Here is a 71,320-nt window from a genome sequence, read left to right on the forward strand (position 1 = left end):
TGTCGTGAGAATGGCTGATGGTCGGATTCCAAAGGATCTCCTGTATGGAGAATTAGTGCAGGGAAATCGCCCCAGAGGGAGACCACAGCTGCAATACAAGGACGTCTGCAAGCGGGACCTGAAGGCCTTAGGAATAGACCTCAACAGATGGGAAACCCTGACATCTGATCATTCAGCCTGGAGGCAGGCAGTGCATCACGGCCTCTCCCAATTTGAAGAGACCCTTGCCCAGCAGGCCGAGGCAAAGAGGAAGTCTCAAAAGCAGCAAAACCAGGGAGCTGGACAGGGGACAGATTGGATTTGTCTTCAGTGTGGAAGAGATTGTCACTCTCGAATTGGCCTCTTCAGCCACACTAAACGTTGTTCCTCCATACAGAGCACGTCACCATAGTCTTTCGAGACTGAAGGATGCCTACTATAATCAGGAGAGCCCTATCTCTCAGTTCCACCACCCTCACAGACATGTTTGGTGGGACACAGGAGAGGGCTTTCTCTGTTGCTGCTCCCAGACTCTGAAACTCCCTCCAACAGGAGGCCAGGCTGGCTCCATCTTTGCTATCCTTCCAAAAGCAAACAAATGCTTTTCTCTTCAGGCAGACCTTCCTTTAAATGACTGGTTCACCAAGCCTTTTTTTTTTTAAAAGGAATCATTATATTCTGTATTTTACTTGTGTTTTTCATATTGCTATGCTGAGTTTTCATATGCTTTCCATTTAATGGTGTTTAAATATTGTAATAATTTTATTTAGCATTTAACTTTTTTTTAATACTGTAAGCTGCCTTGGATCCTTTGGGAGAAAGGTGGCATATAAATATTTTTATCTTCTGCAAGGTGCATCAAATAGGGAGCCCTTAGCCTGTGATCTGGAAGCTTATATGGATGACTGATAGCCCTTAAATAAATAAGGCTTTTTATTTTTGGATATGAAATTGTGGCTTATCAGATGTTGTCAGATTATAAATCTCACTAAAGATCAGCATCAGCCATCCTGTCTGTAGTTGATGGGTAGTGACACTCACTAACATTTGCAGAGTGATGGGTTCCTTGTATATAAAGCCAAATCCCACATTTTTGAGAGATTTGTTTGTATGGGATCCCTTGTCAAGTCAGTTGGGCTGATTAAAGCAATCTGCAATACTTACATTTCCATTTCTTACAATGGGGTCAGATTAAAAGCATCTGAAAGTACTAAAGGAATATGCAAATATAAGCCCTCTCCCTCACCAAGACAAGACGGACAAATGTCTAATGGATCACCACAGTAGCTTACATTGTTGGAGTTCTGTATATGTAAGCATGTATACGTAGCTATGGGATACTGTCCCCTGTCTTTGCTTTGGGGAGCTGAGGCAAAACACACAATTCCAAACAGTGTCAGAAATCTAATTGCCTGATGAAGGAAGCAAGGAAGGAAGAAGCCAGTTAGCTATCAAAGACATTAAGAGAATCAGGAGCAGATCACGACAAAAGCAGAAGTGCTCTAATTCCAGAACAAGTGATGTACAGACAATTGCATGGCTATAACGGAGACCTGACAATGGGAAAACCTTTTTCTATTTTTCTCCAGTATCTCTCCAAGACAGACCAGTCTGGGGTTATTTTATTTTACAGCCTTGCTATTTAAAGCCAAATCCCACATTTTGAGATATTCATTCATAAACATCTGTGTGGCAGAAGGCCAGCAGCGCTCCTTCATCTGTCTGTGTTCACGAGAACATCCAACTTGGAGAGATTGTCTCCCCCTGCTCCCCACAACACCCCTTGTGCATTGCTAGCCAGAACAAATGTGATCATCTTTTAAAGCATCCTCATGCTTTCATGTGGTATTTTGGCATATTGGTGCCTGAAGTATCCTTAATTGTTGCTGCAATAATAACACGGGCATCCTTTGGCTTGAAACTGCATTCTCTGGCTTACACATCTTCAATTCCCATTACTAGCAGGATAACTGAAATTCTTCAGCAATCCCATATTTGTAGCAATTTATTCTAAATCGTATTACTCGAGGGAGAACTATGCATAAGAGTTTTGAATAATTATTATCTTGCTGGAAATGTGCAAAGATTTAATTCCAAAATGGTTCTTAGAATGATATCCTTAATGAAATACATACTGTTGACATCCTGGATCATTAGTTAGTATATTTTTGAATATTTTCAACCTTTCATCTTGAGGGAGTTGTCTGGCACATCTCTGTCCTGATGTCCCTACTCAACTAGACAAGAACATCATTGCTGTATTTGTATACAATGGATCCTTCAATGCTATCTAACATAGAACTTGAAAATAATTACTTTTGCGTATTACAGCTCCCAGAATCCCACAGCTGTCATGGACAGCAATGATGACACTGGAGGTCCCTGAGAGTTATAGTCCAAAAAGTAACTTTCCCACAGAGTTAGATTTTTATAATATAGTAACAATGGAATGCCGTCAAGTCAGTTCTGATGTATAGTGATCCTTTTCATAGCTGACTAGGTAGAGAAATCATTTACCGTTTCCTTCTTCAAGAGGCACCTTTGGACTGTGCAGCTTGCCCAGGGCTACACAGGCTGGCTCTACTCACAGGAGGCATTGTGAGGAACTGAATTCCCCCAAAGCACTGAGCTATCCAGCCAGATGAGTTATAATATGGCAGTAAAGTTTTGACTTAACTGTACTCACCATAAAATGTAGTGAAATGAAATCATTTCTACTTACTACTTTCCTTCTGAAATGTAACTTTGTTAAATCTTCATTGCCCAGAAGGTAATTAATTATAGGTAACTGAGTTATAATATAGTAGCCTGCAATGAATTAATTTCTGGAAAATGAGCAATTAACAAAGTTATAGTTCAAAAGCAAAATAGCACACAGAAATGATTTCATTTCACCAAACATTATCATGAGTAGCATTTAAGTCAAAATCTTACTGGTTCCCTTTCAGGGGTCACATACATTGCTGTGGCAAATAGTAACTAACTGATGATGGACCTAATCAAGTGTCAGTTGCATTCTTGCTATGCCCCTGGTTTAATGTCCAGCATGTGTTCCAACACCTCATCGATTAGCCACAGTTACTGCTACAACGTACACAATCCCTCCACAAACACCAATATGAGTTTGGCCTGCATTATCAACAAAAAGTTGTAATGTTATACAGACTAACATTTTCTAATTACTTTCAGATATGCATTTAAAAACATTTTAGAGACATTTTCATATAATTTTTTATGCCATGCTCTCATCTACCCTTGGTTTTCTTCAAACAAATGTAATGGAAAAACAAACAAGCAAACAAAAAATAACGAGCAGCATGAACAATATGGCAAGTTACTTTTTCGATGTTTTAATAAGTTACAAGAATGAATACAACGTTTCCTCTCCAACACTGTAACAAGTAATGAAAATGAATTAACTTTTTGAAAGTAACTTTCCAACCTCTGCTTTTCCAGGCACTGCTTTGAGAGCGGTTTCCTCCATATTAATGAACCTCAAGTGACAATGGAAATCAACATAACTGAGATCTCCATCAAAGTTGTGCTGTTTGGTCCAAAGGCAGTTTGTAGCAATTTAAGAGAAAATGAGAAATTATTTTTATTGCAGCTACCAGCTTAGGAGTCTCTTTAAAATATTTTAAGTCATGTGTGATATGGTGCCTTATAACATGACTATTTTATCCATATTTATTTATTTATTTATTTACAATATTTTTTAGCCGCACCATTGCCAGTGGCTTCCATATAATGTGCATTTCCTTCAGACCCATGCATAATGCCAAAGATGCTATTTATTTCAGTCTCCCTTTCTTCCTCATGTCTTGGTCTGGAGTTGAAAAGGCACCCTTCCCATATAAATCAGCTCCCATTGATTTGTTAATGTGTTCTGCATGTATCTGCTTCATATAAACATATCTACCATATTTTTCAGCAGGGTCCCACGCTCATGAAGTGTGCAGGATGGCCCAAGCTTAAAGAAAGAAGCAGCTGTTCACTATTTATTTTTATCCTCTTTGTTAGATATATAGCCATGTACCCCATACATTACATACCATCCTTCCTCTGTAGTTAATCAAGCGGGGCTTTTCAAAAACGATCATTCATTCATCCTGACTGCATAGCATTGCTTATTTCATCAAGCATATGTGATCTCAAAACTTGATACTCTTCTGAACGGTAACCCTAACTCTGTTGTTTCTAAACCCGTCTTTGAGCTTGCAGTTTTACTGATATAGTTTTTTCCAAAAAGATTTTTTTTTTTGTCATGGTATGGCCTAATAGAGAAGACCACTGGCAGAGTATAAGCAACATAATTAATAATTACATGCTGTTAAGTCAATTCTGACTTATGGTGGCCCTTTTCTGGGTTTTCTAGGTACAGGGTACTCGCAGAGGTTTACCATTCCCTTCTTCTGGGAACATTCTGAGACTGTGCAGCTTGACAAGGTCACAAAGCTGGCTCTTTACCCAGGAGACACATCAGGGAATTGAACTCCCAACCTACTTCATTAAAGCTATTCAACTCTAAAGAAATAAGTGGCTGATTGTCAGACATGGTGTGGACTCTTTGCACAGCTTTCAGGAGGAGTTGGATCCAGACGTAGCCATTCTTGGATCTCAGGACCTAAAATCAATGGACCAAATTAGTGTTGATTGACTTAATTCTCATTTATTCCAGTGGGTATATTTTTGTGAAAACCTATCTATTTTTAATGGGTGTGTGCCATGGTTATTCACAGACTTGCTTTTAATGTCTGGAGGTGGTAGGTGGTTTGTCTCATCTTGTCTTTCAATTGTGCGTTTGTGGCCAGAATCCTATTGGGTATTTATACTGGCATGAGGGCAATGGCATATATTTCACCAGAAAATTGCTGCTAGTTGAGTGGCTCCTTGTGCTCCTTGTCATGTGCCAAGTGGGACAAGATGAGGAATGCCAGCAGCAACCCATGAACTAGCAGCAATTTGCCATAGCCATTTTCTCCGGCCATTGACAATAGCCAACAGGATCCTGGCAAACATTATAATGTGTTCCATTATATTTGATATGATGACTTGTAGATGTATCAATTATGTGGGCTGTCTTGAGTTCCAAATGGGGGTGGGGCAGAATATGAATCAAAGAAGGAAAGAAAATGACCAACTGCAGATCCAGCCCTAGCAGATATTGTAAAAAGCTGCCAGTTTGCTTCCACTATTCCGGGGCTGTGTCAAATGCCACAGGAAAAGAGGAACAGATTGGCAGTTTGGGGGCAAAGAAGCAGCAATGTCTACCAAGCATTTCAGAATCCACTCTTGTCTTGTGCAGAACCTGGAAACTACTTTTCAGGACTGTAGCTCACAGGATTCCATCAGCTAGAAATGCTGAAGTACACTTCCTAGCTCTAACTTTTCATTTCGTTCCTACCTCTTTGTGGGAAAGTCCAGAAGCATGCTGCTTTTTTTTTTTCTGTTGTTGTTCTGCACTGTCAAGTCACATACATCTGACTCATGGCAATCCTAAGAGGAGAAATTTAAAGGGTGCCTTACCAGCACCAACTACCAACAGCACATGGGTTTCTATGGCTGGGCGATGATCTGAACCCGGGTCTCCTAAATCCGAACCCATCACTTTCTTTCTTTAGTTTCTGCCCTGACTTTCTCCCTATAGAGGAATTCAAGGCAGCTTACAAATAGTTTTTTTAAAATACTAAAATAATGGCAAATAAAAAAAAATCATGTTATTAAGAAACAGTTAAACGTGGTAATTTTTAAAAATACAACATAAAACTCTGCTAAAACCAGTTTTTTAAAAAAAACGCTCCTCCAAAAAAGATGAAAGAACCACTCTCCCTTTAAAATCCTTTCCTCAGCAGTCGTTTGCATATCAAAAGCCTGCCTGAAAAGGACAGCCTTTGCAGAAGAACAGAAGGGAAGGGCCAGCCTGGTCTCCCATGGAAGGGAATTCCATACCCTGGCAGCAGCCACTGTGAAGACCCTTTCCCAGTGTTCTGGACCAAGTAACTGTGAAGGTAGTGTGATCAAGAGAAAGGCCTCCCCTGAAGAGCTTAAAGGCTGGGGAGACTGGCATGGAGAGATCCGGTTTCTCAAATAGCCTAGACCCAAATTATTCAAGGCTTAATAGGTCAAAACAAGCAGTTTGAATTCTGCCTGGAACTGAACTGGCGGCCGGTGAAGCTGTTGTAACAAGGATTTTCTGTTCTTCCCTATGCACTAAACCACACAGATCTTTTTCTGCCTGTCCACATTGCTCGACCAATCCAGGACTAGAAGATCCAGTGATTATTTCCTTATGTGATTGTATAATTCCTTCTTGGTGTCACTCTTATCCAGTCTTGAGTCTAGCATCCCAGATGGAAAATTCCTGCTTTGACAAATTCTGCCTCTGAAAATTTATATTCAAATCTTTTCTTACTTTTCACAAATCCCATCATTCTGATTTAACACAGCACATACAGTAGTTGGAATCATCAGGGTTGCTTCCGCCCCCCCCCCCCCCCCCGACGATGCCTAGGAGCAGCTTTGCATTGTAGCACATGATGCTCTTAAAAATAGTAAATTACAGGTTAGAGGTGAAGTGCATTAAAGTACTCTTAGGCTATATAGAAAGTGATTCTTAAACCAACATGAATTGCTTTAATTATAAATTGGCCACAATATGGTCCAGATTAGCAAAGCAGGGCATGAACAGATACTTGCACATTGCTTAGGATGTAATCTTCTTGTTGCAGTTTCAGCATAATCCTTCGTTTGATTCTCTGGGGTTTATATAGGATGTTACTTGTAGTAGTAACTACAAGCTGTCAGTCTGGGGTTTAATGGCTGTCAGTCCAGCCATTAAAATGTAATAGCCATCAATGGAATAATCTGTCAGGTTCTTTTCCCCCCTGCAGTTGGATTTTTCACAAGTCCTTTCTCAAGTTCTTTCCATCCCAAATACAAAGAAATTTGAAAATTTTGGACCAGTCTTCAAAACCTGAGAGGGGGAAATTGTCCTCCAATTTCACCAACCAATTTCAATAGATGCATTTTTCTCAGCATGCTGAGAACTACATTGTATCTGCCTCCTATATAATGAGGAGCATTTGAGGCGGAGGAGGGGGAAGAGTTGGCAATCATACCTCAACACTAACATCATCGAATACACAGGGAATCAAAGCCAGACTTTTAAGAGTTAAGTCCTGAAAGTTGAGGTGGATAACTTCCAGTTTCCATTTCTTCCACATCTGGATCGTTAAAATCCCAAATTTCTTCCATCTTAAATATGACTAGATTTACAAATGTTGGCAAATTCTTACCAAGAACAAATTGAAATGAAATTCTCACTCATCCTCCATAATAATCCTTGTAATATTAACTGTTGACTACACACTTTGAAATATAAATGCCATTCATTATTTTGTAACATCACATCTCAGACATAGTAAAAATCTGATGAGGCTTATATTGCTGATAGTTTTTTAAAAGAAATTTTCGTAGGTATGTGGTAGTACAGGTGATGTTGCTGATAAAATGTGATTTTCTTGTTAGCTAGCACCACCAATTAAGTCTGCTGTGCACAATATGATTATGCAGCTGGTATAAGCATCGACTGGAAAATTGCTGTTATATCACTAGTGACAAAAGGCATAATGCACCCCAAAATAATAAAAAAACTTGCAGAACCCAAACAGATTAGATTAGATTAGGCATCCTTCAGTCTCGAAAGATTATGGTAGCGTGCTCTGTATGGAGGACTTGGAACAGCGTCTAGTGTGGCTGAGGAGGCCAATTCGAGAGTGACAATCCCTTCCACACTGAAGACAAATCCAAGCTGTCCCCTGTCCAGCTCCCTGGTTTTGCTGCTTTTGTGACTGCCTCTTTGCCTCGGCCTGCTGGACAAGGGTCGCTTCAAATTGGGAGAGGCCGCGATGCAGTGCCTGCCTCCAGGCTGAACGCTCAGATGTCAGGGTTTCCCATCTGTTGAGGTCTATTCCTAAGGCCTTCAGATCTCGCTTGCAGACGTCCTTGTATCGCAGCTGTGGTCTCCCTCTGGGGCAATTTCCCTGCACTAATTCTCCATACAGGAGGTCCTTTGGAATCCGACCATCAGCCATTCTCACGACGTGCCCAAGCCAACGTAGACGTCGCTGTTTCAGTAATGTATTCATGCTGAAAATTCCTAAAAATTCAAATATTTTATATAGGAGCTATCTAATTGCTTATGGGAAGCCAATAAGGTGGACATGTGTACATTAGTCACCTTCCACTTCTTGTTTCTCAAAATCTGGAACTGAGAGGCATCATGATTCTGATATATATCCCTCATGGTTAGTAGCCACTGAAAACTCCATTCTACCAATTTGTCTAATCTCCATTTAAAGCTATCCAAACTGGCTGCCATCACTATATCTTCTGTTAGTAAATTAGATGATTCATTAATAGGGAGAATGTATATCTAGATCTACTGATAGATTATGGGATGACTTACTGTAGATCATCAAATATGTTCATCTTTTGGCAAGTGCAGACCTATCTCAATTTTTCCATTTTTGAGCAAGTTAATTGAAAGGGTAATAGCTGAGTACTTGCAGGTGTTCTTGGAAAAAAATGATATCCAGATCCATTTCAATATGGTTTTAAACCACAGCATGGTACTGAAACAGCACTGAACACTGCACTACTATTTCCTAAGGGCAGGCAGACAGCGGGAGTGGATCTTTCTGTGGCCTTTGAAACCATTGACCACAATATCCTTCTGGTAAGGCTATCGAGTTCAGTGATTAGGGCCTTCATCCTCTGGATCCAGTCCTACTTTACAGGCCAATCCCAGATATTAGTGCTTGGGGACATTGTATTCATCCCATGGGACCTCTACTACAGAGTAGACCACCTCCCCAGTGCTCTTTAACATTTATGTGAAATTTCTAGGAGAAGCCATACAGAGATTTAAGGGTCACTGTCACCAGTATGCTGCTGGCATGCAGCTCCATCTCTTCTTTGCTTCATCAGCAGGTGATCCTGACTAGGTCCTTGAATGCTGCCCAGCATCAACAGTGGCTTGGATGAGAGTCAATAAACTGAAACAGAATCCATATAACATAGATATATTGTTAGGAGGATTATCATACTGGTTACAGGGAAACCTACCTGGCCTCGATGGGATTACACTCCCCTTGATAGATCAGGTCTGCAATTTGGGATTATTCCTGGACCTGGCACTCTCAATCAAGGCTGAAGTATTAGCCATGGCCAAGAATGCCTTTGATCAACTATAGTTGATTGCCCAGTTGTTCTACCTGGATAAAAAAAGTCTAGTTACTGTGGTTCACACATTGGTAAGCTCAAAAACAGACTACTGTAATGCTGTCTATCTAAGGCTTCCCTTGAAAGCAAAATGTGGCAGCCAGACTGATTTCTGAGATAAATAAATTCATTCATACATTCCCAATCTTGGCATGCCTTCATTGGTTCCCTGTCAGCTTCCATGCTCAATTCAAGGTACTGGTTATGACTTAGAAAGCCCTTAACTGTTTAGGACCTCTATATTTGTCAGAACATCTCTCCCATCAGCTACCTACTCCTCTCAGTTTGTGTTGCTAACCATGTTAGTTGTTCCCACACCAAGGGAGGCCAAAAAGGTGATGGAAAGGAATTGGGCCTTTCTAGTGGTGGCTCCCAGTCACTGGAACAAGTTGCCAACTGAGATACACCAGGCTCCTTCCCTCCTTATGTTCAAGAAATTGCTGAAAACATAATTATTCAAAGCTAATTTCAATGACTCATCCTCCAAAATGCTAATAATTTTAATGTTTATGTTTATTTTCTTCTCTCTTTGTATGAATTTTAGACCTATTGTTCTTAATGTGGGGCTTTAATTTTAACCTGGAAACTGACCAGAATAGGAATGGGGAGTAATGAGGTGGTCTATAAATAAAATAAATGTAATATTCCTGCTGATTTAACCCATCTCAGAGATCACCTGCCCCTCCACAATTCCATTGTGCAATGTAAAAACATGCTGGGGGGAGGCAATTATATTATATAATTATAATAATGGATGTTTCATTAATATATATTCCTCTCTGTCTCTCTCTCTCTCTCTCTCTCTCTCTCTGTGTGTGTGTGTGTGTGTGTAATAAAATCCAGCATTGTCTAGCCAACATGAGAATATGTGGAGAATTTCCGCAACTGTAGTGAAATAGAAAAAGAAAAATTTCCAACTTCTGGGAAAACCTTTCCCTAAAATGCACAACAACCAGTCTTTGATGGTACCAGCATGTCTCTGATTTCTGATTCTGATTCCCTTTTTCTGATCTCCTAAAAGAAAGGAAATAGGGAAAGTAAGGAAAGTGCCAATATTTTGTGACAATGTATGGCTCTTTCTTTTTCCCTTAATTTTCTTTCCCCAGATTCCAGTTGTCTATAGCAGTGGTCCCCAACCTTGGGCCTCCAGATGTTCTTGGACTTCAACTCCCAGAAATCCTGGCCAGCAGAGGTGGTGGTGAAGGCTTCTGGGAGTTGTTGTTCAAGAACATCTGGAGGCCCAAGGTTGGGGACCACTGGTCTATAGAATACAACTTCTCCGGCATACTGGGCAGCTCAGTGGTTTAGGTCTCTGGCTGTGGAGCCAGAGGTTGGGAGTTCAATTCTCCAGTGTGCCTCCTTGACCTGATAATCCAGAAGGTCCCTTCCAGCTCTGCAGTTCTAAGATTGACTATGATGGTGATGAGAAGGATGACGATGATGCTCTGGAAATTAATTCTACAGTGTCCACCTACTGCTGACCCATCCCTTTGAAATTAATTGAGTTATTCATCTACCAAGAGCCTATGGGTCTTGTTGGATTGGGTTCTGTGTGAATTGGCCTACACACACACACACACACACACACACACACACACACACACACACACACACACACACACACACACACACACACGTTACATCTCCAGACTGCCAAACGTTTGGCAGAAAAGGTAAAGGGCATTTGTAGTTGTGGTCTGGCAGAGACATAGACAACCAATATGTTTTTTTATTGGACTAGCTTTCCAAAGGGGGTGGGGGGGAGAAAGAAAGAATATTTCAGAAGGGCTTTAAAACCACTTCTACACAAATTGAGAGCTGTGTGTGGAAGAATAACAGGGATAATAGCACTGGTCAGGGAATAATATTGAACTTTAAACTTCAGCTCTAATCAACGTCCAGTTACACACTCACTAGGTGGTCTTGGATGAGAAAAGTGTTCTTTGGCTCCAGGGTGGTTCACACAGGAACTGATTAATGAGCCTTCACAGGGCGAGAACCCTCTGATTGACTGTCATAGCTTCTGGCTTGAGATCTATAATAAAGTGGCATTGTTCAATGTTTTAGATGAAGATTAAATGGAGAGAGCAAAGCAACCAGAAGAAAGCACTTACATTGTTGAAGAGTTTATAAGAACCCCAGCAGCCTCCTGTACTGTTTGGAAAGTGTACACCTTACAATTACACAACAAGAAGGGCCAGTCTTACTGACAGGCAAAGTGAGGTGGTTGTCTCAGGTAGCATAAGCTGAAAATAAAGAGCCTGTGAGTAATATTTATATTTTAAAAGTTGAAGAGGTGCTCCTGAAACTTTCTGACTCAGATGCTAAAAATAACTTGGCTGGCTGTGAGTGTTTTGCACCTTGATTTTTTGCTTTGGGGCTGGAGTGTGATTGGATGGATGTGCCACTCCGCCTCAGGCAAAAAAATGACTTGAGGGCAGTCCAGGCAACAGGAGTGTCACTAATATACCTGAAAAGTGGGAGAGATTGAATTTTGACATCTCAGTCTTAAAAGCAAAACCAAGGCTGATGTTTCAGATTTGAATATCCTCTTTCGGACTAGCAATCAGCCTGAAGAAAACACAAGTCATGGGCCAGGGTGTGGACTCACCTCCCTCTATTACCATCTCCACACAAGAATTGGAGGTTGTTCATGACTTTGTGTACCTCGGCTCAACGATCTCTGACACTCTTTCCCTAGATGTCGAGCTGGATAAACGCATTGAGAAAGCAGCTACCATGTTCCATATGCGTTGTCTCCGACACATTTTTTGTATCACCTGGCAGGACAAAGTTCCAAACAGAGTAGTCCTAGAACGAGCTGGAATTTTTAGCATGTATACATTACTGAAACAGCGCCATCTATGTTGGCTTGGGCATGTCATAAGAATGGCTGATGGTCAGATTCCAAAAGATCTCCTGTATGGAGAATTAGTGCAGGGAAATCGCCCCAGAGGGAGACCACAGCTGTGAAACAAGGACATCTGCAAGCGGGATCTGAAGGCCTTACGAATGGACCTCAACAGATGGGAAAACTTGACAACTGAGCGTTCAGCTTGGAGGAAGGCGGTGCATCATGGCCTCTCCCAATTTGAAGAGACCCTTGTCCAGCAACCTGAGGCAAAGAGGCAGTCCCAAAACCAGCAAAACCAGGGAGCTGGACAGGACAATTGTATTTGTCTTCAATGTGGAAGAGATTATAACTCTCGAATTGGCCTTCTCAGCCACATTAGACGCTGTTCCAAGTCCTCCATACAGAGCACGTTACCATAGTCTCTCGAGACTGAAGGATGCCTACATTACATCCTCTTTCTCTCTTTCTTTCCCACAGTATGAGGGGCATTTGCTAAAATCGTCTTTCCCATTGTATGCTTACAAAACCCTCACCGACAGGGTGAACAGGAGGGGAGGATTCTACTCCCCTCCCATCAACTCTTCAAGGACTCTGTTCTGTATTTGATTTCATACGCTTCTTTGAAAAGCTGGTTGGCTCAAAAATGTAAAAATAATTAACAAAAGATCAGTTCTCAGATGCAAGTTGCTACTCACATGGAGGGTATAATGCTTTGGGGGAACAACATAGCCAAGTTTCAGAACTGGAGGGCAGGTTGGAAACAATTCCTAACCCAGTTATGAAACACTGAGCTTATTAAGAGCTGAGGTAACATCGCTTTGAATTGCATCTCAGCTCATAAATAAGCTTAGATGGTTCTCAGTTGTATGCTACCTTTTTTTCCAGCGGCTGCAGGAGAGGAGAAAGAGGTGGAGGGAAGTTGAGAAAAGCTACATCTCAGTCCTTGAAAAATGGACCTGCACAAACAGCAAAGACAAAATCTAAAAACAAGGGCAGGTGGCACTTCTATTGTGCCATTAAAATCTCACATACAGGCTAGCTTCTTCATCAGGCCTGACATTACAAAGTTGGGGAGGAGGGGTAAGAAACAGAAAAGCCCACAAAACATCCTTGTGGGATGGTGGGAACAAGTTACTTTGTTTAAAGGTGGCTTCAAAATGTTGTCTGCAGAGTTTATAGTCAACAGGAGGAGCAGGTTTTGCCTCAGGCAATGCAGATTCCTCTGGCTTAAATATTGTTGCTTAATGTAGTGTGTTGCATTAGAATAGGCCTGTTAAATCAGTGGGGATTCAGTGAACCAGCTCCTCTGTAAATTCCATCAGATGAAATAAGCGTACTGTAGTGATGATTTACCTCACTAAAGTAAGTCACAACTAGACTAGGCCTATTTGAACTAATGGAGTTTATAGAGGAGATAACTCACCAAATCAACATTGGTTCAGTGGGCCGCCTTGAGTGCGATTTACTATGCTATGCGACAAGATTTCAGCCAGTGTCTTTCTCAGTCTTGGTAGACAACAGATTATCAACCACTCACCATCCTTCTCATCATGATATGATTTGTTGTTGTTCAGTCGTTAAGTCATGTCCGACTCTTCGTGACCCCATGGACCAGAGCATGGCAGGCCCTCCTGTCTTCCACTGCCTCCCGGAGTTGGGTCAAATTCATGTTGTTAGTTTCGATGACACTGTCCAACCATCTCGTCCTCTGTCGTCCCCTTTTCCTCTTGCCATCACACTTTCCCAACATCATAATGGTCTTTTCCAGGGAGTCTTCTCTTCTCATGATATGATAACACTTTCCAAGTACTGTACTTGAAAGACAGTCTTACAGAGGAGGGGAAGGATCTGTTCTTGATCATCTAAGAGTGTGGGGCACATAATAATGAGCTCAAGCTACAGGAAGCCAGATATTGGCTAAACATCAGAATGGTCCAGTGTTGGAGGTATTCAAGAGAAAATTGGACAACCATCTGCCAGATCTGCTTTGATCTGGATTCCTGCATGGAGCAGGGGGTTGGACTCAGTGGTCTCATCGGCCCCTTCAAAATCAATTATTCTATGATTCTATGACTCTGTGATTCATCTTCTATTTAAAAAAACTTCTGTTTGAATTGAGTAATATGAGAATTGTAGATTTCTCATAAACCATGACATACTCAAACTTGGTGTACATTTTCTTTGATATTTTATATTATTGGAGTACCAAGTGGACTGGAGTTGTGGCTATTAAATGGGAATGAATATATAGATAACTAATTGTTTTCTTTCTCTGTTGTGTTTTACTTACTGAGCTCAAAATGGTGTTTGCTTCTTCTTTACACAGAATGAAATATTTCTGTTTCTTAATGATATCCTGTTTGGTATCGATATGCCAAGAAAAAAAATCACTTATGTCTATAGTCACAGATGAACAATAAATTTTCCCAAATATATTCTATATATAGATATATAGATCTTATTGGTAAATCAATATTTTGTGAGTGTATTTGATATTATGATGCTCCTGCACACCAAGAGATGAAAGGTTTGGTTTATGTCAGTGTCATGTTTTAGCCTATGGCTAGAAGAAAATAAGTAACCAGGTGCTGCCCTGATGATTTGGATGACAATCCCCATAATCTGTGACCATTGACCATGCTGGCTGTTGCTGATGGAAGTTGTAGTCCAAAACATTTGGAAGGTACAATCATAGTTTGTCCTGTGCTAGAGAATAGGTTGCCCTTAGCTAATTTAGACTGCTATGTAGTGCGTGAAGGATGTGGGGTTGTTGGAGTAGCATAGTTCTGAATTATCAAGAACGAAGTATGGTGATCATATTCTTTCTGTCTTTCACTAATTGTTTCCTGATAAAACACGGATGGCAGTAATCATTCTCCTTTAACTAAGTCACAGGCTGTCAATTTATACGTATAGCCTTCCTACAAATGAGTGAAGGTTTTCATCCAGATTCTACTTAAGGGAATGGCAAGCCTCCCACTGAGAGCAAGGGTTCTGGGCTGGATGCAAAAATCTACTAATAATGTGCCATGCACAGAGCAGATGACTGTTGTTCAATTCTCACATTGGGAAAAATATCACCAGTTTAACAAGTAAGCCATATTTAAGACTGGGATTTTAACATTTATTGCTGTACCCAGAGTAACTAAAAGTGTATATTTTGCACATATTCACATGTGTACATGTATTCAGAAATGCAGGTTCATGTTAACTGATGAAACATTTAGGACCTACAAATTAATTCTTACAAAAAAGGGGTGATGCAGTTTTTGAAATGCAAACACAATTCTACATCATTCTGGTTTGATGATTTCATAGTATACGCTGCTTAATTTGAGTTCTACATTTTGAAAATAGCTCTGCCATGTATGCTCATTCTTTTTCCAACTTTTGTTTGTGTAAACCATATGCAGACCACTTACAGCAAGAGTATTAAATCTGTGTAAAATGCATGTCGCTTAAGAACTTGTCAGAAAAGAAGTTATTTGTCTGAGGGAATCTAGGGTATGTACTGAAGGGGAATCCAGAGTTGCTATTCAATTCAACCTGTGGGACAGCCCACACGTCACTCCTGTCAGTCATTTTAGAGCTCTAGTGCAGGAGCCTATGACAGGACAGGAGGGGCGGAGTCAAGAGAACTGGGTGAGACAGAGAGTCAGTTAGGGAGACGATTGTGAAGTGTTGAGACAAGTAATTGGAAAGTTGGTGTGTTAGAGAATATAAAAGAGTTAAGAGTAATAAGAAATACATAGACAGTCAGAATATATTGAGACCTTGATTAAATGAATGAATACCAGCAAGCTTACATGTAATCAAATCCACATTTATTAAATGAATATTAAAAGGACATCAATGATTTTTCTTCTGTGATTTACCTACCAAACCATAAATAAACCTTGTTAAATTTGGCAGCAATGGTCTGAGATTCATGACTGGTACAGTGAGGGTAATACCCTCTGGTGGCAGCATAAAAGGGTAAAAAGAACAAGTCATGTCCAAAGGTGGACCTGTGAGTGTGAAAACAAACAGGGAACACTGGGGGTGTGTGACACTATTCAATTCTATGAATGCAGAATTTAATGCAGGGTGTAAAAGAAGTAAGCTGTTTTAAAGTTGTAATTGTCTGCTTGGATACAAAAATAATTCCATAGTTGCAATTTCAGAAGAGGTAGGCATGCAAGTCTGTGCTAGCATATCAGGTCTGGGGTAGTGGACTTGTTCAGGAAAGCTCACATTAAAATACTGTATAGCAGTTAGTCTTTACAATGCCACAATATTTTTTGTCTTCTTTATTTTCTTTTTCTTATTTGAAAATAAGTTCAGTAGAGTTGTAACTGTCAGTTTTGGTACCCTGAGCAACCATCACTGTCTACCACCCACTCTGCTATGATGCATGGGCCCCTAAGACAATGTAAGGAGAGAATGGGATGCCCACCAAAAGGAAAGTGCATGCTTTTGTGGGGGGGGGGGGAAATAGGGCCAGAGCTTGTTGCTCTTTAATTCTCTAATATTCATCAGAAGGTTCTAAAGTTTGGTGCCCTGGGGCAAACCCCAGTTGCTCACAGCCTTGACCTCCAGTCCGTGAATTCAAGCTTAAGGGAAATCTCTTTGCTCACCTTCCAGAATAAATAAATAGAAAGAAACAGGTTCTGTCATTGTTAACAAAAGGAGATGGAGTTTTGAGTTTCAGTTTGTTCATTTTGAGCTGACGGCCAGAGTGTGCCTAGCTCTCAAAGTCTGCCAGCCAGCACTGCAAGTAATGAAGATAGCTTGGGAATTCTGGGACCTGTAGTTCAAAAGGGATTTCCCAAGCTCTGTTGATGGCAAAGAGACCACAGAGACCTTGGGATTGTTGTAAGTAATGGGTAGCCATGTGCCATGGGTTTATGGGCAGATGAAAAGGGAATGGAGGATTTTGCCTCAAGGTAAAAATTAATCTCCAAGGGAGTGACTATAACTAAAATCCATAGTAATCTATCAGCATATTATGCCCAAATAATGTTGGGAAAATTGAAGCCTTGCCTGCCTTAACACTGAGGGTCAATGAGAGTGGGAATGACTTCATTCTTACAGTATTTACTGCTTGCCAATAAGTTGATTGATAAAGCTTTTCCCACCTCTCTCAGCCTCCTCTTCCAGTTTGTTCATGGTCCTTTGTTTGTTGATTGTTCTCTTCTTCCCACCTTCAAGAAGAAAACATGAAGCCTGGAACATCTTTTTTTCCCCTCTGATCATAAGGAGACCTTTGGCAACAACTTTTCTTTCATCTAAAGAGAGTGATTTAAAAATACTACAAAATGGCTGATCTGTATGTCCCAAGGGAAGGCTAAATCTTCATGCTTTCTAAGTTTTTCTTCTTTGTATTCTGCTAACAAAAGAAATAACCAAATTCCTAATATAAACAAGTGCTTTAACCAAAAACAACAACAACAAAAAAGCACAGTAGATAATGGCTGAAACCCTGATTCTCAGGCTTGCAAGTTGCATTGGAGTAAGCCCATTGAATGAGTGGGAATTCAGTAAGTCAACTTTTATGTAAGTCCCTTGTATTCAAGTAGGCCTACTCTAGTTGTGACTTATGCTAAAGAATGGGCCCATTTGAATCAATGTAACCAGAGAGCACAGTGGCAATCTTGTCAAGATTGGAAGAACAGCTGAAGAGAAGCTATGTGCAAACTATATGCTAATCTTAGAGAAAGTACAAAATCTGTAAGTATTAGCAGCAATAAGCAATGCTGCCTTTCTTAGAGTACTGCTCCCAGAATCCCACATCCATGCTGGCTGAGGGATTCTGGGAGCTATAGTCCAAAAAAAAGGCAACATTTCTCTTCTCTGAATATTTGATTGTATGACATCTCAGTTGGAACTATGTAACAGTAGCCCCCCAAGGTTGGGAAAATTATTTTCCTTGGGCTCTCCATAGCATTGCAGCTAGAAAATTTCATGACCCACTTAATGGATGGATGGATGGATGGATGGATGGATGGATGGATGGATGGATGGATGGATGGATGGATGGATGGATGGATGGATGGATGGATGGATGGATGGATGGATGGATGGATGGATGGATGGATGGATAAATTGGAAGACTAGGACCAGAAATGGATGAGAAGAGGTAGGCCCACTGTACGTAAGTTCTGAAAGGTAGCAATGTCACAAGAAACTAGGATATATGCCAGTACCGCTCATTTTAATGTATATAATGGCAATTAGACATAAGTTAAATCTAATCTAGTTATCATTATTTGGAAATATTCTGATATATTTTTTTTAAAAATGGGCTGGTATACACTCTCAGTCTACATTTGCTTCTCATCCTCTGAATTTTCAAAATGATCCATTTCAGTTTCTGGGAGAACCCTTGAGCTGTCTTGTGATCATGAGGCACCTCCACTCAGACAACAATTGCTTACCTGTCTGCAGGTGACAGTTGTCAATATCCTCCCCCACACTGTAGGCAGAGGTGCTGCTCTTCTCCCTCCAATGCCTGTTGCACTACTATTATCAAGTGCCTGCGAGAGCCACCCCCTCCACAAAACCTTGAAAGGGAGGCATACTTTCTTTTTCTCTGAGCTTTAGCATTCACAGATACATCTGCCACTTGGCAGAACAATTAATACCTCAAGGTTATAGAGGTTCAGCTACTCCTGGGTAGAAGGCAGTAATGGGAACATGGTGTGTTCAGAGCATATTAGGGGGGCATCCACCAGGAGTTTTTCTGAATGGCAGAAAGCAGATTCACATCACCTGTTTGCTACAGCCATGTTCCATTCAACGGACTATGAATGAATACTTCCAAGTGGTCATGTGAAACAGGCTTGCATCGCTGGTGATCCCTAGCACATGTGCAGTCAATCAGTGGCAGTTTGATCATTGCTATAGCTATTCGCTTTTCTCTTGGTGTGTTAATGAATTTTAAATAAAATTTTAAAACAAAAACAAAACATCATGTATCTAGGCCACTTTTTCTTTTTTTTTAACAAACAAAATGTAACTGAATCTTACAGTGACAAAAAAGATGTTGATCTGCTGACACACTCATCCATAGCTCACTTATTCAAAGTCATTGACTAGTTTTCTGCTGTTCTTTTAGAAGTGGGCGCAAGACAAGGTTGCAGGGGTTTTGGTCTCTGGCTGCAGAGACAGGGGCGGGGAGTCCAACTCCTCACTGTGCTTCCTTAACAAGGGCAGGCTGTGATGATCCATGAGGTTTCCTCCCAGCTGTGCAATTCTAAGAATACATATGATTTTGGCCTCTGCAGAAACTTGATAATCTGGACTCAGAGGGCATTAAGGTTCACTACATGTGTTTCAACATGCACTTCCCATGCAGGAAGTATTGCTGTTGTTTTGGCTGTCAATAACCACTATTGTATTTATTTATTTTCTCTAAGGAGCTCAAAATCCCATGGGTATATCCTGTTGAGCAGCCATGACTTAAACCCAATTGCAGAGATTTTCAGGCATTTAAGAATTCTCCTCCCCATTTCACAGCTCCCAAAGGCTTCCTCATGACAAAGCAGATCCTGAAGAATCCCAGGAACGGGGGGGGGGGGGGGGGAGAGAAGAAGAGTAGGAAGATTTCAATTCCCCTGAAATGGTTGGGGCATGGACATAGTTGATGACATCGTCACAAGTATTCATTGAGCAACAGTATTCGGGCCATTGTTTTGTCAAGTAAGTAGACTCTAGATCAGTGGTTTCCAACCTTGAGTAACCCAGGTTTTCTTGAACTGTAATTGCCAGAAGTCTTCACCCCCAGCTCTACTGGTCAGGATTTCTGGGAGTTGCAGTCCAACAACATTTTGGTTACCCAAGGGTGGGAACCACTGGTCTAAATGATCTATTCAACAAAACACATCCTTGCAGGGGTAGATTGTAATCTCTGACCATATGGTGTATCTATGATATGGTACCATAATGGTCAGTTATATTTGTGTCTGTACAATTAATGAATACAATCCTCCTGCCACATGATATTATATCCTCACATACCATGATAAAAACTCCTGTCTGTTTTCAAATTCCCTGTTGGCTAGATCATTTTGGAATGGCAAAATATCTGAGTGTTGACATTTCTCTCTCACCTCCCTCTTTCCACCCCTTTCTCTTTTGCCCCACTCCAACACTTTGCTTGGAATGAAGACCCACTTATTGCTGCCCCCAAACCATAAATTTAGCCTTGGGGTGTGTCAGTTTTATTGCAGACTGTTTAAATCTTCACAAAAGATCTCTTTTACTCTGCAAATCCTATTTAAACATTTCTTACCCCCATCTGTCCTGGCTTTAAGATCAATGCTTTTTTATAGGAACAGTCTGTCATTTATAGGAACAACGTGCCATTAAAAGTCAGCCATTTAAATCTCTAAAGGACATCTTTTTAAATATATATTCACATACCTTGCCTCCCTTCTCTTCCTGATATGAGCCAATATTTCATGTTCATAAGTGTGAGATCATTCCGGTCATTCTCAACATTTTTATTTTGGCTACTCCAAGTTTAGTTTAGTTTGATTTGGGCTAAGGAGGAATGATAATGAACTGTACACAAGCAGCAGTGACCTCCAGGATAGTTCCACAACTACAGTCTCACTACCTCAGTATAGTCCCTGTATTCTAACTCAGCCATTCTCAACCCTTTTTTTTCTCTTTTTTTGGCCGTGACCATAAACATAATGAGAAAGAAATACAGGCTGAATCGGGATTGTATGAGTTGCATAATGCGCCTTATATGGTGGTGTGTGAAGAATTCTTTTCAGTACAGTATGTGGTCCTGTTCAAAGGTGCCAGGGCCCCAGTTGAGAACGGCTGATCGAACTCATTCAAACTCATATGTCTGAAGAAGTGGGCCATGTTCCATGAAACCTTACATTAAAATATAGCAGTTAGTCTTTTAAATGCCACAACATCCTTGTTTGTTTTTTTGTTTTGCTATGTTTTAATTTTGTTTTGTGTTTCTGGAGGAAATGCTTGCAGAGACTAACATAGCTACAACTCTAAAAATTATTGGTACAGCTACGCTTCCAAGTCCTTCCGTATTTTTTTTAACTTTTGTTATTCTGTGGGCCGAAGCATATATTGAGTTAACAGTCTCCTGTCCCATACAGTTACAAAACAAGTCACCCTATTTTCATACCAACATATAAGATTACACTATCTATATAACACAGTGGTTTAGGTTTCTGGCTGATGAGCCAGAGGTTGGAAATTCAATCCCCAGTGTGCCTCCTGTGAGTACAGCCAGCCTGTGTGATCTTAGGAAGTTGCACAGTCTTAGGGCACCTCACACACACACACACACAAAGAAGGAAATGGAAAACCCTGAAAAGGGTTAACATAAATCAGAACTGACTTGATGGTACATAACTATTATCTATATTTACCTCTTTCCTCTTCTTTTTCATTTTCCATTCCTCATTATAATATCAGCTCCCACAGGGGTTGTCATGCATATTGTACATCAACCTGAAATTCTGTATAGATTATCCATTTTTCTGATGAAGTGAACTATATTCCACACTTACAAAAAGGTAATGCTATTAAGCTAGTCCTTAAGATGCCACAAGGTTCTTTGTTGTAATTACTGCAAATTCCCCAAATAGGATGCTCATCAGATGAGGTGAAAACAGTCCCATCATCTTCAGCGGCTGACCATGCTGGCGGAGGATAACAGATGTTGTCTTTCAGCAAAACTGAAAAGCTGGCAAAAGTTCTCTTTTTCTCTCTCCATTCACAAACACAGGAATTGATCTAGGGAAAAAAGCAGGAGAGAGTCCCAGTTTTTATATCTAAAGATGTACATACGTATATGAATGTATATTTAGAGTATATTCACACAAAAACATTTAAAAGTATTTGACAGTATAATAGTGGACATTAGATATACGTATGAAGAGGGAGAAAAACCTGCGAATAAACACTACAATCCCCTTCCAACCCATTAAACAAACCAACTACAGTACCAGCTTTTCCAGCCAAAGATAAAGTCATTTTTTCAGTGCTTACCTGTCCTCGTCCTCTCTTGCCCCTCCGCCCCCCCCCCCCAGAGACCCTGAGCATTTGGCCAATGCGAGCAATGGACCCTTGAATCAGTGCACCCCGTAGGATGAGTCGGCCCCAGCCCGCTGGTCTGACACTTCCTCGCTTTTGCGCGCCGCTGATCCAGGCCAAGATGAAAGAAGATCGGGGCATTGGCTCTTCGCCTGCTTCCAACTTGTCCGTAACGCAACACGGAGGCGCCGCCCGAGGACATATTTGGTCCTGAACTCCCACTCTACGCACACGGCAACCAGGAGGAAACAGAAGTGCTTGCCCTGATCCATCTTTAGGCAGATTCGTGAATCCACTTCTTTCGGGGCTGGCAGCTTAGGGCAGCCTGAGCATTCCGCCTCCGCCCCTCGCCAGCCCCCGCCGTTAAACGGATTGATAGCCCGACTTTGGACATACAGTACTGCGTAACAACAGGCATCTAATGATGTCCGAGCATTAGCGTTTTTGGGCTCTGCCATGAGCATTTATTTTTAATTTTGTTTTGTTTTGTTTATAAGCTGCCTTTCTCCTCACAGGGATCCAAGGCGGCTCACAACAATTAAAATCATTCAACAATAACAAGTTAAAAATGCCACACAACGCTGTATATTAAAAACAATTAAAGATTGGTCAGGATTCAAAATAACTGCGAAAACATTTTTAAAACATTTAAAAATATCTATTTTTTTCAAATAGAGCGTTCCCTAGACAGTTATTGCTTATAAGCCTGTCTGAAAAGGAAGGTCTTTGCCTGAGGATGGAAAGGCAAACGGGAGGGGGCAAATCTGGCTTCCGGGGGGGGGGGCAGCGTATTCCAAGGCCGGGGAGCAACCACTGAAAAGGCCCTCTCTAGTGCCCTCACAGAACGAGCTTCATTCTCGCTGTAAAGACAAGACAGAGCGAAAGAGCCCCGCCGCTCAATCACTCAGAAGCAGGGAAATGGTCGGGTGCTCCCCCGGTGCGAATTGCAGCCGGCTCCGGATCCCGGCTTCCTTCGTCCAAAATCCAGCTGGTCCTTCTAATTAATGGTCCTCGAGCTGGACAGTGGAAAGGGGTACCTGACTAACTTGCTGCTTATCTGTGGCGTGTGATGCCTGCGGTGAGTAATGCTGGAAACAGCGAGCAAATACCTTTACTCGCCCCCGCCCCGGTAACCAACCCCGCTCCAAGTTTTACGCACTGTTTGGATAAATGAGGAAAAGTCCTTGCCACCTATGAGCTCTCTTCCCCTCTACCCCGAATTTTCAATTTGTTGCCCTTTCTTGTAAATCAATGAATGAATAGCGGCATACAGCTTTACTGCGCTATGTGTTTCGACGTCTGCACACACTAGACAACTTGACAGTATTCCTAAACTGTCGTCTTTCTTAGCCAGAGTTCGTGAAAGGTTTGTGTTGTTGTTGTTGTTGTTGTTGTTGTTGTTGTTGTTGTTGTTGTTGTTGTTGTTGTTGTTGTTGTTGTTGTTGTTGTTGTTGTTGTTTTACTACAACTCCCCACAGCACTAGCTAAGGGATTCTTCTGGGAGTTGTAGTCCAGGAAGAAACTTTCCCTAACTCTGCTCCTCGTCTAGGGCGCGTTATTTCTCCGGAGTCCGACGCTACCGAAGCGCCTTTCCAATAACCCAACGGCCGAGGGCTCGACTAACGTTGGGCGTCCCTTTCCCCAGCAGAACCCATAGCCCAGAAGACAGTTTCCACAGCAGGGAAAAACACCATATCGCCCCATTTCCTAAATGGCAGCCAACCCCACCCGGCAGGTTGCCCGGTCTCACGTGCGAGATATTCCCCGACCTTGTTTTTTTTCCCCCTTTTTCTGGGGCAAGGCTCTCGGCCTCGCAGCCACAGAGCCGATCCAGGGCACACGTATTGAGGAGCTGCCCTCGGGATGCGTCCTTATGTGTCTTTCCTCGGGGCAGATTCTAAGGCATGTGGGAACCGGACAAGGCGCGCCTCCGCGGGCCGAAGACGAGAAGAGCCATCGGTCTCTGCGCTCCTCGGGCAGGCTGGCGCTCCCAGCTCTTGCTGGTGGCCGAGTCCTTGCGCGGCTGTGTTTCAGCGAACCTGGAAGATCTGGCCGCCTCGCCTTGGAACGGAAGGTTAGAGGCCGAGACTCAAATCCCCTCCCCACCCCCGCCTCCCCTGCCTCACAGATTCTCCGAGAAACTGCTGCAGTGTTCAACTGAAGTTAACGTCCCACCAAACAAGATGCCCCTAGACACGCATGGCATTAAGTCCCCCCCCTCCCCCGGGTGGTTTTCTTTCTTCACTTTTAATGATATCCTCAAGTTCGTCCCATCGCGACCCCCTCTCTCTGTACCTGGGCTACAGTGAAAGCGAAGTTGGTCGAATTCGCAGTTATTTTTCAGTGTAACAGGAGCGGGAGTTAATACCGAGGGATAATTTATCCGGAGGCTCCGGAGTAACCACTCTGTGAACCGACAAAGGGACTCGGGCCTTTTAGCAAATCAGCACCCTTTAGACCTGCATGGAGCCGTCGGGCGCGTCCGTAAAAACGCAATGCAGGTGTGCCAGGAGAAAAAAAAAAACAAGCCTTGCAAGTAAGCAAACACCGTAACCACCTTATGTACGGTTTTGGTTTTTTCAAAGGCCTTTTGAAGGAGGTTTTGCTTGGTGCAGCTCGTTTAAGTTAGGAATGGAGAACGTGGGGCTGAACTGCACCAGGTGGGGCTTGCAGGCCAGTAATCTCTTGAGGGCCACAGGCTGTTCACCCTTGTTCCAGATCTTTCCTAGCTGCCTTCCCACATTTCCAGACTAGTTTCGATATTTCCTAAAAGGGCCCACCCCCACCCCCATATTAACCAGTTCTCACACGCACAAACAGGGCGCACCGAGGAAGCTCATCTTTCCGGCCTTTTTCCTCTGCCCTTCCTTCTCCAAACGTGACTCCGAGAATTTAGGAATGCGATATGGGCGCCTAGATGCCATATCGCGCCCTGCGGATGCCGCTTAATCTCAACCAAGCTGGGCCAGTTATTCTACATCCTGGCTTTAAAAAAAAAAGCTTTCTAAGCATGCATGAATTGCAACGGAGATTCCGCGGAACCAGGTTAAAGCCCTCAAATCAACTCATTGGGTGTCAGAATGGCACCCTAATTCTGCTCCCCAGCCCTTACATTCGCCAAGAACGACATCCAGGGAAGGAATTCACTTCTGGTTAAATGGCGTAGGCGTGAAAACCCACTGACTAGTTGCGCAGCGGCCCGCTAACTTCGGATTCAACTTATTTCCAACTTGAATAAACAGGAGGATGCACCAGGAAAGCTGGGGGACAGGCGAGGTGGGATTCTGAAAGCAGGTTTCTGGCGGAGTATTTCATCTCGAGCTTCTGTCTGCAGAGTCACCGAGGCCATTTTCACACGAACAATCGTTTTGTCTTGGGGTATTTTTTTTTTTCCTTCAAGGAAAGATGTTGCTCCAAAAGAATAGGCGGTGTGGGATCGCTGCGGCTTCGGCGTTTCTGTTTCATCGGCCCCAACTCACCCACCGCTCCTCTGCATGGATCGAGACCTCACGTTCCCGACTGTGAGTGCGAGGGGGACGTGACTCTCGAAAGGGCCCCATTCCCTGAACCAGACAAGGGGCCCCGCGCTTTTCTTCCTCGCCACCTGTTAACCGGCCATGCGCTCGCAGGGGTTCAGCCAACCTTCGAGTGTTTAGAAAATACCTCCTTGGGCGAGAGGGGAGGTAATCAGCGAAGGTTGTGTGTATTTTAATTCCGCATACTTATGTTCCTAGTCCTAAGATGGCACTGCAAGCAAATTATGCACTTGAAGCCTTTGAAAAAGGCACGATTTAAAACGAAATACGTATTAATTAGTATCCTAAATGGCACTTTAATGTGCTAATATTGAATCTCCGCTTTAGAAGCGGCGTTGACTTATTATTATTTGAATGTGCTCCCTCTCCTCCATTGAACATTCCTGCCGTCTGTCTCGCGTGCTGGAATTCACGTTGGAGGTGGCTGGAATTTAGCGAGGGAAGGAGAGCGAGAGAATGAGAGGAAAGAAGGAGAGAAGGAGCAAACACTTAGAAGGCGACTGGGAAGAAGAGGTCAAGTTCATCTTGCAGAGCTTGGGGCTGTTAGACAAAGGGGCTGGGGTGAGGCATCGAGGTCGGGGTCCCCAAACCGCTTCAACCAGGTTGCCTCTGGACAGCACTGGAGCCGGCAGCCGACTTCCTAAAGGATCGCAGAAGGCCCTGGAACAGCCTGCGTACGCGACCGTCCCGTCGCTCTGACGGCCTTCGGGATAAGAAGTGTGGGGGAGGCCGCAGAAGGTAAACACGGAACGCGTCTTGACCAATCAACGTCCTGAACAGGGAAAGGATATAGAGACCTCCTGGAAACTGACCAGTGATGCTACGCAGGAATGTCCAGCGACTATTCCTTTCCTAATAGGGGGGTCGGCGGGGGTGGGCGGGAATCACCCTGCCATGGAAACAATTCAATCATATTAGCAGTCGTGACAGGAGCCGGTAGAGGGTATACAGGTATATCCTTGCACAAATGGGCCACTCCCTAGGTGCTCAAATAAATATAAAACAGCATGGCTGGATCCTTACTTCGTCGCTATGATAGCTATTTCTGCTACTGGGAAGTTCATCAGTCACCAATAATTTTATGTAGGAGGTGGGGGACAAGGAAGGAGCCTCCCTGAAGAATGTGGGGACTGTGAGCACATTGATCCCTCGCCACGGATCCTTCTACTCCGGAATCACTTTTAGCTTGCTTCAGATTCTGATACTGTACAAGATACCGAAGGTTTCCTGTTTACAACCCGCTGGGCCTCCAGCAGCAAGAAAGAGGTCCCAATCCCTTTGAAAGCAAAGAACGTATTAGCATTGACTTCAATGGGACTCGTACTTGACCAGTGCGCGTGGCAAGCAAAGCGCTTGGAAGCCATGCCGTCTGGAGTTATTACAACAATCCCGTTAGGTAGCGCAGCAAGCCGTACATAGCATACTGTGAAGAGCAGAACGGTGGTTAAGGGAGGAGGGGAAGGGACACAGACACGAGGAAACGGAGATTGAATTCTGCCCTAGGAAGACTTCAGGTAAACTGGATAAAACAGAGCTTCCGTCTACCTCCTGTGCGAAAACTCCTTCTTGTTAAGAAACGCGGGCTTTCTGGAGAAGTTATTTTAAAATCCATTTGAACGGAAAAAGGAGAAACGATGCCGTGTGTGTGTGTGTGTGTGTGTGTGTGTGGAGGAGGTTGGGATCATGGAAAAATCCCTGCATTGAACACTGGAAGTTTGAGCACGGCTCCTCTAGTTTTGCCAACTTCCTTTAAGAAAACATGAGACTCGGTCCATATCCCACTGAAGAGAGGGACGAAAGGAAAGCAAACGTACGGATTCCAGTTTATCCGGGCTTCATCCACTGTTGGAACATTTGTCCTGACAAAAACAGAGGAAAAAGAAAAGCCCAAAAACCCAGCGAAGGGTGCTAGAACGTTTTAAGCAGGAATCCCAACTGGTGTCTCTAGAGCCATTCAATGAAGGGCGCACGGAATGCCTAGAAAGATGCCAAGCGGACTCGGTCAGAATCAGTAACCACACACTCTCCAGTCCTTTGAGTTATTCTAGTTTCACCTACACACGCGTAAGCACACACACGTTGAAGATATTATTGGGCGGAAACTGTACGCGTGTGATAAAGATACTGTTACACCACCAGCAGTCCCCAGGTTACTCTCAAGGTGTTTGTTCTCCATTTCGCTGGATTCCTGCCTGCTGGGAAGAATCCGTTTCCAACCAGCGGCCCAGAAAAGCGAGCTCCAAGGGAGAGGTCGCTGGACGGGCAGCCTGGGAAACCCAGGGGGCTAACCCGGTGGGTACCTTTGCGAAGGAAAGCGAGGAGAGGCGAAGGCCTGGCCGTGCAAAGCGAAAACGAGAGAACAAAGGCGAACGGAGGAAGGCGAAGAAATCCGGCGGGCCCTCCAGGGCGAAGCAAGGAGGGCGTCTGCGGGGTCGGGGAAGGGCAGAGGGTGGCGGGGGACATTTCAGACAAACCGAGAGAGGCCAGGGCAGAGGGGGAGAGGCCCGGCAGCTGAGTGGGCCAAGGAGAAGAGCGCATTCACACGGGCTTGGGATCAGAGTCCCGTGTTTGTGCCACAGCCGTGTGGAAGGAAGGCAACCGAGAACGGCGGCAGGCGATGCACCCCGAAGCAGGAGTCATTTCGTTTGGAAGAGCCTCGCAGGGCGGAAGGCTTTTCAGGGCGAGATTGCCGTTTCAGGACCCAGCGGGGTTGGGGGACTGTCGTCCCGGTTTTCCGGGGAAGAGTGGCACGTGGCCTGCAAACCAGGGCACTGGTTGTGGGGGGGGGGGGACGACCCATTCTCCAGAAAGCACCTGGGAGGGAGATTTGCACTTGGGGGAAGCGCCCGCGCGCGCCCGAGCCCACGTCAGGTCGAAGGGAGAGTATTTCACTGTTTACTTTGGGCGACATAAAAATGTCTCTTCCGTAAAATTGGGCCGCGAGGGGGGGGGGTGTTCCGAGTTTAGAAGCGCTCCCATGAAAATGCCGACCTGAACGGAACCGCCCTCCAAATAGAAGGCGTAATGCCATGCCAAACAGAAGCAAAAGTATAATTGCATGGAAGGACGCAGAAGAGGGTAGTAGTGGCAGTAGGAGTTGGGGAACTCTTTGGGGATAGGCAAATCTATATTTCAAAAGCGCCAGATAGAAACGTCATGTCCGGAATTCAGATAAACAGACACCGGCGATGTTCATGTTTTGTTACGGGTCGCCAATTCATATTCGGCGACACTAGTAGGGCTTTTAAGGTACGTGAGATATTTTAGGCGTGGTTTTACCATTGCCATCGCTCTCCGAATTTCCACTGCGAGCAGGGATTTGAACCCAGCTCTCCTGAGTCTTGATCTGTCACAGTCGGCTACACCACACTTGCTCTCTTCCTCCCTGAGGAGGGATTTTTTTTTTTAAAGGGCTGAGTGTTGCGGCTATTCATAATTGAGAAATAAAATAAGACAGTATTATCAAATGTGATTTCAGACGAGCCATGCCTTTGGAAATCCTCACAAGAAAGATTTCTCATTCCTTGGCCTTTACTATTTGTGAAGGGGCTGATATGCAGCCCTTCTATCTCAAGTAGTTTTATTTACTTAGAAATAACTTGCCCTGGAAGTCAACCACAATTCCTGGGGTTAAACCTCCAGAGCTTATATAAGATATAAAAGTTGCGCAAATTGTATAAAAGTCACTCTTTCTAAAAGGAGACTTGCATTTTCAGGCCGAAGGAGGAGGAGATTTTACATAGAGGTTGGAATTTGACATAAAAATGATAGCATAAAATCTATTTTAGGAGAGAAAAATATATGAAATTACCAAGATATACATAAATAATAATTTGCCTTTATTTATATATTTCAATATGTTGAATGTTCCTAGTTTTCCAGATATCGGCCACTAGGCTGCGCTGCATGCACATACATTTTTTTCATAGGATGAAAAGGAGTATTCGTGAGAAAAGACTTTAAGAAGTGTCTTTATTGAACATTGGACTCTCAAAAATCAAACATTAACGGACGCATATTGAGGAAATAGCTTAAAGCCCAAGTTAATTGGCAAAAGCATGTGAATTAAAGAAGGCAAAGAAAATAGTTTACAATTATTCTTAATACAGTAATTTGTTTCCTTACAAAAATTGGTATTTTCCCTGGCCTGTTAAAACTTGGATGTATTAATATTCAGGCATTCCTATTTCCAAATAATGAGAATAAACACCAAATAGGTATACAAATGGTCCTAGTGAATGGCTGCCTCTGTTTCTCCAATCATATCTAGAATTATTTGTTTGGTAGAATGACTTGCAAAATTTTACCATAGTTTGGCAGAGTGGAATGGTGCCAAGATGAAAATGAAATTCCGAAAATAGCTTTAAACATATAAACAGTGTTATCCTGTGCATGTCTGCTTAGGAGTAGATTCTATGGTTTTCAGTGGGACTTACTCCAAGGTTGGCTGGTGTAGAACACCAGCCTGAATGATTCTCCCTCCCTCCCCAAAGTCTAATCTGATTAAGGGTTTCAAACCAACAAATTAAATCCTTAAAGAGTTTGCTCATTGGCTATTTGCAACATTCCATGGTCATTTGGTTTCTGCTTCATATATGTCCTCTTATGTCCTTATATAGGACAGGCCATTAACGTAAATTAACCAAAATTGCCGCTGCTGTAGCATCATCCCCAGACGTCTGGTTCATCCTTGTGTGCACTTTGATGGATGCTATTTTTTATGCTGGACTAATCAAACCCAAGAGAGTCTCATCATGCTAAAATTGAATTTGAGGCATATTTTCTGGGAAGTAAGTTCCTTCAAAACGAATGGGACTTCTTTCTGAATTAATATGTTTGGAATGGAGATCAAGAGCCAGCTTCATAAAACAGCTGAGCAAAGAGTATTTGGCCTGGTCGTCGTTTGGGCCTTTTTAAGCCTGTAAGTCTCAGTCTAAGGACGCTGCAGGGTCAACATAAACTTGTGTCTGTTTTGTTTTGTTTCGTTTTTGCCTGTCTGACTTTTAACAACAACAATTAAGTTCACATTAACATTAACAGCAACATCATTCAGTTAGTCTTGCAGGCCACTGCAGGCCGCTCATGACTTATTGACTGGAATGGGAATCAACCTGATGCCTAAAATCAGTGCTAGGTTTTTGTTGTTGTTGTTGTTGTTTTGGCCTGCATTAAACAGACCTCCCATCCTTTGGTGGAGGTCTCTATTTCTCAAAACAAACAAACAAACAAACAAACAAAAAACCTGACGCCCAAAAGATTGCCCAGAGTCTGCTAGGAAAGCGACTCTTTGCTTACCCCACACAGAAAGCAGCTTGCAGTGCGAGCAAAGGGGGCACGCCTACCCCCTAACCTTTGAGTGAGCTGCCTCCTGATTCAATATGAGGACCAAGTCTTCTGGGAGACATTCCCATCACTTTCCAAGTTCTCGAATTCACTCTTAATTTTGCTTGAGGTGGGGAAGACTGCGAAGTGTAACAGGTAGTGGATGGCTTTGCTTTCTCAGCTGCAGTCCATGTTGAGCCTCAGGGTGATTATCTCATTCCAAATCCATTGCTTGCGTTTTTGTTTCAACTCTGTTAATGCTAGACCTGGTTCCTAAAGTGCCCTCACTTTTACCTCTGCACTAGCTGGAGACCAGGAAACAGTTCTGAAAGCAACTTAAATGGCAAAGGCAGTGGCTTCAGCAATATGGGTCTTGAGGACATCTTTTCAGGACTAGAAAAAGCTAAGGCGGGACCAAATGGCCACTCCTCCCACCCCTCAAAAAGGTAGCCCTGACCTTGGAGTTAAGTGCTGTTTACTCACATCCAAAACAAGCTGAAGAGGGGAACTGCTCCCCTCCATTCTAATCCAGGTCCTGTTTTTCTCCTGAGGTGCAGACCCCTCGGTTGCCTCTCTCCCTCTTGGGGCACACAAGTGGGAGGGGGGGATCCCAAAGACTGAGAGCTGATTTACTCCAGGAAAGGTCTCTACAGCATTATAACTAGTGCCACCATCTTTGGCACAGGGCAAGTGGCAGCATCTCCCACCCATTCAACTCTAAAGCTTGGGCACAAGCCCCTTGTGGGGGAAAAGATGGAGGTGGTGCCGCCCCAAAAGAAAAAGAATTATAATGCATTCCGCTAAAGGAGGGGGATAAACAGGGTTGGAAGGGGCTGCTATTTGTCTTGCTAACACTCACCAGCAGGTTTACCACTAGATTTTGGCACTCTCTAAATTTTGGTGCCCTGAGGCAAAGCCCTGGGCTCTCAGCCACCTCCTCTATTGCCAGGAGGAGGAGGAGGAGGAGGAACAGGCCAAGAGCTTTGGGGTCAGCAGGAGAGGGTGGTCGTGCTGCCACCGCTGGGGTTTTCACCCTCTATGGCACCACCCTCCCTTGATCCGTAGGCCTGTTTCTTTCGTGGGCCGGGCCCGGTTTAACTTTTGCATCTCAGAGCGCTGGATCTTAGTCCGCCACGGCGGCAGACGAACAAGGCCCGTCTTTCTGAGTCGCTTAGGCCAGAGAAGAGGCTTTCCACACGCGGGAGGGGGTGGCGGGCTCAGATCACGCCTGAATCTATTTGCCAAGCGTTGGGAGGTGGCCTGTGCTTTCCGAGCCACTTAATTAGCCTTTCGGTTTCCACTCAACCGGAAACCTCAGGTTTTCTTCCCCCTTCTTAGAGGCGCAATCCAGATCCACTCGGACGCGCCGTCTGCCTTGGAGGGGATAACTCCGACGACAAGTGTGTGTGTGGATTGCTTACTCTCTCTGCGTGCACGTCTATGTGTGTGAACGCCACTAAACGAAAGTCGAATTAGCAGCCGGGGAGGCAGACCACTGGGGTAAGCCCGGAAGTACAGAAAACTTAGGACAGAGTTCCATACCCCCCCCCATCAAAAAAAAAAAACAAAAACAAAACAGACCTTAACAAACAGACCTTAACAAGGCAAGGATTGCTACTGCCACACTTTGGGACTAAGCAGAGCCGTCCTCCATTCCCCTTTCCTCCTTCTTTAGAAAAAGGATCTGGTTGCCCAGCAAAAGATCATCTCCCCCACCCCTTTCTGGAATCCACCAGTGTTTAGGATTTCCTGAGGAAACGCTTCCGTAAAATGCGCTCGTGTCTCTCTGAACGCCTCGAAACAGCAGCTGTCGGGTTGGGATGATAGTTCCCCAGGCAGAAAAGTCTCAGCAACAGTTTCCTTAAGCCGGGGAAAGCTTCCAAAGCCCACTCAGATGTAGGGAGAAAATCGGGAAGGAAACCGCTGATTAACAGCAGTTTCGAGCAACCGCGATCCAGCAGGAAAGAGCTCCTTCCCAGAAATTGCAAGGAGGAGGGGATCCGCGCCGAAACCAAACGAGGCTCTTAGGGATTTATTGTTTTTGCCCCTTTCGGCCCTGCTCGGGTTTAAAAGGCAGAGGAATGACCGTGACTTTCAACTCCGTGCGCCTAAGAGCTGGCTGAAAGAGGCGATTCCGCCGCCAAGCCCAAGGAAAGAGCAGGGAAAGAGCGCTGGATTTCGGCGGAAGAAGGGAGGCGGGGTGTCTTAGCTTCTCAGCTAGCCTCCCACTCTCCGATCCGGTGGGCGATTTTGAAATAGGAAGAGCACGGATAGCAGGTCGCCATTCATAAAGTCTACACACACCTCTCTAGAGAAGCAACTTCAAGAAACTCGGTGCAGGCGCCTTACTACACGGGGCGGGTTGCGATCCCCCGACGGTAGCCATTTAAACACTGGCATTTCTTTCTTTGGCAAAAGCTGCATTTTAAAAGCTGTGTTAAAAGAGAGAGAAGATGTTATGTTGCCGCTCTTCTCTCCCTATTCCTCTTCCGGAGCTTCAGTTTAGATTTCTCACTCATCCCGCAGCAATTCCGAACTTTCACGACAAAATCAGGGCCACATTCTAAATGAGCGGCCGGATCGTCCTAAAATGGGGTTATTCGCTTGCAATCAAAAATGATAAATAAAAGCCCACTGATTGCGAAGGCGAATCTGTGTAGGAAAAGTATGCTTAGATGTGTGGCCTTCCCATCTCTTTGCCTTTGCACATTCCTCCGATTTCAGTGAAATTCGCTTCCAAATGTGGAAGGAGAAGATAAATGGCCCCGATTCACCCTGATGGCGGAGTAGAGCTCCACTGAAATCAGCCGGGGGGGGGATCCTCGCTTCCCAAGTCCAACTGTGTTAAGGAAACGGAGAAGGTCTAAAACTGTTCTTTTAAAATCCTTTCTTGCCATCATCCACCGTCCAATGAGGCCGAAATATTGGGCTTTCGGGAACATTCTCCAGCTGAGGCATGGCCTCCAGATTACCTAACTAATGGATAGCGTGGCACTGCCACACTGCTACACTTGGAGCCCATTTCTCCCCACCCCCCACCCCCACCTTATTTCCTATTTACCTTTCAAAATGGGCCTGTGTACCAGAAAAGGGAAATGTGCAGGCTAATCCTGCGGCAGACTTGAAAGATTCAGTTCGTTTAGTGAAGACAGAGGAGGGTTTCGCTGGAAAGGTATTAAGGCGTTGTCGGTTTTGTTTTCAATAATTTCCCGTTAAATTAAATACTAAAGTAAGAGCAAAATTAGATACAGTATTCGCATCATACTTTTGTGCCGGGGAGGAGGAGCAGGAGGAGAACATGGTGGAGTTTGCGTTGGAGGATATGGAGAAGCTAATACTACTCGTAATCATAACCCAAGAGTACTAAACGCAAGAAGAAACGCAAAACGTGAAGGCTCTGTTTCTCATGCGCGTGCCCCCCTCCCGGCCGCACTGTCGCCTTGCATGTACACAGCTGAAAGCGTACCTAATCCATCCGCACATTCGCACCAACATGAAATTTGAGAGAGAAACAGATACCATATTTGTACCATTCTTGTAGGGTTTAAATGTCTTTTTATAGCAGACAGCATGTACTTTTTGTTGCGAGCAGCATATAGAAGTGCCACGTATGAATATATATTATATCTAGTATACCTGCAGATGTATATGCTTATAGTGCTGGAAGAAAAACACCACCCTGCATTTTGTATGTTCTTCAAATGCGCACATATAAATATATATATGCGCACGGGCACGCACTCACACCATATACACAGAACTGCGAGGCAATTCATTGAGCGGCTGGATTCTGCTCTGTGTTCCATGGAATAAGAAATTCTTTGTTCTCAGAGGTTTTAGTACAATTTTCTTTTTCTTACAAGGCGGAGGAATCAAGCCATTTCCACGAAAAACTCAGGCTTAATAGCCAAGATACTGGAATCAGAATTATATTCGTATTTCACTAATTACAGGAAAGGGGCAGAGGTGAGAAGAATGGAAAAACCGGGAAAAGGGAAGTTGGAGTGTTTTGAAACAAGCCTCATTTCCTTGCGCCACACAAATACGCATCTCCAGGAGCAATCCTGCACCTTTCAAAAACAAATCACACCGCGTAATAGATTTTAAATGCGCCAGATATTTTTTTTTAATCATTAATTGTAAAAGTGGGAAAAAAATACCTGCTGGTACTTCACTTTAGCAGAGTGTAATTGGTAAAAATAGGAGGTTGATGAATAGATAATAGATCCTTAACTACCAATAAACATTAAGCAGCAGCCAGCAGTACTAGGATGTGATCATAATTATTCCGTCACGGCAGCCAATGGGAGCGTCAGGACTCGGCCCTAAAAAATCCTTCCCGAAACGCCGCGGCAATCCCGAAAACGTGGACAAGGCCGGATTCTCACAGGACTCGCCTGTCCCTTCGCCAAAGTCACCCAGGCCGGCTGGCTCCAGCTTTGTCTACTACTCATTGCCTCTGCCCAGCCTTCCTCCCAGGACACTGGCCAGAAGAAGCCAAAACAGCGTCGAAACCTCCCGGCTGCCTCAAGTTTTTCTTTTGGCTGGGCCGGACGTCTCCGACAGAGAAAACTCCTGAGGTTTCCTCCACCAACTCCTCCGAGAGCCCTAATGGAGTGGAAGGCGGCCTCCTCGCAGCCGCCCCCTCCTCCTCCTCCTCCTCCTCCCGGATGACCTTTAGAAAGGGAAAGTGACCCCCGGCTGGAGAGCATTTGGGCGCCTCCAAACCAGCAAGAAGGACCGGACTTGGAACTTCCAGAGAAGCGCGGCGGACGCTCCCCGTCCCCTTCCTGCGTCCCACCGGTTGGAGGGAGGCGAAAGCTTTTCCCTTAATTCTGGAGCCGAGTTCTCCGGAGGGGGTGGGGGCGCGGGAGGAACAGCCAGATTTCTCTGCGCGCTCAGGCCATCCTCCCCTCGGGCGTCGTCGCGAGTGTTTTGTGCGCGCGCGCCTGTGCATTCTTTTCTCTCTCTCTCTTTTTTTTTAAAAAAATTACTCCACCCCAAGAACGAGTCTCCCGCTCGGTCCCAGCAGAGAAGCTGCCCACGCGGTCCTACCTGACTCCGGGAAGAGACTCGACTCGGGACCTGCCTGTCGCTGCTCCCTCTTCTCTCCCTCTTCCTGGGAGTTTTCTCTTTCTCGCTCTCGCTCAGCGCCCCCCCCCCCTTCCCGCGCCCCGTCTCACCGCGCGCGCATTCTTGTCGTCTGGCGAGGCGGAGACAGTCCGTTCCAGTCCGGGTCCGGATCCATCCCTCCAGGATCGCGTCGGCCAGAAGTTCGCCTCTCCCTTCTGACGCACTTTAAAGAGTCTCTCTTCCCTCCCCCCCCCCCTTCAACCTCAAGGCGAGTAATAGCGACCAATCATCAAGCCATTTACCAGGCTTCAGAGGAAGCTGTTTATGTGATCCTCCGCACTAATTAGGCTCATGAACTAACAAATCGTTGGCACCACTTTGGGCAAAGGGACCCGATCGCTGGCCGCCGCCGCTGCCGCGCCTCCGCCTCAGCCTCTCCTCCATGGCTTGCCGCTGGACCTAGTAGGGGCCGCCTTGGGCGCTGCGCGAAGGGGAGAGAGAGGGCAACGGGGGTGGGCTGGGGGGGGGCAAGAGAGAAAGAAAGAGAGAGAGAGAGAGAGACCGTGTGCGAGCGAGGGAGAGTGGGGAAGGAGAGGGAGGGGGGGATCAAAAAGGCAGAACTTGTGCGCCCAGCAACTTTTTCCCTTCGGCCGATGAAGTGAGGGAGCGGGCGGCGCAGGAGCGGCTGCCGAGCGCGTCTCCCTTCCGGGCGCTCGGCGCTTCATGTGGGCTGCCGAGGAGGAGGAGGCGGACTCGCCGGGAGCTGCCCGCTTGCCAGGCTCTGGATCTAGGGGCGGACGGGGGCCCCGAGCGCCCCGATCATCTTTCCAGGACTTTCAGGACGCCGATTAGGCAGAAGGCGGCGGCGGCGGCGGCGGCGGCGGGAGGAGCCAGGAGACCGGATCGCCGGGCGCCCGGCCGCCGGGATGTTCCAGCCCACCCCCAAGCGCTGCTTCACCATCGAGTCGCTGGTCGCCAAAGACAGCCCGGCCTTGCCCGCCTCCCGCGCCGCCGAGGATCCCATCCGGCCGGCGGCGCTGAGCTATGCCAACTCCAGCCCCATGAACCCTTTTCTCAACGGTTTCCACTCCGCCGGCGGCCGAGGGGTCTACTCCAACCCGGACTTGGTCTTCGCCGAGGCCGTCTCGCACCCGCCGAACCCGGCCGCGGTGCCCGTCCATCCGGTGCCCCCGCCTCACGCCCTGGCGGCCCACCCGCTCCCTTCCTCCCACTCCCCGCACCCGCTCTTCGCCTCCCAGCAACGGGACCCCTCCACCTTCTACCCCTGGCTCATCCACAGATACCGCTACCTGGGCCACCGGTTCCAAGGTAAGGGCCGGCAACGGGTTGGAGTGTCGTCGCGGCGGGGGGGGGAGGGAGGCTTCACCCCTCCAACCCTCTGGATTGAAAATGCAGGGAATGTATGTTTTGTGTGTTTGGGGAGGGGGGGAGAGTAAACGATAAAGCACTCAGCCACTGTGAACAGAAATGTGGCCGCCTTTAAACCCAGTCCCTGGCAGATGAGAGCAAAGTCTTTCTTCTTCTTCTTTTTTTAAAGAAAAATTGTTCTAAAGACGCTTTGTATCGCGGGGGTGGGGGGAGAGATAACGAAAGCAGAGAGGAGGGGAGAGAAGGGACGTAGGGATGGTGTTGGTGAACGTAGAAAGGGTGAGAATCTTTTCACTTGATCCTAAAAGCTATTTAACAGGGGTGGAATGAATCCAGACCTTCCCTCCCCCCGCCCCCGGCCGCCCTCCCCGAGTCCGGAGTAAGAGATTCTTGCTTGGGTACTGTTTCTTGGAGATATTCTTAACTCGGGAAACTCTCACTGCAGAAGAAGAAGGGAGGGTGTTCAAGCAGGCAGGATTTATTTTACGGAAGTTGTAACTATGTCCCGTCTAGTCCATAGGAAGTCTCCTTCCCACACACACGCCGGAGAAGTGAAGGAAGTCACCCTGGAGTAAACGCCTTTAAGGGTTGGGTCTTTATTTGCCGCCCGGTTCGGAAGATTTCCGACTAGAATATGTGGCCTAACCACTGAGTTCAGCCTCAGGACGAGCCCGCCAGCAAATCAGCTACCGAACTACAATAATGTGAAAAGATTACTAGGGATTCATTGGAAAGGGGCGGTGGTGGAGAGAAAACAAAAGCCCAGAAAGGAGATTTGGGGGGAGGAGAGAGAGTTTTTGCAAATGCATGCAACTGTTTTTTAAAATATTACCAGTGATTTTTTTTTTAAATCCCAAGTATGTTTGTAGATATTTATGTAGTTCGTCTTGTGTTGGAGTAATGTGAAGTTCAGAGAACTGAGCTTAGGGAAGGCAGCCCCAAGGCCAGAAATAATAAAGAAGGACAGGACTGAAGTTTAGACTGTTTTTTAAAAGAGAGAGAGAATAAAATTCGGCACCCCGCCTCTACTGCCTTTCAGGACGTAAAGTCCGATTGCAGCCCAGAGGAACGAGGGGCTTAAGCAGTTGGTCTTCAGGTACTCTACGGAGAAACTTACAGGAAGTCAAGGTTGTTTTTTTTTTTAAGCCGTCTCGGCCTTCTCAATTTTTTTTTAAATATGAAAATAATCTCTTTTTTTCAGTAGAAGTTTAGGATGTGACAGCATTGATTTCCCCAGAGTCTCTCTCTTCGTGTGTGTTGCTTTTGCTTTGACTTCTCTTCCCCCCCCCCAGCTGTCATGTCCCCGAAAAAAAAAAAAAAACCAACCCAAAGCAGAGTGTCTCCAGGAAACGCAGAGAACCGTTAAAAAGCATAGGCTTTCTTAGAATCAATTTGATCGCTTTCCCCTCGTTTGCGAGGGTAAGCGAACCCTAGAAAAGGGAAGGGTCAAAAGGGCGTGATGCTGCCGCCTCCTTCCACCGCAATGCCCCCCTCCCCGTCCGCTGCCGCTGCTCGGGGCAGGTGTGTGAGAAAGCGGCTAGCTGGGAGAGGATTTACACGCCCAGTGCCTTGGAGAGGGCAAAGGTTTCCAAGCGGCTTGAAGGAAGATGGAAAAGCGGTCATCCGCGCTCTATCCAGGAGCTGTCTTCCCACTGCCTGTAACTTTAGGGCACTTGTCTTTCCTTCGACTTGCGGGCGTATGGGATACATTCTATTTTACGGAACTACCCACATAATAAAATTATTTTTTAAAAAATTAACAAAGGTCGATTAGGAACATTTAGGGTAGGAATCCAGGCAGGTTCTTATTTTCAGTTGGAATGGGTCCTAAAAATAGAGAGAAGGTAGCGAGTGACTTATTAGTATTACTGCCATTATGACCTCTTGGAGGAAAATTATGGGTTTCGTTTACCTAGTCATTTTTTTCCCCTTCTGCCGGGAAGAGCTTGTTCGGGGACACTAGCCAAAGGAACGTGGTTCGTCTGCTGTTGTCGCTGCCACCTTTAGATTGAAAGAGCTGCCTCTTGGTGAAAGGGTCGTGACAAGGCTACGCACACAGAGAAATAACGCAGCGAAGGCGGCGATCAGTGTTCTTAAAACTTGGCCAGAAACCTTTCCAGTAATTGACAGATGAGGGACATGAGAGAGCTAAAGAGAGAGGCATTTGCATGTAATCTGGCCGCACGTGGGCATTTTCCGAGAGAAAGGGTGGTTTTGAGAAACACAGCAAAACAAAACCGGCGACGAAAGCCAAGGGTCACCTCTGTGCAAAAGAGTGAGGGACAAGCAGGAAGGGGAATCAGAAACCCGTCCGATGCTGAACTGGGCAGATCCCGTTTGCCGACTCGAAGATTCGTGTCAGTTCTCTGGGAGAGCCTTCTGAATCCGGATGAGATTGACAAACGTGTGAATTAATTCCTCGCCGCCCTTCTGGAGATTTTTCCCCTCGCCCCCTCCCTGTTAATCCGACGCCGGCTGCTCTCTATGCGCATCTGATAAACCCCATATCCCCTTTTCTCCAAAGGGCCGGAGGCTTGCTTGTTTGTTTTCGTTGTTGCTGTTTTTTTTAAAGAAGGAGACATTAAACCAAGGGACTGGCATTCCAGCTCCCCTCCCCGCCTTCTTCGATTTCTTTTTTGGGCGACGGAGCCTGTCCTTAGCTTCGTTTCGGTCTAACTCTGCACCGGGCTTTGCTCCCCTCCTCTTCTAACTCGCTGTTCTGGGGAGAACTGCGCCCTAAATTAGGCAAGAAAATAACTTTCCGGTGGGGTGCCAAATAAAGAAGGCTTTAAAAATCAGGAGAAGAGCTTCCTTAATCTCTGCCCTCCTCCAGTGAGAGGCACAAAGTACCCATAGCGTCGGCTGACTTGCGGCTCGTGAATAACCAAGCTCTCTCTCTCTTTTTCCCCCTTTTTTCGCCTTGCAGGCAACGACACTAGCCCCGAAAGTTTCCTCCTGCACAATGCACTAGCCAGAAAACCCAAACGGATCCGCACCGCCTTTTCCCCATCCCAGTTACTGAGACTGGAGCACGCTTTTGAGAAAAATCACTACGTCGTCGGGGCAGAGAGAAAGCAGCTGGCGCACAGCCTCAGCCTCACGGAAACTCAGGTAAGTGCTCCCGTGCTCGTTTTTCCAGCCAGGCCCGAGCGGCGGCGGGCCCCGGCTCTCTTTCCTCGCCCGTTCCTTCCAAGACTCGGTCGGGTTGAGGGGCTCTTGTTTTTGTTTGGCGTTGTTTAAAGAGAACTGGGCGTAGGGACGTGTTTGGCGGAGGTCGGCTCGAGTCTCCTCTTGGGTGACCTGGTAAGAGCTTTCTCCCGTCCTAAAAGGTATTTTGTCGTTTGTCATGCCAAATCAAAAAACTGGCAAGAAAGAAAGAAAGAAAGAAAGAAAGAAAGAAAGAAAGAAAGAAATTCCAAGACCGCTTAATCTGTCGTGTGTGAAATTGATGTTTTTGGACTGTGTGAAGTCGGTGTTTTGAACGCTAAGGCAAAGGTAGCAGTAGAATGTTTTGTCCCGCCTCATTTGTAAGATAATAGTAATCTTGAAGCTGCAATCCTAGCTGGGATCTACCTGGGGTCATCCGTAAGTGAATTAAGTGAGGTGTCTTTCTGAGTAGGGACCCACCCATTTACACTGTTAATCAAGAGAATTCGCCTTAAGTGGCTCTCACAACGTGCTGGTGGGATTATCAAGAGCCAGATTTCAAAATGTAGGAATAATATTCCTAACTCGAGTTTAATCCGTGTTCAAGTCAGCCAAGTTTCTCAGGAGTTTTAAACTGCTTACATGTGCTTTTGTGGCGGCTGAAAAGTTTCACTTGGATTTATCAGATGCCAATTTTGAATCTGTGTACAAGTAAAAGAGGATTTATTTTGTTGTCTTGGAAGTTTTCTTTGCTTGGAGAGAAAACCATTTTGTTCGAGGTCTCCTCCTCTCTTCGAAAATTTACTAAATTGTGAGTTTGACGATTTCAGACTGTAAGTGTCACCTCAGGAGGAAACGTCCGGTGTCTTTTTGGTGGTTTGCTTGCTTCCCAGATTTCGGAATTAAAGCCATTTTCCGTTGCCTCTACGCGTAGTTTGATGCTCTCCCGATTTCAGTCCAAGTAACTGGATTCAAGCCAGTCCACAGACCGACCCTAAAGGCATATTCGTGTAAGTGAAAAAACTCACTTGATTACGATGGAACTTGCCTCCCAACCAAAGTACTGTACAGTATTTAGACTCCGAAGGCTGAATGGTCTTCCCGGCCCGCAGGCCCCCCCCCCCATCTTTAGACCCCGCGCCTTTCACTGCGACTTCTTAACAACGCTGTAAGGCGTCGGAGCTTTAACGGCCTGAAATCCAGTTTCTTGCGGGCCAGATTACTGTATTTTCCGACGACTTGGAAATTGATAAGTTTTTGGTTTTGTGTGTGCGTGTGTTTGTTTGTTTGTCTGTCTGTCTGTTTGTTTTTGAAGCGGGGTAGAGTTTGGGCGGAAGAGATTGTCGATCCCAGTGCAACCGCAGGATAATCGGGGCCGGGGAGTAGGGTGAAGAGACGGAAAGGCCACATCCAGCGATGTGCTGTACAGGGCAATCTAGTGGAAGGAATGGCGTTGTTAGACAATTGCACAGGCCACTCTGTGTCGGTGTCTTGAAGAGTGTGCCAGGGAGAATGGTCTATTGTACTAACCTTAGGAGTGTGTGCGTGCGTGCGTGCGTGCGTGCGTGCGAGAGAGAGATGCGCGGGAGGGGGAGCTGCGGGGAGAGAGATCAGATCAAATTCATCTTTAAGCCTTGCCTGTCCGATGGCCCAGCTGCCGAGTGCGTACCAGTGTCTGCGTGCGTCTTTTCCAAGCAGACGGTTGGCTCGACGGCGCTGTTAAGTTTGTGGTTGCTGCCGAGCAGACTTTTTCTTAGCCGCGTCACCCCTAAAATTAGTTCTACGGCATTTTCAAAGGCCCTTCTTTCTTTTCAAGGTGCACAAGGGCGGGGGGGGGTGTTTGGTGGAATACAAAGTTCCCGCTTGCTCTGCGACCCGCTCTGCCTTTAAGGAAAGGAAAAAAGAAAAGAGGGCGGGGGCGGAGAGTGGAAGAGACAGAGCTTAGTTCAAAGTTCCCAGTAAACAGTAACGTTCTTTGGTCGGATTAAGTTGTAACACTTTTTCCTCCCTTGCCTTTCTTTGGGGCGGAGCGCGCGGGGCCGGGGGAAACCTGAAAGAGGGTGGACTTTTTGTTTTAGGAAGGTCTCTCCTAACACCCCTCTCATCGCGCGCCCCCCCCCCAGTAAATGGATCGCCGCTTTGATGAGGTTCTTGCCGAACAAGGGCCCGGTCACAAGGCTTCTCTGGCCCAAGAAAGCAGTATTTAAGGTGGTCTTTGTCCCGCTTGATTCCGAAGCTGGTTGGGGTCTATTGTGGCAATGTCAGGGCCCCAGCCCCCGACAAAACGAGCTCCCCTTTGGAGATCGGCGTGGAGAAATGAACCGTCGTCCCCTTCAATTAGCAAACTGAAAAGCGAATTAAACTCACCCCCTTGTTCCCGGCTCGGCTCTTTAAATGGGAGACTTTTTGGAGAATATGTAGGGGGGGGGGGCGAAACGCAGCCGAGATGTGAGGGGAAAGGGGGGGGACGTCTGGCAGCGAAGGGCTTCTGAAGGGGCAGCGAAGCGGTTTAAAGGAGCTTATTAAAATGGTCCCGTTTTCGGATTTATGCTGCCCCCCTTCCTTTTGCCCTCTTTGCATGTGCAGGGTCTTTATCAGGCATTTTCAGGCAGAATAAAACCAGAAAGTGCCCCCCTCCCCTCTTTAAATCGCGTTTACCTTTGGCTGCAACAAGGAGTGTGTATGTGTGTGTCTCTCTTTGGAGATAATTTCGGGATCAATGCGATCTGTAATTAAATGACTGACAAGGTCAGCTGCTTATGTTTAATTCAGATTTAGGCGATCCAAAGCAAATTCGCAGCGTTTTCCCCTCCTATCCCCGAAGGTACTCGGAAGACTTCCCCCACTGCCTGCCTGCCTGCCTGCCTGCCTGCCTGCCTGCCTGCCTGCCTGTCTGTCTGTCTGTCTGTCTATCTATCTATCTATCTATCTATCTATCTATCTATCTATCTATCTATCTATCTATCTATCTATCTATCTATCTATCTATCTATCTATCTATCTATCTATCTATCTATCTATCTATCTATCTATCTATCTATCTATCTATCTACACAGCGAAATATGCCCGTCTAGTTCCTTTGATAATAAAGAAAAGCCCGGTACAAAAGAACCGTCTATTAAAAGCCAGCAGAATTCGAGCCTCCTGTTTAATTAAAGTCTCTCTTCAGTTCGCCCCCCTTTACTATTTTTAATTAAGGCTGAGCAGTCCCCTCAGCCAAATTTAAAAAGAAGATATTTCGTAAATTAATCCGAAATCTGGCTGAACTCTCTGAAGTCGAGCCAGAAATCCCTTTCTACTTTCTCTTAAATGCCGAAGTGGCTTTTGTTTTTTCTTTGTGATTTTGGACTACAACTCCCAGAATTCCCCAGGCAGCGGTGCAAAAATAGGTGCACACTTCTGCTATCTGTCCACGCCTTCTGATGGCCCAGTTGCAAGAAGTGCTTCACAATAAAGGAACCGTCTGTATAAAAATATTTGGAGATAAAGATGGCAACCTGAAGTCCGGGTCAGTGTTTTCTACTATTTGTTTTTAAAGCTGTTGCACGATTAAAATTTAAAACATTTAAACTGATAATAGAGTTCACTTTCAAACATCTTATTCAAAATGCCAGTGACAAGAGTTTCATAGATCTGTACAAGAGAGAAAATACGTGTATTCGAGAGGAGAGATTCAGGTACAGGCGCGTGTAAAAGATTCGTAGGTGCAAGAGATTCTCTACTAACAGTAAAGTAGCTTGGAACGCATGTGGTGCGTCTAAAACACACGTACCCCTGTAGTGTAATAGCATGGGTGACCTTTTCCTTGTAATTAGCAATATGGTATATAGACTCCAGCGCCGCGAAGTAGCAAAGTGCACATTTCACTTTCCCTCCGCTTTCTGTCAGCCAGACGCTTCCTAAACACAAGTGTCAGCTTGATTTATACCGTGGATCTCAATTAACAAACATACGGAAGTCTCCATATGGAATGCACGTACACTTGTTCATTGGGATACCTCTGAACGTCGATGCCGTATTTGCATATCGCGATATTATTCACCGCTTGCGTGGACTTAAGTCTCAGCTGACTCGACGGGCTCATTTCTGCGATCATTTGGCGGTTTAGGATTGGGAGGTAAGCCTAGAAAGCCCAGCGAACAGACTTGGCAGTAAATTGAGTTAAAAGCAAGGGGGCTTGCTTGCAGGAACTGCGGCCTACAATAAAGCGTTCTTCTGGGAGGGAAAAGAGAGAGACTGCTTAGAGCCGGCTGCAGGTCCCCTGTTCTCAAGGTCGTGTTCTGGATATTCCTATGCATTTGGACTGGCCTTAATGGGAGTATGGTGGAGTAAAAGTGGCGAGTCGCAGCCCCTGCATATGTTACACATATAGGGTTACGTATTTGCAGCGTGACTACAAGAGAAAGCCCCAATTCCATTTTCCCTTTTAAATTCAGAATTCAGTCCCTTGGTGCGATCCACAGCCTAGCTGAACGCCCATGCATTGTCAACCTCTTGGCAGTATGATCCTAAATGTTTTTCCTGGGGACAAGAGCCCTATTGATTTCAGCTGGAATTTAATGTGGCAAATGAGTGGAGAATCGGACTGAAAAGCTGCACTCCTAAGTTGAAATCAATGGGGGCATACTTCCAAGGACTGTGCTTAAAGTGGGGGATTAGTCTTAAACCCCAATTACTGCGGCTTAACTGAGTTCCAGGAGAGGCAGGAGGTTAGCTCCCGTGAAGCCAATGAGATTGCCTTTGATCCTAGCATTGTCTACCTAAGCAACAGGAAGTCCCATTATTTTCTATGGGATTCACTTCCCACGGCGCATGCGAAGGATCGTCAGCTATCGCATTGCCTGAAATGCTGGAGGTGGTGAGGGCGCTGGTGGGAAGGCTGGAAGCAATCTTATACAGAAAATAGGCGCATTTACTTGGGAGTAAGCTCCCCTTATGTTGGCGGGAAGATGTCAGAGTAAACAGGCTTAGGATGGCTCTGCCAGGTCACGTGGCATGTCCGCAGAAGGAGGATCCTGCGGTACCAGTACCACGGGATCTTGCTTATAGTTACTCGGAAGTAACTTCTGCTGAATTCTCATTGACTTAACACAGAACGGCAGCCTTAGTGGACGTTGCTCGGAAGGAAATGCCCTAATAATATGCAAGGTATATTTTGTTTAGAGGCTGGAAGCCACGTGCTTGAAGGAGTGGTTCGTACTTTATAATAGCTCTCGTGGGTACCTTTCTGGAAGCTTTTTTTGTATATATTTGATCCTGTTGATTAACATCTATTTTGGGGAGAGAGTTCTGGAGAGGCAGGAGGTTTACAATATCATGACTTCCTCCGCTACCCCTTAAAAATTGTAGGTGAACATTTAAACGCACACACGGAGCATACATGTTCTAAAAATGAATAATACTTGTCTTAATCACCAGTGGAGGTTTGTGTAGAACGACCGACTTGGTTTAATTCTGATACTCAGAACAAATTCCTGAGCTCAGAATTATTTTATTCTATGTTTATTCTCAATTTAAGCAATTCCCTGATTATATATATATAAAAAACAAAACAAAACCGCGAGCTTTTGGATTTTTAAAAACATAGCAGACCGCTTGACGTCCACCCCTCCTGCTTTATATAAGGCAGACACGTTTAACTTGCATAATCTTAGGGAGGCTCGCCCCAGTATTATTCGGCTTAATGGTTTTCTAACAGCCTCCCTCCAACCTGCACTGCACCCTTTAAAGGCACAGAAAACGCTCCCATGGGGCGATCGGAAGCCTATGCACGCACCGTGAAGGTTTTGGGGGGATAAGTCGGGGGTGATTATGAGTATTTACAGGGAGCTAATGGTAGCCTGTTGTTCCCGTCTCTCTAGGTAAAAGTTTGGTTTCAAAATCGACGGACAAAGTTCAAACGTCAGAAGTTGGAAGAAGAAGGTTCGGACTCGCAACAGAAGAAAAAGGGGACCCATCATATTAACCGGTGGAGGATCGCCACCAAACAAGCCAGTCCGGAAGAAATCGACGTCACATCAGATGATTAAATTTAAATCACCCCCCTTTTTAAAAAAAAAAAAAAAAACGAAAGCTAGAAAGAAAGAAAAAGAAAAGAAGTAACGCTCCAAGCTGGCACTTAAAAAGAAGAAAAGAAAAGACTTTTTCCACGAACAACGCAAGTGTTAAAAGGCTCGTGACAACCTCGGGAAAGTGAGTGGTGGCGTGGCAGGGCGGCGGACAGGAATCGGTTTGATCGCGATCACCCGAGGCGAGTCTCCTTCCCGAGGGGCAGCCGAGAGAGGCGAGAAGGAGGAACCCGGCGGCCAGTTAGCGGGAAGTCAGTCTTAAGCTGTAGGGGCCGTGCTGGTCCTCCTGCGCTGGTACAAAAGGGGGAGGGGGGAGAGAGATCTGTCAATCAAAGCCAAACTACCGCGAAGGCGTGATTGACAAATATTCTGTTTCTCGGGATTCAAAATCAAATCAGTCCAGATTTCAAAGGAGAAGATTCACACACACACACGCACGCACGCACGCACGCTCACGCAGTACCGTACAGGACACTTTGCACTGCAGGAAGGATTTGTTGTTGTTAATAATAATTCAGATTTTTCTCCCAGACGTTGGGAAAAGAAATTCCACACCCAGCCAAAATCGACACACCTGTTCCAGAAACTTGAACTGCATGCTTCTTCTTCTTCTTCTTTTTTCTTTTTTCCTCCTCCCCCCTCTTCTTCTTCCAAAAAGACCTTGCGGGAGGGCAAAGAAGAAGGGTGTAGGGCTCCGAAAAAAACGTCAAGCCCGATTGCTAAAGACAGGCAGACGTGAACTGAACTCCCCCCCTCCCCCGAACAGGTTCTGTGTGCTTTTTAAATTTATTTTACGAGAAACTGTGCAGTCTGTAAACCTTTTTATGATAACTTCTGGCGTCAACGTGGTTGTGAAAACTCAATGAAGTAGCGGTAACAAATTCTAATTTGTTAATTTTTTATTTTTGGTCATTTTTATTATTTTTTAATTATTATTATTATTATTTGCTCCCCCGAATGCATAAATCTTTGATGAAAAAAAAAGTTGGGTTGAGGGCAGGGCAGGGAACCCTTATCACTTTTGCTGCAAAAACACACACAGAAAGAGACTTACAAAAAAAAACAACAGTCCCCATTTAAAAACTTTTGTTATCCTTTAATCCCCTCCCACTCCTTTGAATCTTCTTCAATCTGGAGCTTTCCAGATATGTTTGACTACATATCCCATCAACCAACCAGCACAGTCATTGTGGGTTGGAGATTATGGAGACTTGTAGCCCAACATGTTGGGAGGGCCTGCAGGGTTGGAGAGGGCTTGATCCAGGGCCCTTCTTCCTGGGGACATATTTCAAGCACTGATGGTGATTGTTGATGTTCCAAGATTATAGAGCTACTAAAACAACAAATGTTTCCTTACTGTCTTCTTTACCAGAATGTAAATATTTTCGTGTTTTGTGTTTAATTTGTTAGAATTCTAACACTCTATATACTTCCAAGAAGTATCTCAATGTCAATATTTTGTCAATAAAGATTTATCAACATGGCCTAACAATTTTAAGCAACTTTTTCCCACCTAGTAAATTAATTTGCCACCCCAACCCCCACCCACCCACTTCCCACTAGACTTCACAGTTCATGCCCCATATTGAATGCTTCTATCAATCAGCTGTTCCCAGTGAGGTCTTAAATCTCATGCTCAGTTCCATCGAGAGTGGATGCATGAAGTCATTTCCAATGAGAAGTTGGTAGATCACCGCTTGGATAGATTGAATTGATTCAGTGGGTACACTCTAGTTGGGGCTAATTATTGGATTAAAGCCAAGACATTTCAATAAAAGGGGAACAAAGCATTAAGTGTATAAAGTCGTATTGAGTCTCAGATATATTATTATTACTATGTTCATTCCATGGGCAAACATATGGAAATATTTTCTCACATTCTGCTTCATACTGGTACACTTGTGTGTACGTCCACCAGTATATATAAGTGTACCTCCAAAAATATGAGAATTTGATAAAGAGGTGTGGAAGTTTTGTATAAGTGCATACACATATAGGAAGGAAAATGTCAGGATTAGGTAAGTGTCTCTTGTGAGCGTACACATGAGGGCAGACTTGGGTATGTGGACATGATTCTGTGAAATGGAATAAGTCTCACACTGGCATCGAAGCAATAGAATTTAAATACTGTTGAAATGAACGTGAATTTCCTTCTAGGTTTAGGGTTGGTCTGTTTGAGAGTCTAAATGGATTGTTGATGCATTTGCTATTTGAACCATGACCCATTTCATTTGAAATCTAAGTCAAGCCATGCCTTAATTTGAGAGCAGGTCCCCTCGGGAGTCAGTGTGACTTCACTTTCACTGACAAAATGTCATTTTAAGATATTTCCCCCACCCCACCCCACCCCACCCCCGTGCCCACTTCTGTCTCTCAGTGCTAATTTTTAAACCTTTGGAAGTAAAGCCAGCTTGAACCAGCCCATATTCCCTTCCCACAATTCTAGTCACACTTCTTTGGGAGTAAGGCTCCTTGAACTTAGTGGAATTTGCTTTTAAGAGCTCCCGCTTTAGATTCCAGTATGTGTGTGTGTTTGCCAGGATCGGTGAGTAAAACTAAGATGTAGTGGTAAAATTAGGCCTTTCACTGTTGTGGAGTGACAAATTTTATTTATGATCTCTACAATATGTCTCTTTTTAAACAACTTTTAATCTGATTGTTTATATGTTCGAGGGAGGGTGAGTGTCTTTCTAAAGGGAAGGGAGGGTAGCCAACTTTAGTAGGAAAGGGGCAAAAAGTTTTTCCCTAACCCTTGAGGAAGCTAGCTGGCTCTCTGGGGGTACAGCCCCCCCCTAAAAAAAATTAATTCATGCTTCATTTGCTCCTTAGCCTGATAGGCTGCATTAATCAGTTTTCTTCCCATTGACAGCGCAAACCTCGTCTGCAGTGTTCTAGCTACAAAGACTTTTTTGTGGAAGTGCAAATCAGTTTAGGCAATTATCATACCAGGAATATGAAGGGGGAAAGAGGAGCCATTGCCCAGTGGTCTCCTTTAATCTCTTAATCCGTGGATCCAGGGGGGCTCGCTGGACATAATTTAGGACAATCTGACTACCCTTTACACTGTGATAAGGCGAAGTTACAATGCGTTGCGAAAATACCAGCTTTGTTAAACAACCTGCCTTGAAAAGTTCAGATTAGACATTCCACGCACGTGCTGTCCACCCACTGTAGTTAGCGCACTATGGAAATTCGGTTTAAAAGGTCCGGTCAGCTTCTTTTCTCTTCTTGCTTTTTTTTTAAGAGAGAGATTTTTTTTTTTAAAAAAAAATAAAAATAATAAATCTCTCCTCCTTTCGATCCTAATGAGTGACTTTCCTCCCAGAGCAGTTTAAAATAGGTAACCAGAGAAAAAATCAGCTCCCTTTTCGCCCCCACCGCTTTCCACTCGAGAGCCAGGCGCCGCGCTCCGAAGGTAAACTTCTTTTCTTTTTAACCGTTTCTCTCCCCCTCCCCCTTTTAAAACGTCCTTCGAAATAAGGCAGGCAACGGATTTGTTTTCAGCAACGTTAACCATCTTCTCCCAATCCTACCTTCAAAGAAACAAATAAGCGGGGGCGGGGAGGAGAAGCCCAAATCCGTGTATTTCCTAGGCTGTGGCTTTATTAGTCCAAATTGTTTTTCATCCGGGTCTTACTTCCTTTCTAAGACTTACTTCTGAAGAACGCAAGAGCGCTTCCCTTTTTTCTTTCTTTCTTGAATATATACGCACGTGTGTATGGGTCGATGTGTCTCTTTGTGCGTATACTTATATATCTGCGTGTGCGTGCTTACACACACACACATATATTATATTACACACACGCATACACACACACACACACCCTCCCCCTCTTCCCTTAAACTGCAAAAGGGGGGAAAAAAGAAAGAGGGAGACAGAAAGAAGGGGGGGGTGAGGAATTAAGCGTCCTATGTAGCGTAACAGCAATAAAATCTTCAGAGAATGCTATTAGCTTTGGGGGGGAAAAACCCCTAAAAGCTTTATTACAAACCCAGCTTTGAAAATAGGGGGATTAGGAGTCTGAAAGAGTCCCACAATGGCTAGAAGAAAAGGTTTCATGCTAATGAGGTTAATGCCCTTTGTATCTGAGGACTCCACAACTTCATTACTCGCTATCTCAGGCTCCACCGAGCGGCTCAGAACACTGCAGCCCACTCCAGTTTCCCCCTTCCCTGCCTAAAGAAGGATTTGATAGCAGCTCTGTTCAAACTAGATAATTATATCTTTTCAAGTCGGAATTAAGATAAAGAAAGTGAAGCAAAAGGCGGCTCGCCTTGATCCGCTCCAAACAATTTGGACGCACTTTCTCCTCTCTCTCTCTCTCTCTCTCTCTCTCTCTCTCTCTCTCTCTTCCTCGCCTCCCCCCCCCCCCCACAAAAGCAGGACGCTCGGAATTATTAAGTCCTCATTTGCTTTATTAATTCATCTCTTTTAAAGTGGCCCGGATTACGTAGAAGTCGGAAGGCGGGACCGCTGCGAACTTTGCTCTCTCGCAGAGATGCACCCCGGCCAAGGCGTCGGGGCCAAACCGAATCCGGAGAGAGGAGGAGGAGGAGGAGGCGGAAGAGCTGGAAAAGGGGAGGAAGGTTAGGAGCTGCTGCTGGCGGAGAGGGAGGTGGAGGAGGCAGGAGGCGCCTCGGCTGCGAGGGATCCTTCTTCCTGAAACGGTGGGAAGAAAAGGTTTCGTTCGTTTTCGCCCCGGAGTGCTAGAGAAGGCACGTGCACCCCCCGAGGTCCGCGCTCTTAGGGCACGATCCTTTGTGGAGTTCACTTACAAATAAGTCCCACTGAATGAAAGTCCCCAATAACGCGACCCTAAGCCTATTTTCGCGGGGGAAAGTGTCTACGCTTCCTTCTGGCCTAGGAGAGGGGCACGTGTGTGTTGCGATGTCCCAACCGGGGGCCAGTTGTTAAAACTGCGCGGTGTGCATTTGGATTCCTCCCGTGTGAATCTGAATCATTGACTTTTTCGGTCCCGATGCCTTTTCTATTGGAAAATGACTCAGTCATACATTTAAGGGGGCGGTTGCTCTTCCGTCACGTGTTTATCCCCCCCCCCCCCACATTCCGACTAGCCCAAACTCGGACTAGCGTGGATCCCCTTCCTCGCTTTTTCCGTGTCCTTTGACCTGTAGTTCTCACGGAAACTTTAAGCTTGTGTCTTGGATTTGTCACTTCACACAGCGAGTTCCGTGGAAGGTTCCTTCTCAGCAAAGCATTGTTCTCTGTGCATAGAAAGCTGGGATCTGAGGGGCAGCCAGGTTAAACAGAATTATTTGATGTGGTGTGCAGTCAAATCGCTTTCAGTGTAAAGGCTTTCAAAGGGAAGTGGGGTGGTTTATCCTTGCCACCTCACAATGGGTTTCCATGGCCCTATGGAGATTTGAACCCAGGTCTTCTAAATCCTGGATTTAGAAGTCTGGAAGTGTATCTACTACGAAAGGCTGGCTCTGATAGACGGAAGTGGACCTCCATGCTGAGAACTGGACTGATTTCTTCTAACAGCGCAGTCCTAGTAGAAACAGCTCCTCAGGGAAGCCTCTCCTCGTGTTGAGGGCGGTGATTCCCTAACAAGCGTGTTTAAGGCCGGTGAGCAACAGCGCAATGCTGTGCTCGATCACTCCGAAGTAAGTCTGGCTGGATTGTGGATGCTACTATGCAGTGACTCCAGCATTAAGGACCAGTTCCCGTTTAGATTATTGTGCAACTCAGCCTGGATGATAATGCGTGCTGGAGCATAATCAGGGATAACAAAGACTGTTCGGAGGCCCTAGTAGAAGACTGACAGAGATGGGGAGGGGAGGTAGGTGGGTTTTTGGTGCGCGTGCGCAAAGCCCAGCCTTTCATTCATCTACTTCTGCACAGACTAGAGGTCGCTTTCGGGCTCTGTCTCTCTCTCTCCCTCCCCCCCTTCTTGATTCTTTTACACATGCGATCTCACAGAGCAGAGGTCACATCTAATACATTTATTTGATAATTCACCCTCTGATCCTCAAAGCAGCGGAGTGAACATTTATCTACCTGGGAGTAAGCCACGCTGATCTACTTGGGACGTAGTATCGAGTGAACAGCCACAGACTGCCTTTCTCTCCTTCCTTGCCACTGATGGGCTGCTTGGCCAATGTGCTGTGACTTCACGCAAGCATGCCTTTATGAGCCTAGATACCCTAGGATTCCCTGGGAACTTTAAGAGATGATGCTGATGTTCAGGGCAGTTGCCGCGTTCAGGGAAAGGCAGCAGCGAACCTTTCCAGAACTGAGCGGGCTGTTAGACCACCGTTGTCTTCTCCGAGCGTTTCTGCTTTCACTGGGTGTGCCGGGAAGACCAGTGGCAGCGACATTGTGTGTTTTAAGCCTCTGGCTAGGCCCAGCTAAGCGGAAGTCAGTTAGCAGTCCGATGGTGGCTGGTTTGCCAGTAAGCCTCTTCCAGCCTGAAGGTTGTTAACTACTAAACGTTCATTGGGTCAGGCCTCTGGGAGCAGTGGGTGACTCCGTGGAAATGTGTTTAGGTGTCCCAGGTGCAAATTCTGGAGGAGACCTTTGCTCTCGCCCTTTGCCTTGGGGGCTTCCATAGCTGATCTTTGCGCTTTCCAGATTTTTTTGCAGCTCACTTTTCATTCGGAGGATGCTTGCATCGGGAGAGTCAAGTGGGGCACAAATCAGGTTTTCTTTTTGTTCAACCGCCTGTTTTTGACCGAGTTGGGAAAAGTTATGAGGGGGTCCGACACAGCTCCTGAAAGGCCCCAGCCAGGAAGGACACCAACCATGCTAGATGGCGAAAATCTGAGAGGTGTGGTCCAAAAAATCAACTCCACCCTCCCCAAGGTCTGTATGTTGTCTTGGAAAGTAAACCCACCTCTCTCCTTATTCCCACGGCCTATGGCGCAAACTCTCTCTCGTAGGGTCTGTGCTGAAACTCCCTGACTGGCTTGGGCTGTCAGTCAGGGTCCCCTGAACTTGATGGAAAGGAGCGAATTTTCCGCTCAGCCCTAAGGAAAGGGTTTAGGCGCGAAGTTAGGAAATGAGATGGGAAACTCGCCCCGCTGCCCCGCCAGCTCTGATGCACTGATACCGCCGCTCTTCCTAGCCCGGGCTCGCTCTTTTTCTCCCCCTCCCGGGCTTCATAACTACTTAGAGCTAATAACAGGTCCATTGATTTACCTGTCCAAATAGCCCCTGCTGGGCTGGGGAAGCCGGAGTTTAGAAAACCTAGTGACCCTTAGCAGTAACCTTGCTCCTTGCCCGGGCTTGTCCTGGCAGGGCGCTTTCTCTCCGCCGCAAAGCAGGGAAGGCGGCAAGAATGAGAAGCCGCCGCCGCCGCCGCCCTTGAAAGCAAAGGTACCGCTGGATGCGTCCGCGGCCCTTGGCTTTTAATTGGCCTTTTGTGGTCAGTGACTGGGCCAGGGAAGCAAGATGTCAAACCGCAGAAAGGGGGAGCCCCGGACCACCTCCCTCCATCCCCCATCCCGCCTCTTTTCTCCAGATTTTTTTTGCTAATGAACTAATTCTCCCTTTAGATCTCTCAAAAATCCAAGTGGTTCGGGAGCGCCTCCAGAGCCCCCTAGGTTCGTATAGTCTCTCTCTCTCTCTCTCTCCCCCTCTCCCTCTCCCTCTCCCTGTCTTCCTCTTTTTTTTGCTCGCCCACCCCATCTCTTACCGGAGTAAAATATCTCTGGCAATAGCACCACTTTGAGAGCAATGGAAATCTCCGCCCAAGGAAACGTGTGAATGATCCGAGTGGCGTTCACTTGCTTTGCACGCACGTGCTTGGTTAAAAGGGGCTTCCGCATATTGAGTTCTTTAGCTCAGTGAACTAGAAGATGCGCGCCTCGATCTTATATATCTTTATTCAGAAATAAGCCTAGTATACTTTGCAGTAAGCCGTGTCATCTTGCTAGCTGGATTTTTTAAAATTATTATTATTATTATTTTGCAAGGAAATGCCATGGTAATCAATAGATCTTCCTTCCAAGCAAATATGTGAAGGAAAATATGAATTTTCCGTAAGGCTCGAGACGCGAATCACTTAAGCCGAAATTTTTCGGTTTCCTAAGCCGATTGTCCCAGGGCTAGCCAAATAAACTTGATCGGTATTTCTAAACGAAGTTTTAAAGGTGGTATGGGAAGCCTTTCTGACTTCACCACATACATAAAATATCAGTATTACCCTTCAGATATCTACCTAGAAGTAAATCTGACTAAAATCGGTAGGACACCCTAGTAGGTAGGTTTTTAATATGCGTCCCAAATGGTTTAGAAGAATCACGGAAGCCCACGTGGAATCTTTAGGATAAAACCTCTGTTCTCACTTCGATTTCTTTCTCAGCCACTTCTAGGTAACTCGCTACCGGATCGCAGGGTACCGGAAAGGAAGTTCTACCGAAATCGGTGGGACTGGGTCAGAGTAATGGAAGAGGTCCCGGGGCAGGAGCGGGATGAAATCGAGGAGGCTTGCGCGTCGGAATCGGCGTCTTTAGGGTCGCCACCCAAGCCGAGACTCTTCGCTTTTGCCTCAGTGCTGCCCGTCGTCGCCGCCCTGGAAAATTCTAACCTTAAGCGTGATGGAGGGAGAGGGTCACCCAGGCGTCTGTCATTTGACGCCTCGCCTGAATTCAATACGCCGCCAGCAGGTGCCTAGGTGCCTCTTGAGCTCACACAAGCCCTTTCTTTCTCAAACCAACAAGGGCTCGGACAAGGTCTCCCTCCTTCTGTGAGAAGTCTCATTAGCCACATCAGTTTCGGAGCTGCATTTGAGCCTTAGGGTGAATCTGTGAGGCTTTGCCACTTTCCCATTAGCACTCTTTCCCTGTACTCGCCATAGGCGGAAGGATAAGGTACCTTGCGACTCGGCTTCTCGCATAGGAAGTATGGAAACAGTGTGAACGTGAGATCAGGTTATGATCTGTATATTCTACCTGCCCTCTGCAGGATCTCTGTCACGCCCACATGGTCTTCAAGTGTAGAAGTTTCACTGAAATCCACGAAGTTTCCTTCCACATCAAATGATGGGAAGCTTAACAAACTTATTTTCCTTCGCTACAACTCCGGGCGTGCTGGCTGAGTTATTCTGGGAGTTATTCTTTAAATGAGTAAGTTTCCAACCCTGAGCGCCCTCCTTCAGCCGCCGAGCTCACCCTGCCACAGATCCCCCTCTCAGTCATGGCCGCACAGGTGGTGATGCACCCTTCCGTCCATACTTTGCTTATCATTCCGGATGTTTCTTAGAAGACTAACACTTTCCCGTTCATCCCTCCCTCCCGTTCACTTCCTCTGCGTCTCTCACACATGCAGGTTCAAACTCGTCAAGCAGGTTGCGGGCACCGATTTCTCCATCTCAGCCGCCCTTTCTCATCCACTGCATCCCTTAGTGGCTGAAGGAGGACGAGCCTTGCCCCCAACAACCTCCCCAGCGCTTGGGTCGCTGCACCTTTCAGAGGGTCCCTACCGCCGGTCCCTCAAAGCAAGCTTCCTTCCTCTCTCGTTGATAAGCATCCCGTTTTTGTTTCTGTTTTCAATCCTTGCTGTTCGCTGCAATGCGCTGGAATACGTAGTTACAGCAGCTATCGTGACCCCCAGAAGGTTCCTTATGGGGGCCACCTCATTCCCCACTCTGGGCCTCCAGTTCTCTTCCCCTCTCCCCTCCCTTCCCCTCCCCTCCCCTCCCTGGCAGAAGGAAGCCGGCTAATATTTATAGCTCCGCTCTCCATTGCACTTGGCTGGAGCTGACGTCAAGAAAAAAACACTTGATCCGGCCTGCTTCTGAAACTGATCTTGAAATGAGAGAACAGACTCTACACAATTCCCATGGCCTTGACATAAGGTACAGCGATAAATATACACCACTAATGAGCAATTACCATATAATCACCTTCCAATTAGTTCGCATAATGATGAATTAAACATTCTAGCCGGCTGGATTAGGTTTCTTACTTTGTATATTATTTACGAAGGCTAGCTTCTGCCTAGCACCAAATATCAAATGAGATAGGGAATTTTCAGTTGGGGTGATTACACATTCATCTCGTGTCCTCCTTGGGGTTTTAAAAATAATTATTTACTTGTTGTTGTTGTTTTTGTTGTTGTTACCACTAGCCTAGGGAAGTCTCTTGAAAGATATTGGGGACCACATTCCTTAGCCTTTTCCTTTCCTCCTAAAGTGAGTGAGTGAGTGAGAGAGAGAGGATATTTTCCATAAAGGCTTAACCAACCAGGAGCTGATTTATTTTCATGTCCTGGCATTTTAGAAAGAGACGTTGCCCATGATACATGTGCACCTTAAGAAACAAACACCTTCCGGGGCTTTCATTCTGTCCTTCTGTCCATCCCATTCTGGCCTGTTACGTGTTTTTTTTTAAATTGAAAAGCATTATTCAACATCAAAGGCTGTTAGAGGTACAAGAAACCCCCCCCCGCCCCTCCCGCCCCCCGCCCCACCCGCTTGTCCCCTTCCCGCCACTATAATGAAAGATCGACGACGTTTCTTTGAAACAGGAAGGGATAAAGAGCTTCTCAACGTCCACTAAGGACGCCTTAATAGGTATTCTTGCTGCCCAAATTGCCGCGGTGTTTAAGGACTAGGATTTCGGTGGCTGGAGTCTAGTGGCTGGCGATCAATTGGTCTGGACATTTGCGGGGCGGGAAGAGAGGAAGAATTATATTCTTTTATCCTTCTCTCCTCAATCAGTTCTGAGTATTTCCCTTTTCTGGGGGGTGGAGGTGCTTTTATTTTCGCCAATGGAGAGGGCGGAGGAGGGGATCTGGTTCCAAAAAGCCCCGGCAGCCCCCACCCCACCCCCGTGCCTTGAAGCAGGAGGCCAAAGTGGCCCGCAGATGCCTTTTGGAAGCGTGTCCTCTCCGTGGGAAATCGGCCCCTCCCCTTTAACTCTGCATGAGTAGCGGCCATTTGTTCAAAAACTTGAAACATCCTGGGGAGTTCAAGGGAGCGTTCTGGGTTTTATGGGATGGATGGCAAGCAAAGGGGGAGTACACACGGGGTAGATAAATACTGTATATAGACATCAGCCCATCTCTCTGCCTATGTCTGTGATCCTATTAATGCTAGGTTATCCCTTCTCAGACCGTGGGATATTGATAATACCCAACACTGAGTGGAACAGATGGGTAGGGCTGGTTCAGAGTGAAGCTCTTTGAAACTCCGGAGATTTCACTGGGGGCGATCCGCGGCCACCGCCTGGGCATCTCGACTCACACGCCCCACAGATTCCCCCCCCCCCCCAGGTGCGCGGGTGAGCTCAAGATTGCAACGTAAACGGGACTTTCACTTTTCCACTGGGGCCGACAGAAGTTGACTGTGCCTCGATCGCATCCAAACCATGGGGTCTAGGAGAGTGCGAGAGAGAAAGCTCTTCTCTAACTCTTCCGTTTTCTGCTGCTCTTTGTTGATTTTAATGGCAAACTTTAACGTAATTTTCATTAGGCTTCGGTTTGTGAAGGAGGTCACCCGCCCCGTCCCATAAAGGATTTACAGCTCCCTTGTCAAACGCGTACGGGTAAATATCTGGCACGAAACCCTCCTTCGAATCGCATTTTGCCTCCCTTTCGCCGTCCCAAGGCGATTCTCAAACTTCCGAGCGAATTCTAGACCTCCCAAGTTCCTCGATAGTTCAGAAAACAGAACTCGGTGGTGTCTGAACACCTGGCGATCTTAAACTTTTAAACTTGGAAGTTAGAGCCCCTAATTCGAAGGGGCTTCCCAGATAGGGAGAGATTCCCAGATAGGGTGACGGGCTAATTTTTGTCTCACAATTTCAAAAGATATCTGGGTTTTGTTTTTTGTTTTTAAAAAATAATCTCCATTCAGAATACATTTTCAAAATACCCGGCGAACATGATTTGTTTTTAAATGAGCCGTATGCGAAATATACTAATGTTTGTTAAAGAGCCGCGAGACGGTGAAGTCCCAGCTCATATTTCGATTTGTTGGACCGGCGGAGAATATGTAGGGCAAAGGAGACATTTCACGGAGGCTGAGAGGGGTCGGGAAGTGAAAATCCTAAAATTGTTTACAGCCTGACTTCAAGTCGTGTTTCTTCGGAAGTTAGAATTTCTCTTAAGTTCAGAAAGTACTTGCTTATCAGCTCGTTAGGACTGGTCGTCTTGGAAAGTTCTGCTGAAGCGGCTGAGGCAGAGTTCAAGTGAATCGCGTCGGGCTGCTTTTTGGAAAAAGGAGATGTAAAAATCATCGTTGGTTTCCTTCCTGAAAAGAGAAGCGCGCGCGGGGGGGGGGGGAAGAGTAGCTGAAACATACAGAAAGCAAAGCAGTATTTTTTTTTATCAGGGCCAGGAAAAATGGCACCAGACAGTGGCTGAAGTTTCCTACTTTTGGAATCTTCCTCAGGCTGGATGTTACTCAAAACAACGGGTGGGGCGAGGAGGCAGTTGGCGGGGAAGACCTGGACGTGATATCTGAGCTGTTTGCGGTTTGCAACAGTCCTAACGCGGTTGTTCGAAGAGGTAAAGATCAGAGCAACCCAGCCCTTCTTCCGAAGCCTTCGAGCCCCATCCCATTAACTTCCAAGGGTATTTACTCCGAAGTAAGCACGCTGGAAAATGCCGATTTCTCCTTTAGATGTCTGGGAGTGTGTGGGGGGGGGGGGGCAGAATTATTCTCATACTGTCTCTGGTGTGAATGCGCCCCGACTTTACTTCTGAAGCACATTGACTGGGCAGCAAATACCACGGAGAGGAGGAAGGAGGCCCAGCAGAATCCTTTATACCTTTGCTTGCAGGCCAGTCTCTTTTCTTTCGTCTAGGATTTACTCGGGTGTAAGTGGTCCTCTAGCGAAAGATCCGGTTGCGCCTTTGGGCTGAGATCGGGGGTTTTGAGGGTGAAGGCGAGGAATGTTAATCTCCTACGCAAAAGGGGAAGATGTAGAAGAGAAAGCAGAGAGTCTCCTCCTCCTCTTCCTCCTGCCTGCCTCGAAAGGAAAAGAGAGCAGGGGTTTCCAAGCGGTCTGGAGAGTCTGGATTCCATTTAGAGCTCGAACATTATTTGAACGAACTTTTCGGGTGGGGTTTTTTGTTTAGAAAGCAAAACCACACGGGTTGACTTTCTTCGTCCGGAGTGGGGAGACCGGGAAAGAGATACAGCTCTGCTTATTATTCTAGCCCGCATTTGGTGGCGATGGGTGCCAGGGCCGGAGAAGGGAGAGCATTCCTGAGGACTCCGAGAAGCGAGAGAGATTCCCAGATAAAACTCCCCAGCGAGTTTTCATTCATAATCTCACTAATCGCTGCTATTTTGCTTGGCAGGTTGGCGTTCCTTACTCTTGCGGGCGAAATTCAACCCGAATGGTAAACCTTCGCCGGCAAGGTTGTTTTGGTCATATCCGGTGGGGAAGATAATCCTCCTCCGGAAAAGGTGAGAAGCACCGATTCCCTCTACTTGCTCTCACCTTTTTCTGCCCAGTACGTCAAAACCTATGGTTGTGTAGTGTAGCGGGTAGAGTTTTAAACTGGAATGGGGGCGTGGGGCGGGGGGAGAAACCCAGATTCATATCCAGGCTGGGTCATGAAACTCAGACGGTGAAGTTGGGGCCAGTCTGAGCTCACAGTCCGATGCAAACGGGGATAGAGCTCTTACACCTTGGAAGAGCAGAATAGAACAGAGAAATTTCAGCGGGCCTCGACCGTTAAGGAAGCTGCGTCGGCTTAAATTCTCTCTTGAACACCACTATTAAAGTTGCAGGAGCCGCGCCCTAAATTTTAAATACCCGAGGCCAGTCGCTAACTCTCAGTCTAATCTGATCTACACCGCAGGGGTGGTTGTGAGGGTAGGACATATGCAGGACCTGGAATGCTTTGGAGGAAAAACAGTTCTGTGGAGTCTACTTTCTAAATAAGGGAGGACGTATAGGCACAGCAGTTTGTCTGTTTTAAGAACCCATTTTATTCTTCCTCCGGAGCCAAAATCTGCACTTTTTTGAAAAAAACCCTAAACCAATCGTTGGAAAAAAAAAAAACCACTGAAGAAAAATGGATTTTTAAAAACCTATTTGTGGGATCGACTCCTGTCCTTCAGAACAAATGCTGGAGATGTATCAAAATTAGTGAAGGAAGAGAGAGGAGGCCGTTACTAAATCTAGATTTTGATCCAATGTTAATTTCTTCAGAAATAACGCCCCCTACACACACCTTCAGACGGTCCTGTTCACCCAGGTTTCAGCCTTAGGGCTATATTATTCCCATCTGTCGGAAATACGACCTGCGGAAGACAATGTAATTTACGTGAGAGCAAACATGTAAATACTTGAGATTTAGTCTCAGTTCTAGGGCAAAAATCCAACGTTAAAATCCCTTGAAATGATTGGGGCTTGTAGCTATATAATTTCATTGACGACTAGCGTTGGATTCGTGCTTCAAAGTCTTCAGTAAACACATGCTTACTCAGAAATTTAACTGGTGGTGGGACATTTCCTGGCAACGGTGCCTCCGGAGTGAAAGGGGTGGAAAGTCTGAACCCTCACAGTTTTGTGCGGTGGTGGGTCTACATGGGCAGCGTCCCTACTAAGTCCTAAACCGGTCTTCTCGCACACTAGGTTTAATGAATTCAGTGGAATTTACTTCGTTAATAAATTTAGGACTTTATTTTAAGAATGTGGTTCCCAGTGTGGTGTAGTGTGGACAGAGTGATGGACTAGGACTTTGGAGAGCAGGGCTCCGATCCCCATTTGGCCGTGGAAACTCGCTGGGGGTGTGGAATTGGTAAAATCACTTCTTAAATATCTCACTTAACTTGAAAGCCCTGTTAGGGTTGCTATAAGTGGTTTCCGAGACTTGACGAAACAACACACACACACACACACACACACACACACACACACACACACACACACACACACACACACACACACGTTTTAAGAGTTCTGCTGCTCGCTTTATGGCACCCTTCCATCCTTCCCAGATCGGTACAATGAGTAGCCAACTGGCTGGAGGCCAAAGTGTTCCTTGCTTCACTATGTTGTAAACCGCCCAGAGAGTGCCCTAAGCACGACCGGGCGGTATGTAAGTCGAAAACAACCACGCTCTCACGCCAGTAGACCTGGCTGCCTTCCTGGCACAAGTGACCGGCTCCGCTGTGAGGCCTATGTGCAAGCCTATATGAAAAAGGAATCAAAATGTCGTCTTTTCCTAAAAGGGAAAGTAAACAGGGTGGGGAGATGCTGCCCTTTGTTTTCCTAACACGCAGCAGTGAGTAAATTCGCTTATAGTTTACAGCGCCTTCTAAACGTTGATCTCTAAAAGTTACTCTTCTCTGGTTACAGCCCCGCTCCAAATGGGGTACAGTACTTGGCTTATTTAGGCGCTGAAGGCTGATTCCGGGGCGGGGGGGGGGGTAAGAAAGCAGACTCCTCTTCTCTGCCTTCGAACAATCGCCTCTCACGTCTGCCTCAAGCGTCCCCAAGTGGTGCGTCTCACTCTTTGAAGCCCCACTGCTTCCAATTCTAGGAGACGCAGGTGGGGGCAGGGTGGGGAGATCGGGTTTAAAGATCGACAGGCCGGTCAGTCCACAGTCCCTCGGCAAGTGAAGTGAGACCGACATTACTCCAAAGGAGATGCTCCCTCAATTTCCGGGAATGAAGTCTGGCGGTGAGAGTTTGGGTTGGGCAGCAGGGAAGAAAAGGCGCGGTAGCAGCCAGCTTCATTGTCCCGCTTCTCCCCGATTTGGTCTCTGCCCTTTGGGTCTCCGCCGCCTCTACCCGCCCTCCCACCCCTCCGGTTCTCAGAGGCACGGCTCCTGATACTGAGCACCTTTCCCGAACCCGGTGCCCTCCAAAACGATGTGTTGGACTACAAATCCCATCGCGGGCGTTGTAGGGAGTTGTACTCCAAGGCCAATGCATCTGAAGGGCCTCGAAGTGGGGAAGGTTAAATTTTGAATAAATCGAGGTGATTTTAGGAAACCTCTGTATGTGAAGGGAGAAACACACAAAACGTGTTCTTTAATTCTTCAGAGCAGTTGCCGTTCACTTGTGCTGTGCTCAGAAGCGCTAATATCAGTCGGAATCATCACCTCGGCCCGGGACCTTCACTGATTGCTTGGGTCAAAGCCGGTCCGCCTAGTTTTCCTCCATCGCATACGTGAATGCTTGTTTGTCTGCACGTATCTATGATCGGGTCTTTGTGTACCTGTGAGTTCACCCGTTTTTGTCCCGCCTCTTCCTGTCACTCTTGCTCGGCTCACTCTTGACTCCTGCCTTTTCCACCCTGTCAACTTCAGTGAGCACCAGCCGCCCTTGGAGCAGGATGGGGGAGACGATGGCCGTCGACCTGTCTTTGGATCACAGCTTCCCGCATCTCTCTCAGACTAGTCAGTGGAACGGATGATGGGAGTAGCACTGCTTTAATTTAATGAATTAACGTGGAACGCTTTGATCTCTCGGAATGAACTTTCCTTTCTTACCACGTTTGAAAGGACCCTATAGGGCAGCTCCCTAATATTTTTATTTTATCATGGAAGAACGAAGGCTGATAGATTTCCTGGTTTAGTAAACTTCAGCATTGATCAGGGATCTGAAATTGGGGGTGTCTGAAACAGCCTGCGCCTTCTCCCTGTCCTGACCCTCAGTAGTTCGTACAGGATCCCAGAGCGGACTGGAGGCGACCTGTTTGCGCTCTGGGTTGGTGGCGCAAAAGCCCTTAACATCTTTCGGATTATTAGTATAATTTCAAGCGAAGTCCTGCGCTTGTAGTGGATTGACTGACAATCCACAGTTAAACCGATTTGAAGCATGTCGCCTTTTGTCTGTGGGAAGGAATTGGTTTCATCGACCTTCTATAAAAGCGACACTCAAAGGACATTTAGTGTTCCAAGCTACTCATATTGGTGGAGAAATTTAGGGCCCTACACAGCAGAATGACTAGGAAGGCCCCCAGATGGAGCAGCTGGCTCCATATTGTTGTTCTTAGGCGCGCTCAACTCAGAACTGATTTACTGTATAGCGATTCTAATAGGGTTTTCAAGGTAACTGTGGTATTTAAGGACTAGTTCCTCTCCCTACAGAGTTTTCAAGGCAGAGCTGGAGAATCAAATCCAAGGCTCCTGAGTCCTAACCCATTATCCACTACACCATACAGGGTACCCAGCTTCTTATTAGCTAGTGTGCTTTAACAGACTATCTGGAATGTATCTCCACTACATGCCTATAGCAGTTTAATATCTCTGTCATGGCTTCATCCTACTTTGGCCATCTCATGAGAAGAGAAGACTCCTTGGAAAAGATCTTGATGTTAGGAAGGTGTGACGGCAAGAGGAGAAGGGGATGACCGAGGATGAGATGGCTGGACAGTGTCACAGAAGTGACCAACATGAATTTGACCAAACTCCGGGAGGCAGTGGAAGATAGGAGGGCCTGGCCTGCTCTGGTCCATGGGGTCACGAAGAGTCGGACACGACTAAACGACTAAACTATGACAAAGTATTTAAGAGTTCTGTGCCAGAGAGTGTTGTGGTGTGACTCAGGAGTGTATACTCCAGCTGCTACCAAAGAATTCTAGGATACCTCACCAAACTTCAAATCCCAGGATTCCTCAAAATAGAGTCAGAGCTTCCTCCAAGTACCGTAAATTGTGTAGCACTTGCACCCCCAGTTTCACCTCCTCACTGAACCATGAAACCCACTGGGTAACCTTTGGGTAACTGCTAAAGCTATTTAGTGCCTTAAACTCATGACAGAAAGACTGGGATGTAACTATAATGAACCAACAATATAAGGAGGGGATGGAGATGTACAACATCCAAATCCAGAGTCCGAGCTCTCTTAACTATGCCACTGACCATCCCTCCCACTTCAAGTAATGCTCAGCTGCCAGCCCAGTCTTCCTCCTGCAACCTCAGTGCTTCTGGAGCTATGTTAAACAGTTAGTCCTTCTTCCTTCGGAAACTGTTTATTTGATTTGCCCCAGTGTGTTTTATTCAAGTCAATAGGATGGACTAGGATCTGACAATAACAACTCAGTCCCAACACCAAGAAACTTGTCACTTGATGCCTAATTTGGAAAACTTCGCAGTGTGCAAATTTACAGTATTTTGAATACTGGAAGCTAATGTTTCATGCCAGTTGAATTAAGGTTGTTTGTGGGATCTTGAGAATGGAAGGAAACCACACTTTTACTGAAAATTATTCATGTGAAGCCACCCCACCTAATTTCCTTTTCTAAATGAAAAGCATTTCCTTTCTATCTGTATTCTTGCAAAACAAATCTTTGTAAAATCCTGCCTTTTGGAGAATGGATGAAGGAACAAAAGGGTCATCTTTTTAATCTTCCCGTTATTGCTATTGTTATCATTACACTTCTCTCTCTTGTTCCAGTGATCTCAAGGCAGAATGTATGAGTAATCATCACAAATGATCCTGCCAGGTAGATCAGGCTGAAAGAGAGTAACTGGCTTAAGGCCATCCAGCCAGTATTATGCCTGAGTGATGCTTTGAACAATGATGTTCTAAGTTCCATTCTGAAGCAGTAACAAGTACACTATAGAGCGTTCCAACCATGGTCTGTCCTACCAGTAGGCAGAGGGAGGCAGCTGGTCTTGGATACCATGAAAAGGCAGCAAATGGTTAGTTATTGGTTTATTAGTACTGTGTTTTTAATGTAAAAAAGATGGAGAGAGATGCATGCCCAGTGTTCTGTTTCAGATGCCAGAATGTCCTGGCTGGCCTTCCATACTACAGTATTCTGGATGAGTTGAGGGGCATTGTTAGCAGCTCTACTTCAGGCAGTAAAAGGTCTTGGGTCAGCTCTAGTTCTCACCCAACATTTCAATCCTAAATCCAGCAGCCCTAAACCTGAGAGCATGTCCCCCTGAACTCAAGACAACCCATTTCCAAAAACACAGTGTAAATCCTTTGCTTTGGCAAATTCAGTTGAAATAACATATACCGACTAATACTGGAGTAGCAGTTTAACAGGTAAGCCTCACTGGATTGATTGTTACGGACTCTCAGGTAAGTGTATATAGGCTATCTGCCTGAGATAATTTCTTCCTACTGAATTAGGTCCCCATAAAAGCACAATCCTGCTCATGTTTATCCAGGAATTAGGTATGTTAAGTGTTGGATGTTGTAGGTTTTTCAGGCTGTTTGGCTGTGTTCCGAAGGTTTTTCTTCCTAATGTTTTGTTAAGTGTGCTTAGTTGTGTATGTGAAGTGTGTTTAGAACTGCAATTTGAGGTTCCTCCATACTGAACTTTATCTCCTTGTTCCTCAGAAGGAATGACAATCCCAACCACAAGGAGCATGTTAAAAACCAATTGGGTACTACTAACATTGCCTGGAATGACACTTGTTCCAATGATTTTGCTGGATTTCTTTCTGGATCTTCTTTCTGTATTTAGAAGGTGGAGTACCACATGACATGAAGGATGCAAACATTGTCACATTATAGAAGAACAAAGGAGGCAGGGGTGACTGCAATAAGTACCGTGGCATCTCTCTTCTCAGTGTTGTAGGGAAGCTGCTTGCCCATGTTGTGCTGAAGAGGCTCCAGGTGTTTGCAGACAGAGTCTATCCAGAATCACAGTGTGCATTTCGAGCTAATAGATCCACCACTGATGTGGTATTCTCCCTCAGACAGTTGCAGGAGAAATGCAGAGAACAACAACAGCCACTCTTTGTGGCCTTCATAGATCTCACAAAGGCCTTTGATTTGGTTAGCAGGGATGGCCTTTTTAAAATACTTCCCAAGATTGGATGTCCACCTCAGCTCCTTAACATCATCAGGTCCTTTCATGAGGGAATGAAGGGCACTGTAGTTTTTGATGGCTCAACATCAGATCCCTTTGACATCCGAAGCAGAGTGAAACAGGGCTGTGTCCTTGCGCTGAATCTGTTTGGGATCTTCTTTGCTGTCATGCTGAAGCACGCCTTTGGAACTGCAACAGAAGGTGTCTATCTCTGGACTAGATCAGATGGAAAGCTCCTAAATCTCTCTAGATTGAGAGCAAAAACCAAAGTCCAGCTGAAATGCATGGTGGACTTTCTCTTCGCTGATGATGCAGCTGTTGTTGCCCACTCTGCTGAAGACCTCCAACAACTCATGAATTGTTTTAGCAAGGCCAGTCAAGACTTTGGACTAACAATCAGCCTGAAGAAAACACAAGTCATGGGCCAGGGCGTGGACTCACCTTCCTCTATTACCATCTCCATGCAAGAATTGGAGGTTGTTCATGAATTTGTGTACCTTGGCTCAACGATCTCTGACACTCTGTCCCTAGATGTCGAGATGGATAAACGCATTGGCAAAACAGCTACCATGTTCTTAAGACTCACAAAGAGAGTATGGCTTAATAAGAAGCTGATGGCATACACCAAGATCCAGGTCTATAGTCCTGAGTACACTCCTGTACTGCAGTGAGTCCTGGACCCTTTGTGCACAGCAGGAGAGGAAGCTGAACATGTTCCATATGCGTTGTCTCCGACACATTTTTTGTATCACCTGTCAGGACAAAGTTCCAAATAGAGTAGTCCTCGATCGAGCTGGAATTTTTATCATGTACACCTTACTGAAACAGTGACGTCTACATTGGCTTGGGTATATTGTGAGAATGGCTGATGGTCGGATTCCAAAAGCTCTCCTGTATGGAGAATTAGTGCAGGGAAATTGCCCTAGAAGGAGACCACAGCTGTGCTACAAGGATATCTGCAAGCAGGATCTGAAAGCCTTGGAAATGGACCTCAACAGATGGGAAACCCTGACATCTGAGCGCTCAGCCTGGAGGCAGCCGGTGCATCATGGCCTCTCCCAATTTGAAGAGACCTTTGTCCAGCAGGCCGAGGCAAAGAGGCAGTCATGAAAGCAGTAAAATGAGGGAGCTGGACAAGGGACAGATTGTATTTGTCTTCAGTGTGGAAGGGATTGTCACTCTCGAATTGGCCTTCTCAGCCACACTAGACACTGTTCCAAGACCTCCATACAGAGCACGATACCATAGTCTCTCGAGACTGAAGGATGCCTAATCCTTCTGTGTAACAGTATTTAGGTTTCACATTTGGCATTACTACTGATTTGCGTGAGCCTCTTTAGGAGAGGGCACCTGTAGGAAATAGATTCCTTGACTCCAGCTGAACATCTACTGAAGTCCTCTTATGTCTCAATAAACAATTCTGTATACAAAAAAGTATCCACAAACTAGATACGGTAAATAAAACTAAAACAAAAAATAACGTTTATTATTTTATTTATTTAAAATATTTTTATCCCAGCTTTAAAAAGACCCATTGACTCACTGGAATTGAGCAGAGTGTTTTGGATAGCATGGACCACCAGACAGACAAATAAATAGATTTTAGAAAAAATCAAGCCTAAACTTGCACCTGGCATTAAAATGATTAGACCAAGCATATTGCATTTTCCCAATATCATGAGAAAAGGCAAGAGTAGTAGGAAAAGTGGAAAGCACTAGGGAAAGATGAAGACTGAATAGGAGAGTAATTGATTTAATAAGGGAAAACATTGTTTTTAGTTTGCAATACCAGAGCTGCTAATGACAGGAACTTTAAGAGGTTATTAATTCAGAGGGTTGCCATAAGTTGGAAAGGGCTTGATGGCCTATAACAATTCTGCAGAGACTGGAAAGAGGGATAGATACGTTACTTCCAGCTGCGCCATACATTTTTTCCTCCCCTGCCCCACCTTCTGGATAAACAGGTTAGCATCTAACATATTTTCAGAACCGAGATATAAATCAGGCTTTTGCTCATTCCCTTTCCAACACTTTGGCCCGGTTTCCGCTGAGGAGGTCAAACGGTGTCCAAAGTGTACCAGTGTCACTTCTGGTTAGAGTTCAGCACAAAGAGCGGCTACCTGAGCACCTCCCCAAATCCGAGTGCATCTCTCCCTCTGCCTCACCTCAGTGACAATCCTTTGGTCATCTTGAAAACTGACTGAAGGACGGCAGAGAAATTGGTTGTTGTGGGTTTTTCGGGCTCTTTGGCCGTGTTCTGAAGGTTGTTCTTCCTGACGTTTCGCCAGTCTCTGTGGCCGGCATCTCCAGAGGACTGGAGTAGGAACTGCAGAGGAACTCCAGAGGACTGGAGTTGTTCATTCTGAGTGCCACTCATTTTTTCCAGAAGACTTCATCACCTCCTGCAAAGCCAAACCGAGTAAAATTGAAGAGGCAACCTGCTGAGACCTGGGAAACACCAGAACAAAGAAATGCACTGTTACTGAGGGAAGGTTATTTGGATAGAAGAACAGCAAATCACACATGTTGTGCATCCATCTGTTTACGTGTGTATGCATGCACACACATACTTAATGTACCCATCGAGGTGTCAGTCTGCTGAAGCTCTTCCTTCCTCCCCCTTAGCCATTCTTGCTCCAGTTTAGTAAAAGACTGTAATTATATGTTTCTGTGTGGGGAACATAAAAAGTGGCGTCAAATAATTTAAAGCAGTTCAAGTAGAAGGTCTGTCAATTCTTTAAGTAAATGATCCTGTGTTTATTCAGATGTTTCTCCCCATAATTGTTGTCTGGAGGGAAAAGCTCACAGGCTAAACCCCAGCCAGTCTCTGAGGCTTAGGAGGAGACGTTGATTTGGGACTGATTTATTGAAACAGGGTGAAGGCGAGGGAGAAAGGGAGGTGTCTTTTCATTTCAGCTGGGCTTAGGCAATGCATAGAGCCTTTGCCAAGGGGGAAAGGGGAAGGAGGGGAGAAGGGGATCTGTCCTTCTATAGAACTGGCTCCAAACTGATCTGCCACGGATTCATTGTTTGAACAGGTTGGAAGTCTGATAATGAGGTTTTGATGAATCCTGAACAAATAGTCTTCCTTCAGACCTGATTATGCTAGGCAGAGCCTGAGAAATTGTGTGTGTGTGTGTGTGTGTTTCTATATGGGATAAAGCAGCAAAACCCCCTTCCCCAAAATTATACTTGCACAGGAATAGCTTTATAGCAGGGGTGAGTGGACTTTATTCTCACATGATCTGCTCTGGTGTATATGTCTCGCACAACTCCAAAACAGATCAACTGGAAATTGCTGCAACATTTCTTTCATCTCTTAAGTAGATTTCTCATCAGGACTGTTGTCTTCAAAAAGTGATCTAGGAAGTAATAACAACAAAATTTGTTATTGACAAAAATGAGACATATAAATTCTAAAACAAAACATTTAAGAAGTCAATTCATGTAAAATATAACATAGAGCAAAGTGTGATATGTTTATAAGACATGCTAGCTGGCTGGATAGCTCAGTGGGTTAAGTATCTGACTGCAGAGCCAGAGGCTGAGAGTTTGATTCCTCACCGTGCCTCCTGGGAGTAGAGCCAGCCTGTGTGGCCTTGGGAAAGGTGCACAGTCGCAGAATGCCCCCAGAAGGAAGCAATGTGTGAGTACTATTGGGTGGGGTCTATGGATCTGTCTACACTAGGAGGATGCCCCTGTTTCTTGCTCATCGTTTTCAAGGATGCATTATGAAAAATATTGTGCGACTACAGCCTGGGCATACTTTATAGTTGAACAGGCTACCAGTGGTTTCTGTGATTCTCCATCCAATTAGAGATGCATTGGATGATAATATGCACTGAATGTAAAAGGGAAGAACAGGCGAAGGTCCATTGTGTTTCTGTCTGTAAGTTGTTATCACATATATGCTGCTTGGAAGGAAGCCCCATTGTGAACTTAGTAGCACAAGCAAACTTTTACAGGACTGCACTAAAGACAATAGCAAATGGCTGATAAGGGGACACCCCTGCCATCAAAACCAGTATTAGGGCAATGCTTTTATTCAGTGTTGCAATGGATCAGGACAACTGGTATAGTTTGGTGGGTTGGAGCACCTGGTAAGGAGCCAGCAGCTGAGCGTTGAAATCCCCACTGACCAATAAAGGCCGGCCGAGATCATCTGGAGTGTGTGTGATAGACAGAGTTGGAGGCCAATGGCAAGATGCACAGTTCCAGAGTGGGGCCATAAGGAGGGACTGGTAAGCCAGTTTTGGGTACTTTATACCTTGAAGACCACACAAGGGTTTCCATAACTTGAAAACAACTTGATGGTACATGTTGGAGTCAAGAGTTGCATGATTGAAGCTACAGGACTTTTTTTCATTACCAAAGATGATGACATTATCAGCCACCACCCCCTCCAGCTTCTCTGTTATTACTAAACATGTAATCATCCCATAGCTTTTGGGAAGCAGAGATTCATTTTCCCAGTAACAATATATTGTGAGAACAAGAAGGTGTTATGTGGTCCCCAAAATATTAAACAACCTTCTTTGTTATAAGCTTTAATGGACTGTAGAAAAGTTACACTTCACAAAAGTCAACTAAAATTTAAGAAGGTATCAGGCCAATCCATTTGGAATATATTTTGACTTATCTCTGTTATGATGCAAAGTAACTGGGCGGGGGCTTGTTCTTGAATATCTAATTAGGATCCACCAGTTTTAAAAAGACTTGCATATCAAACAAAGATGCCTAAGATCCTATTGCTAGTCTCAATTAGAGTAAATCCACTGAATTAACTGCTGAACAGTGAATCAGTGCTTATGTAAATCTCAATGATTAAGTGGTTCTACTTTAATTGGTACTGTTCATGGGATGCTGCTGAGAGAGAGAGAGAGAGCGAGCCCTGCATATTTGGACTTTTTG

The 71,320-nt window shown here is 45.5% G+C and overlaps 1 protein-coding gene and 1 long non-coding RNA gene across 12 annotated transcripts; one reads left to right on the forward strand and one right to left on the reverse strand.

Annotated features, from left to right (window-relative positions):
* Positions 1-3,724: 3,724 nt before the first annotated feature.
* LOC110075349 (uncharacterized) lies at positions 3,725-36,622 on the reverse strand. Of its 10 annotated transcripts, none has more exons than XR_013543176.1 (7): positions 36,082-36,550; positions 21,502-21,868; positions 17,233-17,483; positions 14,406-14,471; positions 11,176-11,296; positions 5,384-9,035; positions 3,725-4,603 (listed from the first exon to the last, which is right to left on the reverse strand). It is a non-coding gene; the product is annotated as an uncharacterized LOC110075349 (long non-coding RNA). The 10 variants fall into 10 exon arrangements; XR_013543175.1 differs by lacking the exon at positions 3,725-4,603 and adding an exon at positions 13,653-13,977 and having other exon boundaries at positions 5,178-9,035; positions 36,082-36,622; XR_013543173.1 differs by lacking the exon at positions 3,725-4,603 and having other exon boundaries at positions 5,178-9,035; positions 36,082-36,619.
* A 93-nt stretch (positions 36,623-36,715) lies between these two features.
* EMX2 (empty spiracles homeobox 2) lies at positions 36,716-48,196 on the forward strand. 2 transcript variants are annotated; one of them, XM_020786515.3, is made up of 3 exons: positions 36,743-37,428; positions 40,415-40,599; positions 46,498-48,196. In XM_020786515.3, exons 1-3 carry the CDS (start codon positions 37,026-37,028, stop codon positions 46,663-46,665), a joined length of 756 nt encoding a protein of 251 aa, XP_020642174.1. In that variant the 5' UTR covers positions 36,743-37,025; the 3' UTR covers positions 46,666-48,196. The 2 variants fall into 2 exon arrangements, with proteins under 2 accessions (XP_072851591.1, XP_020642174.1); XM_072995490.2 differs by lacking the exon at positions 40,415-40,599 and having other exon boundaries at positions 36,716-37,428.
* Positions 48,197-71,320: the final 23,124 nt, after the last annotated feature.

Source organism: Pogona vitticeps, chromosome 3 (genome assembly GCF_051106095.1).
Source record: "Pogona vitticeps strain Pit_001003342236 chromosome 3, PviZW2.1, whole genome shotgun sequence".
NCBI classification, from domain to species: Eukaryota; Metazoa; Chordata; class Lepidosauria; order Squamata; family Agamidae; genus Pogona; species Pogona vitticeps.

Coding starts and splice junctions, on each gene's coding strand:
- EMX2 (XM_020786515.3), top strand. CDS start 37,026: ATGTTCCAGCCCACCCCCAAGCGCTGCTTCACCATCGAGTCGCTGGTC. Junction 37,429..40,414: donor CCTGGGCCACCGGTTCCAAG/GTAAGGGCCGGC, acceptor TTCGCCTTGCAG/GCAACGACACTAGCCCCGAA. Junction 40,600..46,497: donor TCAGCCTCACGGAAACTCAG/GTAAGTGCTCCC, acceptor CCGTCTCTCTAG/GTAAAAGTTTGGTTTCAAAA.